The 65,129-nt window shown below is 37.2% G+C and overlaps 5 protein-coding genes across 10 annotated transcripts; 3 read left to right on the forward strand and 2 right to left on the reverse strand.

Moving 5' to 3' along the window:
- The first annotated feature begins 4,794 nt into the window (after positions 1-4,794).
- Positions 4,795-9,687, forward strand: LOC108465854 (methyl-CpG-binding domain-containing protein 2). 6 transcript variants are annotated; one of them, XM_053028407.1, is made up of 6 exons: positions 4,795-5,125; positions 5,682-5,814; positions 6,853-7,471; positions 8,027-8,080; positions 8,245-8,381; positions 9,135-9,687. In XM_053028407.1, exons 3-6 carry the CDS (start codon positions 6,870-6,872, stop codon positions 9,362-9,364), a joined length of 1,023 nt encoding a protein of 340 aa, XP_052884367.1. In that variant the 5' UTR covers positions 4,795-5,125; positions 5,682-5,814; positions 6,853-6,869; the 3' UTR covers positions 9,365-9,687. The 6 variants fall into 6 exon arrangements, with proteins under 6 accessions (XP_052884367.1, XP_052884369.1, XP_052884368.1 ...); XM_053028409.1 differs by having other exon boundaries at positions 4,795-5,122; positions 5,679-5,814; XM_053028408.1 differs by having other exon boundaries at positions 4,795-5,122.
- Positions 9,688-9,995: 308 nt separating this feature from the next.
- LOC108465341 (uncharacterized) lies at positions 9,996-11,642 on the forward strand. Its single transcript, XM_053028421.1, has 5 exons — positions 9,996-10,163; positions 10,212-10,330; positions 10,462-10,573; positions 10,671-11,225; positions 11,404-11,642. Exons 1-5 carry the CDS (start codon positions 9,996-9,998, stop codon positions 11,461-11,463), a joined length of 1,014 nt encoding a protein of 337 aa, XP_052884381.1. The 3' UTR covers positions 11,464-11,642.
- Positions 11,643-13,974: 2,332 nt separating this feature from the next.
- LOC108467062 (uncharacterized) lies at positions 13,975-16,770 on the forward strand. The gene is made up of 4 exons (XM_017767527.2): positions 13,975-14,247; positions 14,340-14,390; positions 14,684-15,220; positions 15,372-16,770. Exons 1-4 carry the CDS (start codon positions 14,245-14,247, stop codon positions 16,398-16,400), a joined length of 1,620 nt encoding a protein of 539 aa, XP_017623016.1. The 5' UTR covers positions 13,975-14,244; the 3' UTR covers positions 16,401-16,770.
- A 534-nt stretch (positions 16,771-17,304) lies between these two features.
- LOC108467060 (U-box domain-containing protein 52-like) lies at positions 17,305-20,479 on the reverse strand. Its single transcript, XM_053027945.1, has 9 exons — positions 20,186-20,479; positions 19,983-20,104; positions 19,787-19,908; positions 19,470-19,696; positions 19,027-19,406; positions 18,838-18,939; positions 18,331-18,765; positions 17,477-18,244; positions 17,305-17,406 (listed from the first exon to the last, which is right to left on the reverse strand). Exons 1-9 carry the CDS (start codon positions 20,352-20,354, stop codon positions 17,338-17,340), a joined length of 2,394 nt encoding a protein of 797 aa, XP_052883905.1. The 5' UTR covers positions 20,355-20,479; the 3' UTR covers positions 17,305-17,337.
- A 679-nt stretch (positions 20,480-21,158) lies between these two features.
- LOC108467061 (pollen receptor-like kinase 1) lies at positions 21,159-24,392 on the reverse strand. The gene is made up of 3 exons (XM_017767526.2): positions 23,375-24,392; positions 22,261-22,995; positions 21,159-22,161 (listed from the first exon to the last, which is right to left on the reverse strand). Exons 1-3 carry the CDS (start codon positions 24,018-24,020, stop codon positions 21,536-21,538), a joined length of 2,007 nt encoding a protein of 668 aa, XP_017623015.1. The 5' UTR covers positions 24,021-24,392; the 3' UTR covers positions 21,159-21,535.
- Between the last annotated feature and the right edge of the window lie 40,737 nt (positions 24,393-65,129).

Genomic DNA, 65,129 nt, shown 5'->3' on the forward strand with positions numbered 1-65,129 from the left:
ATTTATTTTGATGTTTTTAGTATTTTGATGTATTATAGATATTTAAAAATTATATAAAAATATAAAAAATTAATACGGGCGGACCGGGTCGAGCCTGGGTTTTAGCATTTTTATCTGGGTCGGGCTTGGGCAAAAATTTAGGCCCATTTTTCATGTCGAGCCTCGGCCTAAAAAATAGGTCTAAATTTTTAGTTGATCCCGATCCAAACCCGGCCCATGAACTCCTCTAATTGTAATCCTTGACAACCAATTTAGCTTTGTATCGTGGAGTTGAATTATCTTCTTGCTTCAAATTGTAAACTCATTGATTTCTCAAAGCTCTCTTACCCTTTGACAATTTCACCAACTCAAAGGTATGATTGTGGTGCAAGAATTGAAGTTTATCCTTCATAGCTTCAACCCACCTATCTTTGCATTTACTCTCTATAGCCTTTTCATAACAATCTGATTCTCCCCCATTAGTAAAAAAAAACATACCCATCAGTAGAATACCTCATAAAAGATCACCAATCTTTAGCTGATCTTTGAAGTGGAACTGTTGGTGGAGCTATAGGTGCTTGGTGTTAATCAATCTCAACCTTATCTATAGAAGCATCAAAATTAATTATACATTGTTGATCATCAATGTTATGTTCTTGTATGTCATGCTGTATAGGATTCGACGAAGAAGTTAAAGGAACCAGATCCATGTCGATCAAGTCACCACTGCTTTATGGATTCATCTTCTTCGTCTTGTCAATGTCTTCAATGGTTTGATCCTCAAAGAAAACCACATCTCTACTTCTCACAAATTTCTTTTCAATCAAATCATAGTTTATACCCAAATTCACCATGATCGTAACCAATGAAGATAAATTACCGAGTCTTGGCATCCAACTTAGAGCTCTCATCTTTCGGAACATGAACAAATGTCTTGCAACCGAGCACACGTAGGTGATCATATGCCACATTTTTACCAAACCAAACCTAGTTGTAATATCCTGAATTAGGGCTTAATTGGAATAGTGGTTTCGTGACCACAAATCTGAGATAGAAATAATTATTTTACAATGATTTTGATGTTTATGATATGATTGCATGATTGTGTGAAAATTTCGTGATGAAATTCTATGCCTAAAGTGCTTAAATTGAAAGTAGGGACTAAATCGAATAAGTTGCAAAACTTGCATTCTAGAAGTTTAAGTATGAAATTGTTTTGGAATATTAATGAGGAAGTCTTAAATAGAAATTTGACCAATTTTAAGTTCATGGACAAAATTAGGACATGGAAGGAATTTTTGGAAAGTTTAGTAGTAAGGGTATTTTGGTCATTTAGTTATTAAAATGAATTAAAAACAAAATTAAAAGCCAATTTTTGTCCATCTTCTTCATTAGGCCGAAATTTCAAGGGTTCTCCATAGCTAGGGTTTGTTTCAAGCTTCCAAGCTCTATAGTAAGTGATTCCAAGCCCGCTTTTAATGTTCTTTACGTTTTGGAATCCGGAAGCTCGATTAAGCTTATGCTAGCAATAATTCAACCTAGGGTTTATATTTGGAAAAATACCCATAGGTGAAATTTGTGTATTTTGATGTTTTATGATAGAATATGGGGTTTTAAATTATGTTAGACAACTTGTGCTACTCGGTTTTAGTGAAAACGAGTAAAAGGGCTTAATCGGCAAAAATACCTAATAGTCTCAAGTATATGTTAGAGAGAGAATTTGATGTTGCCATAGAAGGAAAAGTGATCAGCATGTTATAAAACATAAGAATAAGGAATAAAGTTTAATTCCCGAGCCTAGGGGCAAAAGTGTAATTATGCAAAAGTTTAGGGGCAAAAGTGTAATTTTTTTAAAGTTCGTATTAAATGCTGTTTTGATAAATGTATGTATTAAATAAGATTAATTTGGTATTATAGATCAAGAAAAACGAGATTCAAGTCGTGATCGAGGAAAAGAAAAGATTGTGGACTAAATTGCAAAATCTTTATATTTTGGTACCAAGGTAAGTTCATGTGTAAATAATGTAGCATAAATGTTATTTTTAATTTATTAATGTTAATTATATGATATGCTGATTTTTAATCGTGAAATATTATGCTTTGTGGTTAATGTTGAGTAATATGCAAATTATGTTTACTACTTGATAAATATGAATTGCTACCGAGTATTGGTTCTGATATTCCATGGAAGACGGCAAATGTGAGATCGAGGGAAAAAGCCCGTTTGAACCTTAGGAATAGATTAGGATACAAGTGACATGTCACTAGGATGGTTGAGCATCCGAACTCGTTGAGTTGAGTCCGAGTTCACTTATGGATGCAAATGTCCGAACTCGTTGAGTTGAGTCCGAGTTCGTGAGATGTAACTAGGCATCCGAACTCGTTGAGTTGAGTCCGAGTTCATTTATGGATGCGAACGCCCGAGCTCGTTGAGTTGAGTCCGAGTTCACTTAGGGGCGGGTTACATGATTTCTTGATTACATATGTGGCACTTATGTGCAAATTATCCATGTATCCGAGTTATATTCCGATGTGTTCAATGGGTGAAACTTCTAGTTTAATGGAAGAGCACTTAAGATATAAGTGACGTTTTGGGTAAGTGTTGTGAAATGGACACTTTGGATAGGTATGTTCTTAACCCTCGGGTTGAAAATAGATATAACAACGATAAGGTGGTAAGATGATGAATGATGTTTAAAGATGTGATATATGTTTTGGTGGTACCATGCTAAAGTTGTTTGGTATATTTGTATTGTTATGTTACTTGTTATTTACATATGAACTTACTAAGCATTTATGCTTACTCCTTCCTTTTCATTCACTGTAGTTTTGAACAAGCGGCTCAGAATCGGGACAGTCGAAAGTTCGATCACACTATCCAAAGGACTTTTATCTTGGTAAATGGCTTGTACAACTACTTAAGTATGGCATGTATAGCAATATACCTATTTTGTGTAAATAATTTTATGATATGGCCATGTTTGGTTGAGAAAATGTTTGATATTGATAAGTCATGGTGATGGCTAATTTAGATCATGTTTGATATCATGGAAGTTTAACAGGTTATCTAGTTCATAAAAATTCATGGAAAGATGAAACTTGCCTTAAAACAGAATATTGCTGCAGCAATGACATGAATTTGAAAAATCACTAAAAATAGTATAAATAGAACTAAATGATGAGTAAGTTATGAAAATTGAAACTTAATGAGTCTATTTTCATATGGATTGAACAAAACAGGAATATAAATTATATTTTATGAGATATTTAAACTTTTGAGAAACAAAGCCAGAGTGATTTCTGGATCCCCTGTTCTGACTTTAAAAATTCATAATAAATTTTACTAAAATAATTAGAAGTTTTTATTTATATGTACAGATTCCTTATTGAGTCTATTTTTAATAGAAACAAACCTCATAGTCATTGAAATTTTGTATAGAGATATATCTTATTCGTAATACATAGAGGTCAGAGCAGTCGAACCCTGAAACAGGGGATACTTTAATTAATAAACTGTACTAATTGGCCCAATAAAAAATTCTAGAAAAAAATTAGTAAATAGATATATGAGTTTAGATTCAGGGAAAATTTACGGATCTTGATTTTGAGTTTCGTAACTCGAGATATGATTTTTCTTGTAACTGTGACACGAGTAGCTAGAAAGCTGTGAATGTAGAAACAAATGATTTGAAGTTCTTAAATTGATAAATTATGTTCGGTAACCCCTCAAGCTCGACTCCGGTGATGGTCTCGGGCGTGGGGGCGTTACATATCTGGTACATCACCTTGCAAAGGAATACTATCCAAACTTAAAAAACATAAAGAAACTAATACAAAACCACGTTTCTGTATCATCTTAACTACTTAGCTACACAACTGTGATTGATTTCTACATTGCTAAACCTAATAATTTTTTCAATTTCATTTAGTAAACATTGAACATCAATTCTTTATTGCCAAACTCAATATATATTAGTTATCAATAAAAACTCAACAATATTCATCCCTTAGGAAAGTATATGAAAGTATTTTATATATGAGTAGGGGGTATAAAAATTTCAAAGCAAACAATACAAGCACAAAAACTTGGGAGGTAAAAAGAGAGGTTTCCTTTTTGTGAGTTTAGCAGGCATGAGTCATCCTTTGGAATACCAAATGATATAGGTAATGATTTTTAAATTTTAGAGTTTTATTTTTAAAAATTTTTCATCTATTTTTCAAGAATAAATGTAAAATTGATAAAAACTGTAAATATTGAGGGTTATAAAAGATATTTTGCCTTTCTTCATAATTACCACAAGTTAGCTCAGGGACCATGATTTCTAAATCAAGAAAAATAGAAGGGCTCAATCTGGGACCCCAATCTTAAAATTCTAATTGGTTATTGTTATTTTTGGGGTAGGAGATGGGTGACAATTAGGCTATAAAACAACTGGTTGGGTGAGACCTAGCATGATATTGGTCACTTTATTGATCAAATTTGGTCTCAGCTTTTATAATAACATCAAACAGTTAAAATGACTAGAAATTTCCATCTTTCTTGTTTTCATTTCACATTTCACATTAAATTTACAATTACAATATTGATTGAATCCTCTCATTTAAAAAATATTGAATTTTCATTGAAATACATAACTACCATTATTGCAATTTATTTTTAAATATTAATATAAAAATATATTTTAAAGGCTTAACTTTTAATTTCAATTTTACAGATTTTGAATCAATGGATAATTTAATTATTGCCTAAACCAAAACGTAACCGTTTCGAGATTTCAAATGCATTGAAGAAAGAAAGAGATCTAAAACAAATCACCGTCGATTTATTGCTTAAATTCAAAAGAATATCTATGATATTACTTTATTGTTTTTTCCTTCTAATAATTTCAGCTCGCTTCTTTTTAAAATTACAATATAGAGTTTTACTGTTAATAAATTGTAATTTCTAATTTTCACTATTCTTTCCTGCCATTTGTTTTATTTGGGCTTTGTGCTTTCTGTTTCCGAGGAGAAAGAAGAGAGGTCACTGTGAAACAGAAAAAGGAAAACTTATTGTGGCCGTACGATTGCTCCTCATCAACGGCTTCGATTTGCTTATTCTCTTAGATCCCTCCTTCCTTCATCGTTCATCTCACCTCCTTTGGTCGTAAGATCTTCTTTGTCTAATCCAAACCACTTAATTTATCCCTTAAACTGTTGACGTCTTTCTGGATAGATCGTCTTTTTATTCATCCGATCGGATTCTGCTATTTGTTGTATCATCATGCATCAAGTAAACTATTCTTTGCTGTTTTCATGAAAACGAGACAAGTATGATGCATTTTTCCCTTTGTTCTTGGAGGAATGCCGTCTGAACTCATCCTTTTTTTTTTTTTAGTAATTTCAAGGTTCGGTATTTATAGTTTAGGTTTTGATTTCTGTTGTTGAAATTTTGTTGTTTCCAACGCTGTTTTAGACTTGATACTAATAATAAAATATGTGTTGAAAATTTCAAGAAGTGGTTCCTCGCTAATCTGATCTTTTTTTTTTAAATGATAACCTCATGAATTATTGGATTTATTTTATTTTTTGATTTTTTTTGTTCCTGATTTGCCAGCTTGATTCGTTTCATAGAGTATCGTTAATCTGTTTTTAATACCTTGTGCATATATTTGTCATGGGTTTTAATTTCTAATTGCTTGTTTCTTCAAATAATGTAGTAGGTCTCTTTAATTGAGCAATATTACAACGGGAAAACTACGCCAATGGTAGAATAGCTCGGTTGCGTCTACTTGGCTATCAAAACCTCATATAACTTGCCTCAACTGATAGATCATCTGCTTTTGCTTTCACAAGGTCAGTCAACGTTTAAGATGTCAATAAGACTGAAATGTGAATATATATTCCATAATTAACCTATTTTCTTTCGAGATATCATTATTGTTATGTTAAGGAGGTTTTTGAATTGCATACTAGCATTCATTCTTACCAATGGTGCATGAATTATTTTTTCATTTCTGGAATTTAAAGCCAGTAATAGTAATATTTGAAAGAAATTCATATGTTTCTAGATAGGCATGATTTAATGGAAAACACCCATTTTAAGAGAGGAAGTGAAAGACCAAAGAGGACATGGAAGCTATAAAAATAGAACCTTTCTGATCATATGATAATCTTGATAAAGCGTGGCACAACAATATTAGCCATTTCTTTAATAATATATAGTTAAGTAAAAAGCTTTGTTTCTTGTTGCTATTAATTTAGTCACTCCTATTTAGTCTGCAAACATAATTTAAGAAGAGCAAGGGAACTCAAAGGTCTTGGCATAGTTGATTTATGTTGAAATTCCCATATTGTTTTTGAAAAGAAAATGAAATCTTAATTTACCCTCTCTCTAAAGTATTCTTTCAAGTGTTAAAAAAGAAGGTAAGACTTTTGTTTAGAAAGTCATTTATTTGTGCTAGTGTGGTCATTCTCAGCATTAACCAAAAGTATTTTGTTACCATGCAATTCAATATACTCTTTACAAGTTTTTGGTTTAATCATAAGCTAGATGCAGCAATAAGTTAGCATGCGCATTGCTCTAGATCAAAAGAGTTAAAGCAATAACAAAGAACATTGTGATATCAGGTTTTGGTATCCTATAAATTCTGTTTACTTTTGCTTATGGAGTTTCTCTGGTTGTGTTGCGAATCAATGCAATGTATGTGCTGTCCACACACCAAGATCCATGCCATTTCCTATACATTTTCTTTTTGTAAATGCACAAGCTTGTAATAGAAGCAGGTTCGGCGAAACACCTACTTTGTGCTTCATATAAATCGAATGCAAGTAAAGGTTAATGATAATTTTGACATTTGGTTAGCTTAGTAATGTATTCTGTTCCTGTAATAGGCCGTCGAGATATTGAAATGCAGTCACCTCCTGAAAAAGCTTTTGTTATGTTGAAAAGGGAAGCAACTGACTTGGCTGGGTCAAGTTTTACAAGTCACGTGGATGGTACTTTCCAAGATGCTGTAAATGCTGCTGCTTCTTCTGCTTCATCATCCTCTTCAGATGATGACTCTCAGGTCACACAAAATGAAGACGACGTTTATAATGGGAATACTTCTAAACAGTTGGTGCTTTATGATCCTGCTGTTAGTAGTACTGTTGGTTGCACGCCTCCTGGACCCGTTCAGTGCCGACCTCCTGTAGGTCCAAGATTTTCTTCATCAAAACTATTGCCATCTGTTGGGGCTTTCACTGTCCAGTGTGCCAATTGTTTTAAATGGAGGCTTATACCAACAAAGGAAAAGTATGAAGAAATACGAGAACATATTCTAGAAAATCCTTTTGTTTGTGAAACAGCTCGTGAATGGAGGCCTGATATCTCATGTGATGATCCAACGGATATCTCTCAAGATGGCAGCCGGCTTTGGGCAATTGACAAACCAAACATTGCTCAGCCTCCTCCAGGCTGGCAAAGGCTTCTACGAATAAGAGGTGAAGGAAGTACCAAATTTGCAGACATGTAGGTTTACTTCTCTACTGAGGCAATCTTTAACCATTTATCTTTTAATATTATTTCTTTAATATCTATTCTTTTTCTCCTGTTGTGTTATTCTATTTTTTGATGTTTTAGTTTCTTTGCTATCTATGTGCAAGTGTGTGGAATATTCCCCTTGCATTCTTTAACAGTCTTTTCCCACTTCGTGTGTAATCATACATTTAGATATCGCTTGTCCTTGGCCTCCTCGGAGCATTCGTAGACTATTATGGGCTTTATTTCAACTGATTAATATTTGCTGACTTAGGTTTTTTACATTATCATAAGTAGCCTTAAATCTGCTTCAACTCTTATTTGATCTTAAGCCACAGCATTGCTTCTTTTTGTTTAACTGTTTGTTTCTTCAATTGGGAGCTAAGAGTTATGCTAATGTTCAAGACTTGATATCCGTACCTAATTTTTAATCTCGTCATGACTTGTGAGATTATCAATACATTTTGTTTTTCCAATAGTAAGCAGTGAAGCCAAACTTTGTGTTAAATGGTGCCAGTTTTAATTTGCATTTTCTGTATATTTCAGCTACTATCAAGCACCAACAGGAAAGAGACTGCGGTCAATGGTGGAGGTGCAAAAGTACATAATGTTTACTTAAGCTTTTATTTTATTTTTATTTACCTTTTCTTTTCTTGGTTATAATTGACTACTGGATATGTAGTTGGTAGTCACATACCATTCATACCTCTCCCACTCCTGAAATTTCTGTTGATATTCTATTCACAGTGTTTCTGACTTTGCAGGTACTTGATTGAGCATCCTGAGTATGCAACAGAAGGGGTAAACTTGTCTCGATTTTCATTTCAGATTCCCAAGCCTTTACAGGAAGACTATGTGAGAAAGCGCCCTGCCCGTCCGACAGCCTCACATGATAATGAAGGTATGATGAAGGCACTAATATTGCATTTTTTATGCACCAAAAAAAGTATCATTTTGTCAAATGACTGTTTTAGTCATGTAATCGATGGGGGATGTGGAGTCCGCTACTTGAGAGATTTGAGTTATCAGAGACTTTGTTTGATTGTAATTTCCATATATTTATGCTATTTTTAGGTTATTTTATGTTTTTTATTATTATTATTTTGATTCCAAAGAATTTGAGTTCTAGGTTTTGATTAGGTTACGGATGATGATATTTGAGATGCCATCTTTTTCTGGTTTTCTCCGCAGATATTGTCTGCTTCTCCCTGATTGCATCCGTCTATCTCTATTTTTTCTCTAAATTTCTCCTATCTCTATTGCCCTTGCTTGTGTTTGTCTGAGAACAAAATGCTGCCAATGTTAAGATGTTTGCAACCCATTTAGAGGAGAAAGCATAGCTTGAAAACTTCAATCCCTTGAGCATATTTGCCCACACAGACTGGATCATCACTTTTGTTTTGGGATCTTTGTTTCCTTATATGTCTTGGACTCTATTATTCGTTTAACCCTTTTTTCCATAAAAAAATTGATATTATTGTGGTAACTTTGAAATGGAAATATTGACAAGGAGATAGTCCTCGTTCCTTTTATTTGTTTGTAAGACATTCATTGGTTTAAGTTGTTGAGATTGAGCAGGTGGAATCTTTTTCTGCATGCTGCAGCAAATATGGGTGGCTAATAGAAATCTTACTTGTGTTTGTTATATATACAGTGAATCCGCTAGCTTGGGCTGGTCCAGAAGACACAGAGGTGCAGCAGGGGCGGCTAGCACTTCCACCTCCTAGTGTTGAGGCCTCAGTTTCTGATTCACCAAATCGGCCAGCAAAGCATGCAAGGAGAACCCCATCAGAACATATGTACCCAAGTAATCAAGTGCCTAATAAGCATGGTAGCAAGGTAGAAATGGGCAGTGAGTTACGAAATACCAATTATGGCGACTGAGACTTGGTGGATGAAATTGTTTCTTTTTCTCTATGTTTTCTTCCCTTTTTTGTGTAATTTTTTTGGCTCTAGAACGCTAAACAGAAGTCAGAAAGGTTGGATGGTAGCTTTCGTTTTGCAAGGAGGAACGGAATCTAGAGCATGTTTGACGGGAAATATGTATTTAAAAATTATTATCATTATTATTATGACATTGTATTTTGTATAAGATGTAAGAGGAACTAAACGTAAAACTACACATGTATGAAGTCGCCTTCAAACATTTTGATCATTCATTGGTTCATTTTTTATATACAGAAGAAGAAAGTAAACAAGGCAAACAAGTCAGTTTGGGTGGCCGGCCTTCGTATATTTAGCTTTATCAATTTTCCCAAATTCGGACATATGTATGTGCGCGCGTGTCAAACTGTTATTGAAACGCCAATTGTAAGGTCTCTACGAATCTCGATACTATATATGTTTGTTTGATGCGCAGATGACATGTTTGGCACATATATTAAAAGTGCCTCTTCAACGCAGCCGGCCGGCCTAGCATATGGCAAGCAGTTCATAATATATATGTGTTTTGGTGTGGGGGGGGGGGATTCCTTCTTAACTAGTAGGTGTTTGATCAGATTACACAGGGGTAGGGATGAAAGGGGGTAGGAAGGCAGTGAGTGAGAATGGGCGTATGTTAGAGAGAGATGAAGATCTTGTTCTATTCCGGGAATTGCATAAACGTGAAAAGGATAGAATTGCCACTCTCCTTCAGCCTGTTTCCGATGAGTTTGAACCAAATGGGTCAGCAGGTACCTACCTAGTACTGTACATAATAATATTATCGTGTTTTGTCGACTAATATATATAGCAATACCACATACTAATCTGTTCCGCTGCAGGAAATTTTGCACTCTACAGAATAGCATCCGGGAAGAAAGGATGTGGATACCAGTTTTTCCCTGATACCATAAAAAATGATTATGATTGGTTTGCTTTTTAACTATTCTCATCTTTAACTTCCTTCCTGTCAAAGAAATTATGTACCTTAAACTCCATTCAAATCACGTGTATTACGCTGGTGTAGTTTTAATTAATTATCGGTTCTCCGTTTTGGATAGGTTGAAAACACCACCCGCAACCCCTCTCTTTCCGTCGCTTGAAATGGAAGCAAATGCCGCGCAACCTGTCGTCCAACGGGAGTTACCTATCATTCACCCACCTCCTTCAAGGGTACGTTTGCTTGTTTGTTTGTTTCAGCTCTACCTCTTGTCAATGTCACTTTAAATCTCAAATTACTGTATAATCGAATATATTTTATTAAAATCAGTTTGCAGGCCATAAAGAGTCCAAAAGAAGCATAAATGGAAGGGCGAAATCTCCAAATCCCAAGCCAAAAATCCCTTCAAGATCCATAACTCCTAGTCATAGGCCACTGGTAAACAACAGCACCAAAGTAGCCAACTATGATCCTCTGAAAAGTAAACGAACAAATGTGGGTACTGCCGACATGCACATGGACTTTCTCACTTCAAATCTGTCCCAAAAGCTAGCAACAACTCAGACCACAAAGCCTAGGAGTAGAGGTGTGTCGCCATTGGCAAGACCAACCATACCAATCCAATATCCCACGCCTCCTAATCGTTCTTCTTCCGCTAGCCGAGGGCGGGCAGTGCTTCACCAAAACGCTTCGACACCAAGGCAGTCGTGTTCACCTATGGCTAGGGGCCGGAGACAACAAGAAGCCATCAAACCCACACAGCCATTCTTGGGGAGCAAGATGGTAGAGAAAGTGATGAATGCTAGGAAGTCCATCTCAAGCATTAATGATCAAGGCCAAAGGGATACAAAACAAAAGTTACGAGGCTCCACTACCAAGCATTTGGTAAATTTCTTACACAATACCATATTGCTTCTATTTAATATAATTCCAACCAAACCGAATTTCATCTTCAATCCATGGGTACTCTTTAACACAAATAAGGCCACCTGCCTTTGGAACACAACTATAATTTGTGACCTTGTATTAATTTTGTTTGTTTGTTATTGGCATGCACTTACAGGAGATTAAACGCGACTCCACTCAGCTTGGCGTTTTTCACAGACGCAGAGAACAAGGCTGAAGGAATTTCCTTGTTTGGGTCTGGGATTCTTCCGAAGATTTACATTTTCTTTTTAAATGTTTGGTGTAACATCATCTTCATGCAATCTTTTGACTCTAAATGTATTGTATATATACACATGTTGGAACCCAAATCTTGAGACTCAAAACCAGGCATTATCTTGCTAGATTTTTCATAAATTTCTCACTCCCACCGTATCAAAATGCTTGGCTTTGCAGTTTAAAATCCTTACTTCAAAATTAATATTAATATACAGGACTTAAATTGTTGGGTTCTAGTTTAGTCGTATAAACATAGTTTCAAGGTGGCGTATTTTTTGCATACCCACAAAAACAGAGTTGATGTCCTGTCCATTCTACCGTAGACAGTATTACTGCATGAAAACGCATATATTTTGGGCGCTCCCCTCTTCCATTTCCCTTTGAGTTTCAATTTAGTAATTTTATTTTATTTTCCATCTTCGGAATCTCAAATAAAACACCAACACTTGTTCGTTAGTCTGTCTTTTAATTGGGCTTAATCATGCTTAGCTCTTTCATCATTGTGCTGGATATCAAATTACTCATTTTCTCCTACATTTTTCAATTCATCCAAAGTATTTATGAAGAGTAATCAAAATAAAATTGCCGTAAATTAAATTCTTTATAAAAAAACTATTTCTCTTTCAAAAATACCATTTAAATTTCAAAATTCAACAATAAAATATAATATAATATTTATTTTAACATTTGTGTTGTTTAACCTACCTTCAAATTTAAGATAACTAGAAAATTATTTATGTAAGTTAAATTTTAAAACCAATAATTAATCCATCTAAATATTATCTAACTTCAATGATACATTTAAAAATTATGTGGTTAAGTTTTCACTTAAATATTGTGGTGATTAAAATTTTTGTACGACATTCTTTTAGTACCAATTTAAATCATGTTATCCTTATCATCACCTCTAATATTGTATAAAAATTTATTTAAAAAATTTATTTGATTAAAATTTAGGGTAAACTACACTGCGGGTAGCCAATTATTGCCCCTTTTGCTTTTTGGTCATCCAATTATTAATTTGTCTTTAATCTGGTCACCCAACTAATCAAGATTGTTTTTTTTTATCCACTTTCAGTAAGTGTTGTAAAATCTCTCATTAGAGAGTGACATGACAGTTAAAAAATTAGTACAATAAAAAATTTATCCCTCAACTTTTTCATATTATATTGATTTAATCATAATTTTAAAAAATTAACCCTGGCATATTATTTTAGTTACTATCACCTTTTCACTTTAATCTTTGATTTTTTTTATCCCAATCAATACTTAAAAAATATTATTTTTGAGTGGCCAAAATAAAAATGACGTAAAAGTTGGGTGGCTAAAATAAACGCATACTAAAAGTTGAGTGATGAAATTGTAAGGATTTCATTTTGGTCACTCAAAATGAAAACGTTGTAAAAGTTGGGTGACAAGTTTACCCTTGATTTTATGAGAAAGAAGAAAAATGAGGTCAATTAGGTAAGAAGAAAATACAATAGTAATAGAATTGGGGAAATTGGGCATATACGTCATTTTCAAAAAATAATTAGAGAAATAAGTTGGTTTTTTTTTCGAAATTTAAGGAAATAAGACAATTTTGGTACAAGTGACAAAAACGCTCCTTACAATTATCGAGATATGAGAAATTATCTTCTAACCATTTCTTATCTATCTAGTTACCACTAAACTTGTCTGCCACTTTACCTAATAGCTAATGACAAATTGACCTCCACTCCCCAACATGCACTACCTCCGTAACAACTACCCCATTAATCGGTAAACTAAGTTGTAATGCCACATCCCAAGTGTAATCGTACACTCACCGTATAGAAAATGAAATGTTTGTGTTTCGGTTCTTCATCTTTCTAGTAAAGCACTAATAAGCGTGGCCTCCAATTTAATCTAGCTGAGAGCTCCAATTTAATCTAGTTGAGCATATAAGACGTGAAAGAATCTAGTCTTTTTCAATAACACGTGGTGCTGTTGCACTTAAATTGCGTATATATGTTTCAATAAATCAATTTTTGTCTTGATTATATAAATATAAAAAATTAATAATGATATTAATTAAAATAAAAATATAATAATTTGTAATTTAATATTGAAGATATGCTTGTGATTCAAACGAATTAGAAGGGTTGACATTTATAAAATCGATAATACTTATTAAATCAAATAAGATTAATTAATTTAGACAATAAAATAAATTATTTTTTAAATATTATTAAATTACCACTAAATTAACAATTTATTTAATATAAAATTATGGTTAAACCTATTAAAAATAGACAAATAAAAAATTGCCTTATTTTACCCGAAATCTTTGTGATGATGAAAGTAGAAAAAATCAGGAAATTACAAACAGTTAATATAGAAAATTAAGAGAAAATTAAAGATTTTTTAATTTTTAATCATTTGTGGAATGATTAAGAAATCAACAATTCTAATTTTCTAATCGTTTATCGTCCAACTACTTATTTTTATTTTTAAATTTAAAAAAAAAAAAAGTTGTAAGCAGGATGCTTGCTGCCCTAGATGCTTGTGACACTCACCTCTCGCAAAATCAACTTTATTTCTTTAAATTAAAAAATCCACTAATTTTTCTTTGAAATTGATATATTCCCCTAATTTTCACTTTAGAATTTGTACATAAAATTAGTTAAAAAGTAAGCGCAGGCGGGAGTGGATAATCTAACCTCAGACGGACGGATAGGCGGTGACTGCTGCTCCCTCGCCTCGCCCAATTTCCCTCTCAATGGTTTCGTTCGACTTTTTCAAGATTTCTACTTTTTTCTAAATAATCGATAGCAAATCCAAATTTCAACTCATCCACTTCCATTTTTTTGCCAGAGTTGTCTGTTGCTGCCCAATTCGTGGTCAACAACAATTCACGCTTCTAAGGTCGGTTTCTTTTTCTTTAATCCTTTCTGCAATGAATGCACCTGTTTCCGTCATCGCATTTGTGATAATCCAAGTTCGGGTGTTTGGGGAATTAATTATGCTTCACTACTTGAATGGGGATGGGATTCATATTTTTATTTTTATGAATTCACTTTCAGTATATTGCCATCAATTTTAGATATAAAGGTAAGAAGAAGATTAGGAGGTCCAGGTTTTAATTTCATGCTCACTCGAAACAAACTAGTGAAAGATTTCAGTTTGTCTGCGACGAAAACACTTGACATATGTTGCAGGAAAGAAGAGTGATAGAGCCACGAAAGAAGCAGCAAGATGCAGGAAGCACCAGAGACAGAATCCTAATTACCAACTCCAAGATTGCTCAACCAGATAGCATCCCTCCATTGGTTAGTGCCTTGAAAACTTGCGCTCACCAAAACGCTGCTACTTTTCATTTTCCAGGACATAACAGGGGTCGGGCTGCACCCTCGTCCTTAGTTCATCTCATTGGTTTGAAGCCATTCATTCACGATTTACCTGAGCTTCCTGAACTTGACGACCTATTTTCTCCAGAGGGCCCCATTTTAGAGGCACAAAAGCTAGCTGCCAAGCTGTTTGGATCCTCAGAGACATGGTTTCTTGTTGGAGGTACCACCTGTGGAATCCAAGCAGCAATCCTGGCAACTTGCTCCCCTGGAGATTATTTAATTCTACCTCGGAATTCTCACATATCTGCCATTTCTGCTATCGTATTATCTGGTGTCATTCCCAAATATATTATCCCTGACTATGATTGCCTTTGGGATATTACTGCTGGTGTCACTTTATCCCAGGTTAGTCTCCAAACTATTCTCAATTCTAGTAGCTAGCGTTCTACTTAATGCTGTTGAAATATTTGAAAATGTTTAGTTATTACGATCTTTTCTTTTTCTTAAAAAATATTTTTCTATGTTGAAATATAACTTGGTGTAAATATTTTTACAGATAGAGAAAGCAATCGAGGAGTTGCATATGGAAGGTCAAAAAGTAGGTGCAGTTTTCATCACTTCGCCCACTTACCATGGTATATGTAGCAACTTGACTGACATTTCAAAGCTATGCCATTCTTATGAAATCCCTGTGATCGTTGATGAGGCTCATGGAGCACACTTTGGATTTCATCCCCAGCTACCCTCCTCGGCCCTCCAGCAAGGAGCTGATCTGGCTGTGCAATCTACTCACAAAGTCCTCTGTTCTCTCACACAGTCATCAATGTTACATATGTCTGGGAATATTGTAGACAGGGAAAGAATCTGTAGATGCCTTCAAACCCTTCAAAGCACTAGTCCTAGTTATCTGCTTTTGGCATCTCTAGATGCAGCTAGAGCTCAGCTAAGTGAAAAACCAGACAGCATTTTCAATAATGCATTAGATTTGGCAATTGAAACTAAAAACCTTATAGGAAATATTCCAGGAATTTCAATGCTTGGCACACCCGGATTTTCTAACTTCCCTGTCATTGATCCGTTGAGGCTTACATTTGGGTTCTGGCGGCTAGGTTTATCTGGTTTTGAAGCAGATGAAACCTTATATAGCAATCAAGGGGTCATCTCTGAACTGGTTGGTACTCGATCTATTACTTTTGCCATAAACCTTGGAACTTGTAGGGACCATATCCAGAGGCTTGCATGTGGAATAAAGAATCTATCTGAAGCGTCCTTGTTGTCATTTGAAAAAATAAAAGGCCAAATAGAGGACCATTGTGGTTCAGCACCATTTACTGATATTACTATGTGTCTTAATCCTAGAGAAGCCTTCTTTGCAAGAAAAAGGAAAGTGTCAATTGGAGAGAGCCTTGGGAAAATTTGTGGGGAACTCATATGTCCATATCCGCCAGGTATACCTGTGATGATCCCAGGTGAGACCATTACAAAGAAAGCTCTGGAGTATTTGGTGCTCGTTAAAAACAAAGGTGCAACTATTAGTGGAGCCTCTGATCCTTTGCTCAATTCCATAGTCATATGTGATGTATGAATTACCATATTGAAGCGGCAAGTGATAAGGAATTGAATTGTTAAAAGTCTAAGCAGAGGTTGTTTAGACTAGATAGCTTAGAAATTTTAAAATTAGTGTTCAATGCCATAACCGTTCATAGTTGGTTTTATCAGATAAGTTTGAAGGAGAAACATGATGAGAAGTGAAAATTATTTCTGCCGTTTCTCAATTCAGCTGAATCATGGATGAAGAAATGGAATGTTAATGTAGAAAGTATGAGTAGATGTAGTACCTTCGGATTTATGTGAGTTTATTGCATGAATGTTAATGCAGTAAGTGAAAGTTGTACGAATATTTACTTACAGCGAGATTGGTGATTGCTTACATGAAGGCGCAAGGATTAATCAAATATGTACTTTTAAGAGTTTAGAATACTAATCTGAAAACCACTTCGGGTGGTGAGTGAGAATGAAATGGGAGAGGTAGGATTGTAACAAGTTGTTGTAATTTAATGAATAAATTTTTAGTATGAAAGCAAAGGAATATTATAAAAAAATATTGAAATTTATTCCGAACTTATTCAAGGAAAAAGGCGAGAGAAAAAACATTCACACTAATGTAAAAATAACAAAATAGTTTTATACACCTTTTTATAACTTAGTATAAGATTGAGTGGCATCGTGTATATTGAAGCGTACGGTTTCCTGTAGAGTTTCGTAAACATTCTAAAATTACAATGTAACAGAATTCTAGAATGTTGTTTGATGGCGAAATTGAGCTCCCCTAGCTAGTTGTGCTAGTTCCATAAGCCTGCACTGCACTCTTTCTATTCTAACTGCACACACACACACCCACAAAAAAGAAGCCAAACAATTAGTGTGAAGAAGCCAGATATAAACTGATAACTAAAACAGGATTCTGACGTTGATGCTCACTTAGATGATATGGTGGTGTCTTTTTAAGGAAACAACAATAATTAGTCTGAGCCGCTGCTTGTGCTATCGCATTCAGAATGCAAAAACTGTGGAGGTTGATTAAGAAAATCCTAAGAAGCGAGCACCAAATTAATCAAAATATAAATATAAAGCTTTTTTGGGTGACATTAATGAGAGTACCTGCAGCATCGAGGAGGTGGAAACTTGGGTGTTATTTGGGGAAGGCCCTGCACTACCTCCAAACGTCATAAAAGGCATGTTTGACTCTGCAAGATCTCTCAACTTGTTAAGATGTGGCAACACAACCTGTCCCAGATCGGGTCTGTCTCTTCGTCTCAGTTCCGCACACTTAAGGGCTAACTTGGCAAAGCTCAAGGCCTCTTCCAATGGCCAGTCAGTGACAGCAGGGTCTAGTATCTCAGCAAAACTTCCCTCCTCGATGGCATTCTCAACACGATGAGCCAAACCCATTGGTGGCTTGGCTGTTATTATTTGTAAAAGCATGATCCCCAGGGAGTAGACATCAGACTTTATCCCTAGCATTCCAGTTTGCTGATATTCAGGATCTATGTAACAGAATGTTCCTGCTGCTGACGTCATACGATACTGAGTTACAGAGTTGGCAACTGATGGAGGAACAAGTCTAGCTAACCCAACATCGCTAATCTTGCTCACATAATTGTGATCTAGCAATATATTGGCGGGTTTAAGGTCACGGTGCACAAGTGGCTTTGGTTTGGTATGGTGGAGGAAAAGGAGACCAGTCGCAATCTCTGCGGCTATTCGAAATCTTATTTGCCATGGAAGTACGGGACTGTTGTTGTGCATAAACAGGCGATCTTCTAAGCTTCCATTCGCCATGTATTCATAGACTAGGCACCCATACTCTGGGCAGGCTCCAAGGAGAAGGACCATGTTTGGATGTCGTATGCAGCTTAACACTTCAACCTACATAGTTCCATCACATTCATACTAAATACCTTTACTCCATCTATATATAGCACTAATTAACATTCAATTACATATATACATACCTCTTGCTGAAACTGTGATTGTCCTTGGGTTGCATCTGGACGTAGAACTTTTATTGCCACCGGGGTGTGGTCCAGGTTACTGTGGTACACAGGCCCATAACCTCCTTCTCCTATTTTGCGTGATGGAGAGAAATTGTCTGTTGCTATTTCAATCTCTTCAATGGTGTATTTTCGGTACATGAGATGGTGTCCGAAACCATTTAATGCCATATTCATGTCATCATCATCAGCATCATCTATGTTGGCTTTCCTTTCTATATTCGTGCTCTTTTTAGCTTCTAGTTCAGCAATTCGTTGGGCTTCTTGGGCTTCCTCAATGGCTGCATTACACTTGGCTTTCTCCGTTTCTGCAAGTGAGAGTGCAGCTTCCTCAGCTACTCGTGCCTCTTCTTTCTTTTGTTCTTCTTGCATTTTCCAGCTCTGAAGTTCCATTGCCTGTAATCAGAGTGTTGAATCAGAATTTTAGGATTTAGATTAGATGTATTTTGTTGGTAGATAGGTAGGTACCTTCTTCTTTGCTGAGAGTGCTTCCTTGCAGGCTGCACTGTACATATCCATGGTCTGCTTGAGCTCCTGTTTCAGTCTTCTCATCTCAGCTTCCACATCATCCTGTGGCATGCATCCATCTCAATAGTTAATTAAGTTTGAGCAGTTAATGATGATGAAATGAAAGGAATATATATATTTAATGCTTACCATATTATGAGATGACCAGGATGTCCTACCACTTTCCTCGGAGCAAAACGAGAAATTGTACTGGGAACTGAAATCCACGGACATGTTTCCAGAGTAGGAGGAGGAGGCCATGCTTCTGTTGTCAAAATCGGAGCAGCTGGAAAGCCGGGGGGGATTTCCAAATTCCATATTGTCAGATGTAGAAGAGAACATGGTATCGCTGCTCGGCTTTCCGCTGCTTACGAATGAGATATCAGATTCAGGAGTTGGGGGCTCATATTTCATCACATTTCGTGCTCTTGTGAAGGGTGACTTGATTTCTGCTTCTTCATGCAGGTTGCGATGTGGATTATGGGGCCTCTGGGGTGCTGTTACGGAATAAAAATCATCAAGGAGATAGGCTTAGTATTATATATAGAGAAAGAAAGAAAAGGCAGGAATGGTGATGGATGATGCTAAAAAACCTCTGTGTCTCGGGTTAACAACAGCGCGAGCGGAAGAAGGAGATTCCGTTGGGTCGGGAATGTTATTATCGGTTTGGGGTTGCAACAGAGGCTGAGACTGAGGACGCGGGGGAGGGGGAGCAGAAGCGGATCGCACTGACGAGATCTTTCCTTTGCCAATCACATATATAGTGCAGTAATCGGGAGCCCCTTTTGAGACATTAGTTGTAACCTCCGCTGTCCTGAATCTTCTGCAATAATAATATTATTTGAGTTGAGTTGAGGATATGCATGCAAATCTAGCACAGCCGACTTAATTAATTGGTTTAATTTGGTACCTAACAAAGCCGCTTCTTGAGGGTGCGCCAAGTACTAGAGTCTCGACTGGAAAGGATGAGACATAATCAATTAAGGCTTTAGAGATGTCCGTATCTTCCAGTATGACTTCATTACATTTGATCTGTTGCAAAATCACATGCATCCATAAATTAACTACCTAGCTTAGGTTTATTCCGAAAGAAAAGAAGTACGTACGTCCTTCCGTGAGCAGAAGCATCGGAAAGGTAGAAACACCTCCTTGGCTTGGCTCTCCAGTTGTTGTTTATATGCCTTTGCAACTTCGTCGTTCACATCACTCATTTTTACGTGGCTCCCACCTGCATGCAAGCATTAATATCTCTATATAATTCTTTATATATATACACATATATATAAAAGCAAAAGGTAGATAGTTATACTTGGGGTGGGGATGGAAGAAGGTTTGGTTTTGACATGGAGAAGAGTGATTGATTGACCCCTAGATATGAGATGATCCACCGCCCATTTCAATGCATGTTGGCTTCCCTTGTCCTTGTCTATTGCCACTGCCACGCTCTCGTTTCTCTTTTCTCCATTTCTTTTCGCCATCTTAATTATTTTTTGCTACTTTAATCAATTACCTCTCCTCAAGCATATGTTTATACATATATCCTCTATCATCTATCTGTGCCCAAGGGAAGTTTTGCTAGTTTGTTTGTTTTCTCCAAAACTAATTACCCACTAACTTACCAACTCCTTTAACTACCCAATCTTGGTCGGGAGGGACCCTCCAAATTTAGAATCTAAACCAATACCTATATATATAATGATAAAACTAGATTTATTATTATTCTAAGCTTGTTCATAAAGTAATTAAATCGGGTTTTACTATTATCACTTATATATATCATCTTCTCTTTCTTTTGAATAAATCACTTGTATCATCTTTGATTATAGGCTATTTTTTATATAATTATTACTTCATTCTTAAAAGGCAAATATTGAAATTTAAAGAAAACTCGATTTTTTATTTAATTTAATTTAAGTCACTATGCTTGTTTTACACTTAAATGCTTAGGGATGATAGTCAATTTCATTAATCAATGTGATGAGGCGTCATCCATAGGTTTTCGGAGGAAGAAATAGTTTGTTAGTTGTATTCTTATTGTATAATATCTGAATTATAGTTACGGAAAACAATATTATGTTAGAGGAATAAAGTTACTCGAAAACAATAATATTATATGTAGTCAAATTCAATAATATGTGAAAGTTGGATTAAAATATTTTACATTTATAATAATTATTCAACAACATAGAAAAAGAAAAAGATGTTATTGGTGCGAAAATAAAGAAAAAAAATCTATCTATCAACTAGTATGGATGTATATATATATTAAAATAACTTAGTCATTGTATCTTAATTAATTTAAGGAAATTAAATTAAAAAAGTGATTTAGATATTGTAGTATGGGTACAACATATGATGATATTTATGGAGAGAGAGGAAAAAAAAAAAAGGGCAAGAAACTGCAGGTGCAGGCTATATATAATAATATCATCAATCCTAAAGAAATCTAGTGATGAGAAAAACAAAATTAAATGCTTTGAACACCAAATCTCAAATAAATTCAGTAAGGTTGTGGCCTTCAACTTGAAGTAGTCCCCCACAAAATAAAGAAACCAAAGATAAAAGAGATTAGATTGGTCGACCCCGGGAGTAAAAAAGAGTATATGTAGTGGGCGGGAATTAAAAGAAGTTATCGTCGATGTTATATTTGTTGCCATCCTCACTGGCCGGCCTTGGATGCACCATCATCATCCTGGCGCTTTAATTCTTCAATTCTCCCAACAGCATCTTTTAAATCTAATCTCTTCTCCACATCTTCTTCACAGCAACTCAATCCTATCTTTAACAGCTCTTGCATCAATTCCCCATCACTGTCATTTATTGTTCCCATCTCTTTGTCGAACACCTCCATATCCTTGGACGGCCTTTCTTGATCACCGACAACCGACTTCACCCAATTTGCCAAATCCTCTTCCTGATGATGATCACTCTCCTTGCCCTTGAAGTTTCCGGGGAACATTCCCGTTAATAACTCTAATATCAATATTCCAAGAGCCCATACGTCGCTCTTTCTTGTAATTTTGCCTTGTTGCGCATATTCTGGTGACTTATAAGCCACCATCAGCTTCTTTGCACTTTCCTGGTTGATTATAGGTATCAGGCCGTAATCCGTGAGGAGGGGTTCACAGGTTTCATTGAGGAGAACATTTGAGGATTTCAGGTGTCCATGGGGCACTATCAAGCTAGGCAATTCCTTGTGCAGGTATGCCAGCCCCTTGACTACTCCTTTCACGATCTTCAATCGAGTAGGCCAATCCAGCGTTGGTTGCCCCGTGGATTTGCGACCTGAAAGATTCATTCATTCACCCTGCTGTCTATCTAGTCTAATCTAAATTGGCAATAAAATTAATTGAACAAGAGAAATAATTAGATGATTGAACTAACCGTGGAGATGCACTGCCAAGCTTCCATTTTTAACAAAATCGGAGACAAGGAGCTTCTCTTCCTTCCTATAGTAATAGGCGACGAGAGGAAGCAAGTTTTCATGGGTCAGTCTCCCTATCCTCCTCATATGCTCAAGGAACTCTTCTTTCCCAGCGTTATTCATCTGTTTATACCTCTTCACCACCACCACAGGCCCAATTGACAGAGCAGCCTTAAACGATGACCCAAAAGATCCACTTCCTAATACCTCGGCAGAGGCTTTTAGCAAGTCTGGCAAATCAAACCTCTCTCTATCATCCCTCACGAATGTAAGTTTAACGGTCGCCTCGGGAGCCCTCTTTCCATTCCTTGAGTTGCCTGGCGACCCGTGTTCTTCTCCCTTGTACCCTTTTGCTCGCACGTTTGATGGTGGGGCCTCCACTGATGATGGCGTTGCTTCCTGCTTTCTCGGTCGTTTAATCATCATCACTGCAAATATGGCCACTACTATCAACACCCCAACTACCACCAGGATAGCTATCATCCATATTGGTGGCTTCTTGGAGCCGGAACCGGAATCGGAACCGGAACCGGAACCGGAATCGGAATCGGAACCAGGACCGGAACCAGAACCAGAACCAGAACCAGAACCAGAACCGGAACCCGAACCGGAACCGGACCCATCGTTGGAAGTAGAGTTTGATCCAGCGGGGGACTCACACGCCTTCAATGGTCCACCACAGAGCCCCTTATTGCCTGTAATAATGGAGAATTGTAAGCTGTATGTATGTATGTATAACTTGAGACACTTTTCTATAGGCACGTGACGTGAGGTAGGAATTAATCTTAGTATTTCTATCATGCATTTATATTCCATACAGCCAACGAGGTGATCGAACCATAAAATTTTCTCTGTCTCTCTAGTTATATGGTCTGAATGAAATGGTTCGTTATTTTTGGGTAAAAAGAAATACAACAAGGATTACTTTGCTTCTTCATCATCGTAATAAAGAAAAAAAGGAAAAAAACCTTCATTAATCTTATTCCATTTCTAGCTATTTCCCTTCTGTAATCTTAATTAGATAAATTGGCGAAAATAAATGAAAAGGGAAGATTGAGTGGTAGTAACAGACACCTGCAAAAACTTGGGCGTCCATCTTACTAAGGCTTGCTGGTATAGGACCCTCCAATTGATTATTTGAGAGATCCAGCGTTTGAATGGGAAGTTTAAAGTCAGGAATTTGACCCGAAAACTGGTTGCCGTCAAGTTTAAGCTCCGTAAGCTTGGGCAAGGTGGCCAAAGAGGCAGGAATTGCACCCGTAAACTGATTTTGGGATAGCTGCAATTTCTTGATCAAAATCAAACCATCAAAGGCATTGGCAGGAATTTGTCCGGAAAATTTGTTGAAGGATAAATAAGCGGATCTGAGTTCTTTAAGTTTGTTCAACTCAGGAATAGGACCATTGAAACTATTGTTCATAAAGCTCAAGGTAGTCAAGTTGGGCAGGTCTTTTAAGGTATTGACATCAATGGTGCCGGAGAGTCCCATAGCCTCGAGTTTGAGACCCCAAATGGCGCCATGATTGCAAAGAACGCCGATCCAATTGGCAGTTGGGCCATTGCATGGAGGTTGGGGATTGCTGTCCCAACTCTTCAAGGCAGAGGCATTGTTTAAGGTAGATTTGAACTTGAGAAGGATATCGGACTCGGGCAAAGCGTAAGAAGGAAAAACAAAAGGCAAGGAAAAAAGGAGGAAGAGAAGTGGGAGGTTAAAGGCCATGACGATGACGATGACGTGGCGATGGCGATTGCGATGGCGATGGCGGAGGACGATTTGGGGGGGGGGGAACACGCACCGGTGTGCGCGCCCTTCACCAAGGGAGCAGCAATCCGAGTGCGGAATATTAGAAAAATGGAGTGTATGGGGGGAAAGAGAGAGAAGGGGGAGATGGTGGTGGGATATGGATGTCCTGGAATTATGGAACACAATAATTTTAAGTTGCTAAGAATAGGTTCCGTTGTTAAGGTTTAAGCCTAAAGGGAAGGGTATGGATTGTGGTGCGTTGACTACATCTTCATCTTCCCTTTTTCCTTTGTGCCACCACATTTTTTTACCCTACGCCTGTCTTCCCGTTTTAGACTTCCTTTTCTTTTCTTTTCTTTTATTAATGAATGATCCACTATTTTTATTTACCTCTGGGTGGGTGCTCCAATCCCCACCATTATATGCCACGTGTTGAAACTCCAGTTCTTTCGTATTTTTGCTGTCTTAAGCAACTTGAAAAAAAAATGAAATTCTATTAATATTCCTTTTATCTATTTTAAAATTTGTTTTTAAAAAATTCAAATATATAATTATATTTGTTCTATTTAAGTTAAATAAATTTATTAATGGCTTAAATGATAACACTATTCTATTTAAACTTTTTCTTGCAGAAGTAATACTTAAACGAACCAATCAAGTTATCACATCTGTCAAAATTTTCAAATATCATTTTATTTTTTCTTTTTCTTCTCTCTCGTCACAGCTTTTTGTTCTTTCATCTTCTTCCTTCTCTCACACACTCTCTCTCCTTTCCTCCATAGCTTCTAGCCTTCTACATTTTCTCTCTTACAATCTTCAAATGTCCATTTGACAATAGAATTCAACACGTTCTGTTATAAAATTAAACAGCAAAACTATTATCCTTTTGATCACCAACACCAGCATTCAATTTCATGCAAAGCAATTTCAAGTGTAAAAGCCCTTCAGTCATACCAACTTCAACAGCCCCAAGCTCAGAGGGGAAATACCTATCTTTAAATGCTTTGGCACATGCACTTACAATGGTACGAATATTTGTTGTAGGGATTTCGACTGAACCAATAATTAAAGATCCTGGATTCTTAGACTTCTCCACTGAACTTCCTTCAGGATTTGAGTGCGTCGTCTGTAACGCCAAGAATGCGATGATATTCTAGATACAGATTCATTATCCTTCTCAACATAAGATGCTAGAGAAGGAGTGTGATTTTGATTACCAATTAATACAAGCTAGAGAAGGTGTGTTATGTTGCAGGATCTCTGCAATCTTAAGGGAAGGAACCAAGACATGGATCTTTCCATACTAAAAGCTACAAGACCAAACAACATAGTAAGTTTCTATAACCAACCATTACATTTAGATTTAAAATGGTATGTGACTAGACTTTTTAACAGTAGAGAGAGAGTGAGTGAATAGAAGGAAGAAGATGACAGAAGAAAAAAATGTGGCGAGAGAGAGAGAGAAGAGATGGAAGAAAATTATAAAAATTTTGACAGATGTCATAAATTAATAGATTAATTTTTTTTTTTGGTGACAAAGAAGAAATAAAAATAAGCTACAAAAGCTAGACTAAATCCCCAAAGGGGGATACTTGAAAATTTTTCAATCCATGGTTCCCACATGTGCCAGCTTGGTAAGATTATTAGCTTCTTGATTATTTTTTCTAAAATGATTTTAACCGTCTCAGGACTCTCAGTCCTGATCAACACAGATCAACACATTGGTTGAAGTGAGAAAAGTGCAGTAATTTAGGAATCATTTATCATTTAAACCAACATTAGATAAATATGTTTATCAAGTTGATACATATACAATTAAACATGATTACCAAAAACTTTGATGAAAAATAAATAAAATAATTATTATAAATAAATCGGTGAATTAACATAATCAACTAAATAACTTTTATTTGTAGTTGATTAGTTTGATAAATGTAGATGGCTTAAATTGTATGAAATGTTTTTATAGTATACATGTTATCATTTATTTATATTTGGCACCTTGAAATTTTAAATCTTCTACATATGTAGCCAGAGGTTGAATTTGGGTTTTATTTACTTTTTGAATGCTAAGCAGGGTTTAGGTAAAAGAATAGCACCCCTGGATATTGAAACAAAAATCAAATTATTAATAAACTCATCATCCAAGGCTATGGTATGTGAACATCTGTAATAATCAATAAATATATATATATATATATATATATATATATATTAGCACAGGGTGATATAATTTAATCAATGTATTACTTTTCAAATATTTTTAGATGTCGAGGGTGATACTGTGGAACTCTCATACTTTTTCTTTTCTAGCTTTTTCCATTTTGCATTTCTTGTTAATTTAAAGAAAAGAAAGGACAAATTTCTTTTTGATTATTTTTATTAGAAAATTTTAATTTATATTTAACATGATAAGATAGTAGACACGAAAAAGCTTTTCTTTTTTTTTTCAATTTATACAGCTAGATATTTAGCAAAATAGAGGGGTTGGGGACATAAAAATCAGCAGGAATTGGCACTTCTGGGATCCGCTTGCTACGTGAGTAGATTGGTTGTTTCATGGATTCACTTTCTCTTTTGTCAGTTGCTATTCAAGACTGCAATCCATTGAAATAGCTGCAACTAAGGGCAGTTTCGCTTGGTCAACAAGGCTTGCATTAGAAATTTTGGGATCAAAGATGATGATCTAACAGGCACATGTTCGTGAACCAATCACCAATAAAAAGACATGTAAAACACCGCAGTGTTCCCTGCAAATGCTTGTCACCAAGATCAACAGAAGGCCCGTCAAAGGGAGATGATGAAGCTGACCATGGTTGTGTAGGCTTCGGTTTGAGGGAGATAATGAAGGTTCAAAGTGTTGAATGGTAGTTTATGTATATGAGAAAGAGATGGAAGGATTGATGAGAATGAACCTGTAGAAAATTAGAAATCCACTATTTCACTAAATAATTTCATTATCAACTAATTTTCATATTTCTTTTTCCTGTTTGATATGCATATATTGAAAACCCATCAAGAAAAAGTTTGATGGGGACTTAAACATAATATTTTTTTATTTGTAAAACATTAAAAATGCAAATTAGACAGTAAATAAGGCGATGAGTAAAAATAATAAAATTACCAAATTGGCGGAGTAAAATGGATTAATAAAACAAAATTGAAATAAACTATAGAAAATATACTTATAATAAAAGGAATATATACAATTTTTTTTGATATTTTTTTGAACAATTTTTTTGATAAAAATTGAATGAATGTAAATGGGAACAAATTTTGATAGAAATTGAGTTTTATATTATTAAACATAGGCTCAATACATCTAATTTGAATAATTTATCAACAATTTAGAAAACAGATTTTTCAATAGATTTTAAAACAATAATATTATAATGTAATTAATTTATTATTGATAAATATTTTTAAAAAGTTGCTTGAGATATTGTGGGTAAAAAATTATTATATTAGGAATCTATTTTTCAATTATAGAGATACTAGAAATAAAAAAAAGATTTTTACGTCTATATTAGGGACGAAGCTAGAAAATTTTTGAGTTCAAAATTAAATTGTATATTTTTATGATAGTAAAAGTCTAATTTCATTATTTTAATAGCCTATATCTTTATAATTTTTAAATGATTAAATTAAATTTTATCATTCTTGAGAAACCAAAGTAAAATTTTACCATTATTAATTTAAAATTTAATAATTAAAAATAATCTGAATGGAAAATTTTTCATTTTAGGAGATCCAGGACCTACCAGCCCCCCTAACTTCGCCACTTATCTATATAGATTTGAACCAAGAAAAGAGATTTGATATTTAAAACTTAGGGAAAAATATCAACATAAACTTTAATAAAATTTGCAATCTTATACATCAAATTTAATTTGGTACATTTATATAATCGTACTTTAAATTTGGTTCAATTTTTATATTTCACTAATCCGTTATTCATGTTGCTCAATTTTCTATTAAGCCAAGTTTAAATTGCTAACATGATATTTTAATAGGCTAAAAAGCAAATAAATTTAAATTATTTCCACTTAAATTGAAAAAATAAACACACTTAGAAAAGAATTTCTTATTTCCCCAAGAAACATGCTCTTTTTAATTTAGGTGGAAATAATTTAATCTTGTTTGTTTGTGTTTTAACCCGATAAAATGCTATGTTAGTAATTTACACATGACTTAATAGAAAATATTAAAGTTTGATGTATATAAATGCATCAAATTAAAATTGATGTAAAGCCTTGAAAATTATATTGAAATTTATGTATAATTTTAATATTTATTGTTAAAAAAGTATTTCAGTGTTTGTATTTGAGCGGGGACCATTGATTAATTGAAATTCAAAGTAAACTAGTATATATGATTATTATAGTTTTTTTTAAAGGGTTAGATCATAATTTGGGGTTGAACTTGGCAAAATTTTCTACATTGGATTAGACTTTTTTTTATCCAATTTTGGCCCTAAATTTGGTAATTGTTCTCACTATGGGACCTAGACTTGGCAACTTTTTCCATATTGGGGCCTGAACTTTTTACTAGTTCAAGTTAAGCCTTGAATTTGACAATTATTTACACATTGGGCCTGAACTTGGCAATTATCCCTCATTAAGGCTTGAACTTTAAAGTTTTGAAAGACTAACTTGGATAAAAAAAAAGTTAAAACCCTAATGTAGGAACAATTGTCAAGTTCAATGTAACACCCCTAACTTGTATCCGTAACCGGAATAGGGTTACGAGGCATTACTGAACTTATACATTAGCATTTGTACAAAATCAAGTCATAAATTTACATTCCAAATCAAAACTTTTCAAATTTCACCATAAAGTCCCTAATATGGGCCTACGGTGCCCAAATATACTTTAGAAGTGATTTGGAACTAAACAAGTTGTACAAGCCCAATTTGCAGGCCCAATTTTGACCCAACAATCCCAACCCAAAACCTAAAAGAAACCCCACTTAATCGCCCATACCATACCGCCTTGCCATCTCTCATCACATCCGCACCCACGCCCGACACTAGCATCACCCATTTACCTGCAAGAAAAATAGAGCAATTGATTAAGATACAAGTTGTAAAGAAAATGGCTATAAAAGGCCAAATCCAAGACCATTGTAAGGATTCAGCATTTGGTGATAAATAAAAAACAATATTAGATTTTAAAAAAATACAAAGCAAGAATAGAGACCAGCAATATCAAAGGCAGAAATAGTCCAAACAGAAAAAATTCAATAGCCCAAGGTGACTGTTATTTGATTATCACCATTATTTTCATTCTTTTCCTTTTTTTTACTGATTTACCCACATGCACACACACATATTATAAATATATTAAAGAAATAAAAAAAAGGGAGAAAAAGTATACCTTTTGGGAATTCGCGATGGCCGACGACGGTGGCCGGCGGCGATCCCACGGTGGTCTCCTTGCCGGATTCTGGCTCTGGCCAGAGAGAATAGAGAAGCCCCCCTTTTTTTTTGAAGCAAAGAGAAATGAAATTTTTAAAAAAAATCTGCCTTAAATAGCCGATTAAAACGGCGTCGTTTTGGTCGGCCTCCTTAATGCCAAAACGATGCCGTTTCACGTGACCCGCGCGCGACCCAACTCGACGCCTGAAGATCCGCGTGTTTTGCTGCTACTGGGATAATTGCACGCACGGCCATCCGCTTTCTGGGGATGTTTTAATATGGTCATTTTCGTTTTTATAGTTTTGGCCACGGTTTGTTTATCTATTTCATTTTAATCCTCAAACTTCTTAATACTCAAACCAACGAATGGCGTTGTTTAGAAAGGTTGGATTATTTACTCCTTTAGGCCCTCCTGTTCGCTCGCGTGTTCAAATCAATCCCCTTCCCCTTTATTTATTTTAAAATTCGCCTCTAAAATTCCGTTTTCAACCCAATTTCGTCCCTTTTTTTTTACTTTTCCTCATTATTCTAATTTAATTTTAATATTATTCATAATGTTATACTTTATTCTGTTATATTTTTATTTATTAATATCTCATTTCTATTTAAACTTACATATATATATTATAACGTATTATTAATAGTTTAATATTATTATTTTTTGTTATTATTAATGTATTTATATGTTATATATGTATTCTTTTAAATGTATATACATTGCACTCCATATTACGCGTATATATATTAGTATTATATTACATATATTTGTTCTTTTTAAACATTATATATATATTTTAAGTATATTATGTATATATTTTGTTTTGTATATTATGTATATATTATGTATATGCTTTTAATATTATTATATATTTATTTTTAATATATATTTATATGATATTATTAATTGTTTTTTATTTTTTCTACATCATTATCTTTGTATTGTTATTATTATTATTACACCTTTCATTAGTATCACTATTGTATTATGACTTTTATTATTATTATAACATTTTTATATATAATTACCTATACGCTATTACTTTTATACTAACTAATTTAATATATATATATATATACATATTTTAGCGTACTTATTTTCTTATATATATCATTACTCTCATCATTATCGTTTCATCACCTATATATTTATATCTTTGTAAATCCTTTCAAACCTTAAATCATTCATTACTTGTATCATCATTATTATTATTACTAACATATATATATATATATATATATACTATGTAATTTTATTATATTACGTATACATTTTATATATATACTATGCATAGGTATCTTTTAATATTGTACTATTATAATTATGTACATATATATTTCGTATTTCTTATTACTTCTATTATTACGTCGTACTTTAATACATATATATACTTTTATATCATTATTATCGTTTTTGTTATCATTGTCATTTTATTTTGTCATTTTTATATTTATTTATTTATTAATTTACTTACGTATTCGATCATTTCATTTTCCTCATGCGCCTGTTTACTAGCCTTGTTATTATTTCACCTTTTATAATTGCTCGTATTATTATGTTTGACACTGTCACGCTTATTATTACGTATTAGCATCATAATTTGCTTTTATATCTTACTATAAGTCACATCATGTTTTTACTCGATGCTTTAAAATAAACTTTTCATAAAAGTGATATTCCGTATTTGGTAATTTGAGACAATCGTGCCCTAACTTACTGGGTTTCGATTTTTCTCATTTAACCTAAATAACGGAATACTCTTTTAAATCGCTAGACTAGTTTTGAAAAATGCTTATTCCCGTAGATATGAGGTGTTATGCCCTAACTTACCGGGTATGACATTTCGTCACATCGAAATAAGAATTTGTTTTAAAATAAATGCAACATTCGATGTTTGAGAATTCGAGAAAACATGCCCTAACTTACTGGGTTTTGATTTCTCTCGTTTACTCTAAATAATCGAATCCCCTTTTAACAAATTAAAATACGCAAATTTTATATAAAAGGCAGGCTTGCCCTCGAAAATTCAAGATGTCGTATCCTAACTTACTGGATGTGGTATTTTATATTTTGAGACGAGAAGGTCTTTAAAGGTCTTTAACACTTGAGCATTTTTATAAAAAGGATCGTATTTCAAAAGTCTTTCAAGTTTTCAATCTTCGATCTTAAGAAACTAATTAATCAGCTAGGTACCAATTTTGGGCGTTACGAGGGTGCTAATTCTTCCTCGTACGTAACCGACTCCCGAACTCGTTTTTCTAAATTTCACAGACCAAAATCGTTGTTTAAATAAATCAAATCATTTATTAAAAACAACCACTTTTACGAGGTGACCCGATCACACCTCATCAAAAAGGATTGGTGGCGACTCCTCTGATCGTTTTCATTTTCAAAATCTAAGTCAATCACCGTTTTTTCAAATAAATGGTTACGATAGCTAGGCGACTCCACTGGGGGCCGAAATAAGAGAGTCAAACCATAAGTTGATTAACTTTTGTCTTTTTATCGAAAATTGAAAATTTGGTTTTGAAATACGATCCTTTCATTGCATTTCATCAACTATTTTTGTGGTTTATGATATAATACCTGCTGTGTTGGTTCGAGCCTTTAAACAAGTTTTGCATATTACATTGCATGACCGCCGTGGTCACACCCCTTTAAGTGGAAGTGAGAAACTACTCCTTCGTGAGGTTTTCACCTCCTTGTAGGATAGTGGATAGCTTTCGGGATACATTCGTACCTATGTCTTCGTGAGATTTTCATCTTCGTGCAGCCATAGGGAAATGTATTCTTCTGAACTGAACTCGGTCTGTATGAGCCTATAATGGGTGAAGATCGAGGAATCTGCTGGTTCAGGTACCTTTACTCTAGAACCGAACCCCATGTAACGAGCCTTAAAAACCCACCCTAGGTAGAGCCACTCTGAAACCCTAGTGGTTACCTGAGCAAGTGCTATATTTATTATTCTTTGTTTGTTTTGAACTGCGTATGAAATATTGACTTTCTTTGTTTTACTTTGATTGTATTTGCGTGGCATTTTCATGACAAAAGGTGTTGATTCACATTCGGTTCCTAAATAGATAGCTTATCATGGAAAATGAGTTTTTTTATAAAGTAGAGGACAACGCAGCTGTCCGGATATGGGCTGAGACAACCCAACAAGAGAAAGGTGACAGTCTTACAGAGGGGTACGTGTCAGAGTTGTGGGATTTTACTCGGATTAGCGTAACTCAGAATAATCTCCAAGAGATGAAAGAAATTTGGGGTCAGTGGGATGACGAGGTCAAACAGCTATTCTATTGTCATTACGGTGATTTACCTTATCTGCTCAATGTCAAGGTAGATGAACACCTGTTTCGAGCCCTTGCCCAATATTGAAATTCTGCTTACAGTTGCTTCACTTTCGGGAAAGTAGATTTGGTACCTACTATAGAAGAATACACGACCTTGCTCCATTGCCCGAAAATTCAAGTTGACAGAATTTATTCCAGACCTGCTAACATCCCAGTATTTTCAAAAAAGCTGATGAGCATCACAGGGATGAGCGAACAGTGGGTTACAACCCGGATCAAACAAAAAGGAGATTGTAAATGCATTCCTTGGAAGAACCTGAGGGATCTAATCTTAGTACACCCCGATGTGAAGAAAAGGGTAGATGTCTTTGCCATGAGCATTTATGGACTGGTCATGTAATATCCTGATTTTGGGCCTAGTCGGAATAGTGGTTTCGTGACCACAAAATTCGAGATAGAAATAATTATTTTATGATTATTTTAAGGTCTATGATATGATTGCATGATTGTGTGAAAATTTCGTGAAGAAATTTTATGCATAAAGTGCTTAATTTGAAATTTGGGACTAAATTGAATAAATTGCAAAACTTGTGTTCTAGAAGTATTTTGCATAAAATTGAATTAGATTATTAATTAGAGGTCCTTAAAGAGTAATTTTACCAATTTCTAAGTCTATGGACAAAAATTAGGACATGGAAGGAATTTTGGAAAGTTTAGTAGTAAGGGCATTTTGGTCATTTAGGGTAAAATGAATTAAAATACAAAATTAAAGCCAATTTTGCTCATCTTCAACCCCATGGCCGAATATAGCAAGGAGAAACCATGGCTAGGGTTTTCAAGCTTCCAAGCTCGATTGTAAGTCCGTTCTAGCCTCGTTTTAATGATTTTTACGTTTTTAGAGTCCCTTAGCTCGATTTAGCTTATGCTAGCAATAATTTAACCTAGGGTTTATATTTGGAAAAATACCCATAGGTGAAATTTGTGTATTTTGGTGTTTTATGATAGAATGTGAGGTTTTAAATTATGTTAGACAACTTGTGCTACACGGTTTTAAGTGAAAACGAGCAAAAGGGCTTAATCGGTAAAAATACCTAATAGTCATAAGTACATGTTAGAGTGAGAATTTGATGTTGCTATAGAAGGGAAAAATGATCAGCATGTCAGAAAACATAAGAAAATAGGATGAATTTTAATTTACGAACTTTGGGGCAAAAGGGTAAATATGCAAAAGTTTAGGGGCAAAATTGTAATTTTTTCAAAATATGATTTTGGGTCAATTTGAATAATGTGAGTCTTAATTAGACTATATTTTAAATGATAGAGCAAGGAAAACTGAAATTCGGGCTAAAATGGGGAAAATACCAAGTTGTGGACGAAATGGTAAAAATAGCCATTTTAGCATACGAGGTAAGTTCATATGTAAATGTTGGTAACATAGTTATTATTTTAAATGTTTTAATGTTTTTAAATGATATGATAATTATTATGAAATATTATACTTGTGATAATTGTTTGATAATATGTAATTATGTGAATTACTTGATGAGTATGAACTATCACCAAGTATCGATTTCGATATTCCGTGGAAGACGGCAAAGATTTGAGATCGAGGAAAAAAGTCCGTTTGAACCTTAGGAATAGATTAGGATACAAGTGACATGTCACTAGGATGGCTGAGCATCCGAACTCGTTGAGTTGAGTCCGAGTTCACTTATGGATGCGAATGTCCGAACTCGTTGAGTTGAGTCCGAGTTCGTGAGATGTAACTAGGCATCCGAACTCGTTGAGTTGAGTCCGAGTTCACTTATGGATCGAACGCCCGAGCTCGTTGAGTTGAGTCCGAGTTCACTTATGGGCGGGTTACATGGTAGCTTGGCTACATATGTGGCACTTATGTGCAAACTTTCCATGTATCCAATTATATTCGATGTGTTCAACGGGTAAAGTTCTACTCAAATGGAGGAATACTCAAGATGAAAGGGACGTATTGGTAAGTGTTGTGAAATGGATACTTTGAACAGGTATGTACTTAACCCTCGGGTTGAAAACTCGATATAACAACAATATGGTAAGATGATAAATGAAAAGGTGATATGAATGTCTTGGTGATGATTATGCAAATGATGTTTTATGTTTGTTTATATGGTTATGTTACTTGCTATTTGCATGTGAGCTTACTAAGCATTTATGCTTACTCCTCCTTTTCATTCCTTGTAGTGTTGACAAGCCAGCTCGAAATCGGAAGCGGTCGGAGGCACGCTCACACTATCCAGTATACCATCTTAGCATAATGGCTTGTATATTTTGAGTATGGCATGTATAGCATTATAATCATTTTATATGTATGGTCTTATGATATGGTTATTGAGTGGTATGGAAATAGAAATGCTTGGTAATGATTAGCCATTGGAATGGCTAATCATGATCATATTTGGTATTATGTATGTCAAATTGCTAGCTAATCCATGGAAACCATGAAATAGGTAAAATTTACCATAAAATAGATTCAGACAGCAGCAGTGACGTGAGTTTGAAAAATCACTAAAAATAGTAGAAATGGAATTAAATAATGAATAAGTTATGGAATCGAAGCTTGATGAGTCTATTTTCATATGGAATAAGCGAAACAGGTATATGAGCTATATTTTATGAGATGTTTAAATTTTTGTGAAATAGGGCCAGAGCGATTTCTGGATCCCCTGTTCTGATTTTGGAAATTCACCATAAATTTTAAAAAGATAATTAGAAGTCACACTTTATATGTACAGATTCCTTATTGAGTCTAGTTTTATTAGAGACAAACGGCATAGTCATTGAAGGTCTGTATAGGGAGATATCTGATTCGTAATACACAGAGGTCAGAGTAGTTGAACCCTGAAACAGGGGAGACTTTAACTAATAAACTGTACTAATTGGCCCAACCAAAAATTCTAGAAAAAAATTAGTAGATATATATATGAGTATAGTTTCAGGAAAAATTTACGGAATTGGATTTCGAGTTTCGTAACTCGAGATATGATTTTTAAAGCGACTGTGATGCAGTTAGCCAGCTTGTCTGGAAATTTTAAAATGAATTGTATGAGCTGTTTAATTAATGAATTAAGTCCGTTAACACCTTGTGTTCGACTCCGAAAACGGTCTCGGGTACGGGGTGTTACATTTAGTGGTATCATAGCAGGTTTAGTCGGTTCTCGGACTAACCTAGCATGTGTAAAAGTTTAGCTATACATGCCAACGATGCGTGATAGTGTGATGTCTTCCGACGCGTATAAGTACCGTCTTATTTAGACAGGTACTCTCCAACCGAAGCTGCGCCAACCATGTTCAATGTTAAGTAAAGGTATTTGAGTAAAATTATGATTATGATAAGTCTCGGTTCAGAAAAGTATGAATAAAGGTTTATGATACATATGTGATAATATGTGAGATGAAAGTTCATGTTGTGATAAATATTCATATTTGCTTAATGCTCATATGATGTAGTGTATGTGGCTTACTTGATAAGATGAACGGAATAAATAGAAAGTAGTAGAGGTATGAATAAAGGTCATAATATTATGATCTGAATGAAAATGTCCTTGTCTTGATTGGATGTCGAATGTTGATGAATGTTAATGGTATATAATTTTATGAGGTAAAGGATTATAATGAAATGAACTTATCTATGTTAAATTGTTGGACTGAATTATATGATTGTAATGATATGCACATGATGATGCACGAAATGAAAGTTGTGATTGTGATGCAAATATCTATGTTTGTTTGGCCTTATATAATGTCATGAGCATGAATTAATTTAATTAATTGAATGGATAAGTAAAGCTGTCTAGAAAACATAGAATGTATGCATAAGTATATTGTCTAAATGGGACAATAGGAAAATTGGTGTAAGCCAACATGAATGAATGACATGATTATGATGATGTTACTATGATGATGGAAGTTGTGTCATATGTGTATGTATAAGAAAGTCCAGTCAGAGGTCCTACAACCCTCCCCTTACCAAAGTGGTACTTATAATGGAATTTCATGAGATTTGTATTGAATAAGTTTTGGTTGAGAACCCAAAGAGTTCAATGATAGAATAATTATAAGTATGATCCGAGATTGAAAATGAGCTGATAAGTAAAGTCGAGCGAAAGTATCGGATTGACGTAAAATTATTGGAGTTATACCTTCGTCCTAGTTAGAAAAGGAATTCTCCTTGGTAAATCGAATTACTCAAGTGTAAGGTCGAGAAAAGTGTAAATCGAAATTTATTCAGAATTGGCCTTTTTAGTGAATGGTTTAATATAAAATTTGTGACGGCGAGAACTAGTTGGGGAAATGATATTTCAAATGTGAATTATCTGAGTGTGACAGTTATGACCGGACAGATTTAGATCTCTTTGAGATGTTCTATGTGTTCACCCGTTCTCGAAATATTTCTATGGCTATTGATCTTCGAAGAAATTCTTGTTATATGGGAATGTCTTCTAATTCGGTGTTGGATGAAAGCATTGGTAGTCTGATTGGTTTATAATTTATATTGCTTTATTTTATCGGGTATTCTATTTCATTTAAATTCGATAAGAATTGATGAGAGAATTCATATGATATTATGATTCATTTCTTCTACTTGATGCTTCATCGATATATATGTATGGGAAGATATATTGATCTTGTTATATTTGATTTCAGTGGGATTAAATGATGTTTTCTTTTGGACTTTCTTTCTTTGAAGAATTATCGAGGTATTCTCGTATTTTCTCTATGAATTTGGTTTTCGATTTTCCGGCATAGTATCGTATCTTGGGTTTCTTTATCCGGATCTCTTTATTCGGATTTCTTTATTCCGGTTTCTCTATCTTGGATTTCTTTATTCGGTTTTCTTGTTATCTTTGTTCCATAATTTGTCAATTCGACTCATGTTCAAATCGTTCTTCATTTCGTGATAATCATGTCAAATATGACTATACTTCTAATTTGATCTTGGTAATGTGGTGATTTTAGTATTGGGATTTTTCTAATTTCTATGTAAGGATTTGACATCGTAAAGGCATAGGTGATAAAAGCGAGTTTTAGTCGGTATGGTAAATTATTTATTTGAAAGATTTCATGTGACAATTATGTCGGATTATTTTCCCAAGTCGATAATAGAATTTCATTTTGTACGTATAAAAGAGTAAATAGTTTGAACGAGAAGTGTATATTTATTAGAAAGAGTTGAATATTAGTTTAAGTCACTACGAATGATAAGGTTTCCATCTTGTGAAAGCTAAAAAGTTTATTACATGTTGGAAGAGTTCGGATAGATGAGAATATTGGTAACTGAAGCGTCTGAACTAGACTAGTCTACATTGAGCAAAGACTTCCTGACTTTCAGTAATGTATTGTTGTATGAATTGTGATGTGTTTCAAGACAGTGAGGTAATGTGATAGTTTAGAGCATCCGATGTTACATAAAATCGGAGTTGTTAAAGGGGTTAAAGCCAAGCATTAGGATCTATCAAAATTATCCTTGTCAATGTTGATATTGGGATGGAAATGAGAAGGATTATTCTTGAGGCCATATCAGAATTATTTCAATGGCGGAAAGAGGAAAATGTGATGTATCCTATTGTTAAATGTTTGGCGAGATCTATAAATCACATCTGTATTGAATGAATTCCTACTCATCAGATTCATGGAATTTCAGGTCTCTTTGATTGTTGGATTTCTTGGAATTCCGGTCTCCATTAAATCAAGTTGAGATCCGGGTTTTATGTCATGATATCATGGGAAATTAAGAAGGGTTGAAAATTTAAGAACAGTTGAGAGTTGAGGCCGTAAGCTTTTAGATCATATGAGAAATTGAAGAGATGTATTGGAGGTACAGTCTAAGTGCACGTTCTTGACACCAAATATGAGATTAAAAGTGAAGACCACTTTTCGGTAAGATTTTGGGACGAAAATCCACGAAGGGGAGAGTTGTAATATCCCGATTTTGGGCCTAGTCGGAATAGTGGTTTCGTGAACACAAAATCCGAGATAGAAATAATTATTTTATGATTATTTTAAGGTCTATGATATGATTGCATGATTGTGTGAAAATTTCGTGAAGAAATTTTATGCATAAAGTGCTTAATTTGAAATTTGGGACTAAATTGAATAAATTGCAAAACTTGTGTTCTAGAAGTATTTTGCATAAAATTGAATTAGATTATTAATTAGAGGTCCTTAAAGAGTAATTTTACCAATTTCTAAGTCTATGGACAAAATTAGGACATGGAAGGAATTTTTGGAAAGTTTAGTAGTAAGGGCATTTTGGTCATTTAGGGTAAAATGAATTAAAATACAAAATTAAAAGCCAATTTTGCTCATCTTCAACCCCATGGCCGAATATAGCAAGGAGAAACCATGGCTAGGGTTTTCAAGCTTCCAAGCTCGATTGTAAGTCCGTTCTAGCCTCGTTTTAATGATTTTTACGTTTTTGGAGTCCCGATAGCTCGATTTAGCTTATGCTAGCAATAATTTAACCTAGGGTTTATATTTGGAAAAATACCTATAGGTGAAATTTGTGTATTTTGGTGTTTTATGATAGAATGTGAGGTTTTAAATTATGTTAGACAACTTGTGCTACTCGGTTTTAAGTGAAAACGAGCAAAAGGGCTTAATCGGTAAAAATACCTAATAGTCATAAGTACATGTTAGAGTGAGAATTTGATGTTGCTATAGAAGGGAAAAATGATCAGCATGTCAGAAAACATAAGAAAATAGGATGAATTTTAATTTACGAGCTTTGGGGTAAAAGTGTAAATATGCAAAAGTTTAGGGGCAAAATTGTAATTTTTCCAAAATATGATTTTGGGTCAATTTGAATAATGTGAGTCTTAATTAGACTATATTTTAAATGATAGAGCAAGGAAAACTGAAATTCGGGCTAAAATGGGGAAAATACCAAGTTGTGGATGAAATGGTAAAAATAGCCATTTTCGCATACGAGGTAAGTTCATATGTAAATGTTGGTAACATAGTTATTATTTTAAATGTTTTAATGTTTTTAAATGATATGATAATTATTATGAAATATTATACTTGTGATAATTGTTTGATAATATGTAATTATGTGAATTACTTGATGAGTATGAACTATCACCAAGTATCGATTTCGATATTCCGTGGAAGACGGCAAAGATGTGAGATCGAGGAAAAAAGCCCGTTTGAACCTTAGGAATAGATTAGGATACAAGTGACATGTCACTAGGATGGTGAGCATCCGAACTCGTTGAGTTGAGTCCGAGTTCACTTATGGATGCGAATGTCCGAACTCGTTGAGTTGAGTCAGGAGTTCGTGAGATGTAACTAGGCATCCGAACTCGTTGAGTTGAGTCCGAGTTCACTTATGGATCGAACGTCCGAGCTCGTTGAGTTGAGTCCGAGTTCACTTATGGGCGGGTTACATGGTAGCTTGGCTACATATGTGGCACTTATGTGCAAACTTTCCATGTATCCGAATTATATTCGATGTGTTCAACGGGTAAAGTTCTACTCAAATGGAGGAATACTCAAGATGAAAGGGACGTATTGGTAAGTGTTGTGAAATGGATACTTTGAACAGGTATGTACTTAACCCTCGGGTTGAAAACTCGATATAACAACAATATGGTAAGATGATAAATGAAAAGGTGATATGAATGTCTTGGTGATGATTATGCAAATGATGTTTTATGTTTGCTTATATGGTTATGTTACTTGCTATTTGCATGTGAGCTTACTAAGCATTTATGCTTACTCCTCCTTTTCATTCCTTGTAGTGTTGACAAGCCAGCTCGGAAATCGGAAGCGGTGGAGGCACGCTCACACTATCAAGTATACCATCTTGGCATAATGGCTTGTATATTTTGAGTATGGCATGTATAGCATTATAATCATTTTATATGTATGGTCTTATGATATGGTTATTGAGTGGTATGGAAATAGAAATGCTTGGTAATGATTAGCCATTGGAATGGCTAATCATGATCATATTGGTATTATGTATGTCAAATTGCTAGCTAATCCATGGAAACCATGAAATAGGTAAAATTTACCATAAAATAGATTCAGACAGCAGCAGTGACGTGAGTTTGAAAAATCACTAAAAATAGTAGAAATGGTATTAAATAATGAATAAGTTATGGAATCGAAGCTTGATGAGTCTATTTTCATATGGAATAAGCGAAACAGGTATATGAGCTATATTTTATGAGATGTTTAAATTTTTGTGAAACAGGGCCAGAGCGATTTCTGGATCCCTGTTCTGATTTTGAAATTCACCATAAATTTTAAAAAGATAATTAGAAGTCACACTTTATATGTACAGATTCCTTATTGAGTCTAGTTTTATTAGAGACAAACGGCATAGTCATTGAAGGTCTGTATAGGAGATATCTGATTCGTAATACACAGAGGTCAGAGTAGTTGAACCCTGAAACAGGGAGACTTTAACTAATAAACTGTACTAATTGGCCCAACCAAAAATTCTAGAAAAAATTAGTAGATATATATATGAGTATAGTTTCAGGAAAAATTTACGAATTGGATTTCGAGTTTCGTAACTCGAGATATGATTTTAAAGCGACTGTGATGCAGTTAGCCAGCTTGTCTGGAAATTTTAAAATGAATTGTATGAAATTTGTTTAATTAATGAATTAAGTCCGTTAACACCTCGTGTTCGACTCCGGAAACGGTCTCGGGTATGGGGTGTTACAGGTCATCTTTCCTAAAGCCTTGGGGCATGTAGACGAGGCGGTCTCCAATCTTTTTGATAGGCTTGGTAAAGGGACCACACCTGTACCCGCAATCTTGGCTGAAACTTTCAGATCATTGAATGCTTGTAGAAGAACGGGTGTATGGAGATTTATTGGATGTGCACAGCCATTGCTATCTTGGTTCCACAGCCATTTTTGGAAAGTGGAAAAGGTCTCGTATCGTATCTTCTCTGAAAATTACTCTCCACTGAAAGAGTTAGTATCTACACCGAGGCGAGTTGATATTACAGAAGAAAATTGGATGATGGTTCTCCAAAATTTACAAGAGGAAGACGTTGAATGGAGAGCCCTGTGGATAGTTCCTGATGAAATATTATACCGATGCGGAGATTTCAATTGGGTTCCTTTGTTAGGAGTATGGGGAGCCGTCGGGTATGCTTCTCTGCTTGTATTAAGACAATACAGATCCAGACAGTTTACACCACCAACATACGGGTTAGCCCAATACGAGTTCGTATTCACAGGGAATAATTATAAAAAGAAAGTTCGCGAGATATCAAATGCCTGGAACCAGACTCGTAGAATGAAAAAGTTTACTGCCAATCCCATGACTACCCCTGAGTACGACCGATGGTGGGATCAGAGGATTAACGATAACATCCCTACGTCAGATCAAGGGAATCCTCGGTCGATAGAAGAACACTTGAAAGTAATCCCATCTGAGCTAGAAATCATTAGGCAAGATTTCGAGAGAAAGAGTTTGGAGCGAGAAAAAAGAATCGAGCAATTGGAGGAAGAAAAAATACAGCTGGGGTTAGATGTCGATGTCCAGAAACTAGAAGATGAAAGACTCATAAAAGGAAAAAACAAGGCTGAAGAAGACTTGGACAGTTTGAAAATGGACTATAAGAAGCTGCGTAGGTCAATGAGAACCGCCGGGTTAGGAAAAACATCTTAACAGTGGCGACAAGAAGTAAAAGAAGAGAGAAGCAAAGCCAACCAATGGGAAGAAAAATTTCGCGATGCTCAAGCTCGAGAAGGGGCTCTGAAAATAAGTTTGGTAGAAAGCCAAAACGAGAAGGAGAGATTAAAGATTCGGATGTCAGAGTTAGAGAGGTCCTTATATCAGTATCGCTCGCGTAACTCTGTGATTGAGTTGAAAGCTAGTCAGAGCAGAATCGAAGAATTAAAAGAGAATATAGAAGAACTTAAAACGGCATTGCAAAATCGTGAACTTCAGATTGAACTCCTCGAGGTAAATAACGAGTGATGGAAGAGCAACTTCATCAATCTCAAGACCAAGTCAGGAGCAGGGACTACGTCATGGGCGAAGCTTTGACTCAAGTGCGAGAATTGGCTGATCACTTGCAAACATTAGCAGTACAAGCCGATGTGCTGAGTTTAAAATACGAGTCGGAATCGGACTGAGGCCGAGAGCTAGCTTGGCTTCTTAGGCAGGTCAATGCCTTAAGTATTAGGGCCAAGCCTTATATGTAATCTATTTTATGTAAAGAAACTTGTTTTCTAGAAAAGTTACTCTAATGAAATCGAATTGGAATCGACGCTTTTTTGCATTCATCGCATTCATTGCATTCATGCATCATACGCACTAAAACTCACAAAAAACCCTAAAAATCATGGCAGTTACCCTGGAACATTGTTACGGTATAAGAGGAAGAACAAGAGCAATGGACCAAAGGTTAGAGAGATTGGAACAAATGTAAAAAGAGATGCAGGATCAATTACAAACATGTATGCAAGAACAGCTTGCCAAAATCCAGCAAGATATGAGGGACCAGATGATAGAGTCCCAGAAAAGCATGATGGACCAACTAACGTGTTTATTGGCTGGCGTATTAGAAAAAGAGAAAAGCCCCTTGATCAATGTGGGGGATGATAATGAAGATCCTACCTACCCTCCGGGGTTTTGCCCCAGCAGACGTTCAGACACAACCTGATATGTATCCAAGAAGGCCATCGGTCACAATTAGACCCCAACCATTTCAGGTCGATGTTTCGGCACCGATGAATTATCAGGCCGGCTTGGGCTCCAATCCGAGGGATAACCCAACTAACCCTGTGGTCCTCAATCTCGATGAAGTAACAAAAACAGAAAAGACAAGGGTAGAACTCCCGAGAGAGCTTGAAGAAAGGTGTAGATGGTTAGAAGAAAAATTTAAAGAAATGAAAAGCACCGACTATCGTGGTGGAATCGATGCTAAGGAATTAAGTTTGGTTCCGGACCTGGTTCTCCCTTCCAAGTTCAAAACTCCGGAATTTGAAAAGTACAACGGGACTAGTTGTCCCGAAGCTCACATCACTATGTTCTGCAGACGAATGGCAGGTCATGTCAATAATGACCAACTATTAATTCACTGCTTCCAAGAAAGTCTAGTTGGGGCCGCTTCTAGATGGTACAACCAACTGAGTCGCACCCAGATCAATTCATGGAAAGATCTAGCACAAGCTTTCATGAAGCAGTACGGTCATGTGGCAGACATAGCCCCTGATAGAATCATTTTACAGAATATGGAGAAAAAAACATAATGAGAGCTTTAGGCAGTATGGCCAGCGATGGAGAGAGGTGGCCACACAAGTCCAACCCCCTCTGTTGGAAAAGGAAACCACTATGCTCTTCATCAACACCCTGAAGGCACCTTTTATTAACTACATGCTGGGTAGCGCAACCAAGAGTTTTTCAGACATAGTAATGTCTGGAGAAATGATAGAAAATGCGATAAGATGTGGGAAAATAGAGGCTGGAGAAAACGCCAAGATGTCAGCGCCGAAAAAGAAAGAGCACGAAGTGAATAATGTTAGTTCATATTCAAAATCGATCACCGTAAGCCAACCAAGGTCGACCACCACTGGTCAGCAGGGCCCACCTAGACAAGAGCCTAATACAAAGCAAAATAGGGAAAAACTTCAATTTACGCCCATTTCAATGGCATATAAAGAGTTATACCAAAGTTTATTCGACGCACGTGTTGTGTCTTCCTTCTATCTAAAACCAATGTAACCTTCATACACCAAATGGTATGACGCCAATGCCCAATGCGAATACCATGCGGAAGCCACAGGACACTTAATAGAAAACAGCACCACTTTCAAGAAATTGGTTGAAAGACTCATCAATATGGGCATCGTAAAATTTGATGATACATCTAGTGCAGAGAATCCATTACCCAACCATATGGATAAGGGGATAAATACGATAATCAAGAGTTCGGGGAAAGAAATTAAGATGAATATTGTAGAAGTGAATACCCCGTTGAAAGAAGTATGGAAGAAAATGGTGGAAAAATGTTTGATAATGCAGAATTCAATGGCCAGATCCCAAGAAGCAAAGAATTATTGCGAGTTCCATAATTAAGAGGATTAGGATATTCAGAAATGCAGCGAATTCAGGACTGTGTTACAAGGATTGATGGATAATAAAGAGTTGGAATTTTTCGAAAATGTCGGAAGCCCAGAAGAATCGGATGTGTGTGCCTCCGAAGAGGGGTCGATGAAGGATGTTTACAAAGTCAACCACCCAGTGGTTATCATATCGCGTCCGAGAATGAATGAAACTGGGACACAAGTTGCGCCAAAGGTCATAATCTAGAAGACCGTTGCTTTCCCTTATAAAGATAGCAAAATGGTACCGTAGATCTATAACTGCAATGTGACAATCCCGAGAGAGGAGATCTCAATTAATGTATCAGAGGAAGGTCAAGACGAGGGTTTTTACATGCGCAGCGGAAGACGTTATACCCCAAATACAAAAGTCGAGTAGGTTAAAGGGAAATCATTGGCAATTGAGCAAAAAAAAGAGAAGCCGGCGGGACCTGAACCAACTGTTAATGAATCAGTGACGGAGAAAGAAGCAAATGAATTCTTAAAATTTTTAAAGCACAGCGAATATAGTGTCGTAGAATAGTTGCACAATAGCCAGCTCGTATATCCATACTGGCCTTACTCTTAAGCTCCGAAACCTATTGCAGCGCATTGATGAAGGTGCTGAATGAAACTTATGTTGCTAACGATATCTCTGTAAATAAACTGGACCGCTTAGTCAACAATATAAGTGCCGACAACTTCATATTTTTCAATGACGATGAAGTACCGCCGGGAGGCCGAGAATCTACTAAAGCTTTGCACATTACGACTAGCTGTAAAGGGTACACATTACCGGGGGTATTGATTGACAATGCGTCTGCACTAAATGTCCTACCCCTATCTACGCTGAGTAGGTTGCCAGTGGATAGTTCCCATATGAAGACATGCCAAAATGTAGTGACAGCATTTGATGGCACGGAAAGGAAGGTAATGGGGAGAATTGAAATACCCCTCTTAATCGGGCCGAGCACATACGAGGTAGATTTCCTGGTCATGGACATTAAGCCTTCATATAATTGCCTATTGGGAAGGCCATGGATACACTCAGCAGGGGCAGTTCCTTCATCGCTGCACCAAAAATTGAAATTGGTAACTGAAGGTCGGTTAATAACGATTAATGCTGAAGAATACATCGTCGCAGTAATAACCAGTGATGCCCCATATCTAGAGGCAAATGATGAAGCAATCGAATGCACTTTTCGATCTTTAGAGTTTGTGAATGCGACATTCATTACCGAAGGAAATAGGATTCCAATGCCCAGGTTATCTAAGACCACAAGAATGGGACTACGGCTAACTGTTGGAAAAGGGGCCCTACCCGGAAGAGGACTCGGGAGATACCTCCAAGGAAGGATTACTGTACCAATGATAAAGGACAAACAAGACCATTTTGGGTTAGGATTTAAGCCAGACATGAAACAAAGAAAAAAAGAACTTGAGAAGAAGCAAGAGAGAAGGAAAGCGCGATTGAGCGGAGGAGAAATTGAGTGGGAATCAATGATCTTTCCCCATATATCGAAGACTTTTGTGTTTGGAGGAGCCATTCATTCCGAGCGGAGGACGTTGGGAAATGAAATTATAGAAGGAATATTAGAAAATTTAGACATCAACGCCACATACGAAGAAGGAACTAGAGTAGAGAATTTATCGGGCATTCGCTCTTATGAGCCGGGAAGTGTTCTGAATAATTAGACTACGAAAGAGATTCCTGTAGTCTTTAGAACTAACTCAGAGTAATGTCCAAAACACACTTATTGCTCTAGGCCTAGGAGAAATAAGTGTCCTTTTGTGAAATAGGCTTATGTTCAAAATTGTTATTTCAATAAAATGCATCATTTTGTCTTATTCCGTACAAATATTATTTTAATTCATTCATGATCATACCATACATATCATTGTTCTTAGATTCTCTTGTTCTTTGTATCTTCCTTCGCGCCTACAACAGGTTTCCCAATATCAACGATGTGAGTGACGTTGCTACTAACTCAGAGTCTCCTTTTGAACGGGATATGTGTCTAGAGGGATCTCAGGACTTTGAAGATGACGAAGACTGTAACTTATCGTTTGATTTGTTAAGGATGGTAGAACACGAGGAGAAACAGATTCTACCCCACAAAGAGACAGTAGAAGTCGTGAACTTAAGAGATGAACTAGAAAAGAAAGAAGTAAAGATCGGAGTTTGCATTACCACAGAGATAAAGCGGGACCTTATTGAGTTACTCCAAGAGTTCAATGATGCCTTTGCGTGGTCGTATCAAGATATACCTGCACTAAATACTGACATTGTGGTACATAGGCTCCCCATTAAAGAGGAATGCAAACCAGTTCAACAGAAGCTCCGAAGGATGAGGCCGGATGTTTTGTTAAAAATAAAAGAAGAGGCCAAGAAGCAATTTGATGCTGGTTTCTTACAAGTAGTTAAGTACTCGGAATGGGTAGCCAACATCGTCCCCGTCCCTAAAAAATATGGAAAAGTACGAATGTGTGTAGACTACAGAGACTTAAACAAAGCCAGCCCGAAAGATAATTTCCCGTTGCCTCATATTGACACTCTGGTGGACAACACGACAGCTTACTCACTCTTCTCCTTCATGGATGGTTTCTCAGGGTACAATCAGATCAAGATACATTCTGAAGACATGAATAAAACCACATTTGTGACCATGTTAGGAACCTTTTGCTATAAGGTGATACCGTTCAGATTGAAAAATGCGGGAGCAACATATCAGAGAGCCATGGTAACCCTATTCCATGATATGATGCATAAAGAAATTGAGGTCTATGTCGACGACATGATCGCCAAATCTCAAACTGAAGAAGAGCATGTGCAAGTCTTGAGAAAATTATTTTTGAGGTTGAGAAAATTCTAGCTGAAACTCAATCTAGCAAAGTGTACCTTTGGGGCCAAGTCTGGAAAACTGCTAGGATTCGTAGTCAGTGAAAAAGGGATTGAGATTGACCCTAATAAAGTCAAAGCCAAACAAGAGTTACCTCCACCGTGTACTCAAAAGGAAGTTTGGGGATTCCTAGGAAAACTAAATTACATCGCTCGATTCATTTCACAACTAACCAAGAAATGTGACCCCATATTCCGTCTCCTGAAGAAACACAACCCTGGTGTTTGGGACGAAGAGTGCCAGAAAACTTTTGAAAAGGTTAAGCAATATTTGTCAAATGCCCTAGTGTTGACACCACCTAGTCCAGACAAGCTATTGATACTGTATTTAGCGGTGTTTAAAAATTCTATGGGATGTGTTCTTGGAAAACATGATGAGTCAGGAAGGAAAGAAAGGGCGATATATTACCTTAGTAAAAAGTTCACTGAATGCGAAACAAGATACTCGCCAATTGAAAAGTTGTGTTGTGCCCTAATCTAGACAACCCAAAGACTAAGACAATACATGTTGTACCACACAACTTGGCTAATTTCTAAAATGGATCCTCTGAAATACTTGATGGAGTCGACTGCTTTGAACGGGAGAATGGCCCGATGGCAAATTCTACTTTCAGAATTCGATATAGTTTATGTGAACCAGAAGGCTGTAAAAAGGAGTGCGATAGCAGATTTTCTAGCCAGTAGAGCCCTAGAAGATTACAAGCCTCTTAACTTTGACTTCCCAAATAAAGATCTAATGTACATAGCAACCACTGAATAAGACCCTCAAGAAGGTCATCATTGGAAGCTAAACTTTGACGGAGCATCAAATGCCGTGGGTAACGGAATCGGGACAGTCTTGGTATCCCCAAACGGAGATCATTATCCATTCATGTTGACTACACGAACAATATGGCAGAGTACGAAGCATGCATCATGGGAATACACGCGGCCATAAAAAGTAAAATCAAGGTGTTAGAGGTATATGGAGATTCTGCCCTAGTAATTTATCAACTCAAAGGTGAATGGGAGACGAGAGACCCCAAGTTGATCAATTATCGAAGGCTGATCCTTGAATTAATTAAAGAGTTTAATGATATTGTTTTCTGTTACCTCTCGCGAGAAAAAAATCAGATGGCTGACGCCCTAGCAACTTTAGCTTCTATGATCAATGTGAATAAGCAAGAGGATGTGAAACCAATCCAAATGAGCATTTACGAGGCTCCGGCTCATTGTTACAACCTCGAAGAAGAAGAAGAAAACGATAATCACCTTTGGTACCACGATATCCTGCGATATGTGAAGAATCGTGAGTACCCCGACCAAGCTACAGAGAATGACAAAAGAACGTTGAGAAGACTGGCCAATGACTACGTCTTGGATAGGGAGATCCTATACAAAAGAAGGAAGGATCAAGTACTGTTGAGATGTGTAGATGCTATAGAGGCTAAGAAAATTTTAGAAGAAGTCCATGAGGGCGTCTGTGGGACACACGCTAATGGCTTTACAATGACTAGACAAATTATGAGGTTTGGTTATTATTGGTCCACCATAGAAGGAGACTGTATTAACTACATCAAAAGATGTCATAAGTGCCAAATCTATGGAGACAAGATTAATGTGCCTCCTTAACCTCTACAAGTTATGAGTTCTCCATGGTCTTTTTCGATTTGGGGCATAGATGTGATCGGGCCAATTTCGCCAAAAACTTCGAATGGGCATCGATTCTTCTTTGTGGTAATTGACTATTTCACCAAGTGGGTAGAAGCTGCTTCATATGCCAATGTTACAAAATCGGCAGTTAGCAAGTTCCTAAAAAAAGAAATTATCTGTCGATATGGAGTGCCAGAAAGGATCATATCTGACAATGCATTGAATTTGAACAACAGCACGATAGCGAAGGTCTGCAGTCAGTTCAAGATCAGACACAACAACTCGTCACCATACCGTCTGAAGATGAACGGTGAAGTTGAAGCAGCTAATAAAAACATTAAGAAGATTGTGGGAAAAATGACTGAGACTTATAAAGACTGGCATGAGAAGTTGCCATTTGCCCTATATGCTTATTGAACGTCAGCAGGACCTCTACTGGCGTAACGCCTTTCTCGTTGGTCTACGGAATGGAGACGGTTTTACCGATCGAGGTTAAGATTCCTTCCCTCAGAGTTTTGTCAGAAGTAAAGCTGGATGAAGCAGAATGGATCCAGTCCCAATATGATTAGTTGAATTTGATTGAAGAAAAGAGGCTAAGGCCTATCCGCCATGGTCAAATGTACCAAAATCGAATGATGCGAGCTTACAACAAAAAGGTTCGTCCCAGAGAATTCCACGAGGGAGACCTAGTATTGAAAAAGATTCTGCCCATACAAAAGGATTTCAGAGAAAAATGGATACCTAATTGGGAAGGACCTTATGTGGTAAAGAAGGCCTTTTCTAGAGGAGCATTGATATTGGCCGAAATGGATGGCAAGACTTTACCCAATCCTGTGAATTCTGATTAGGTAAAGAAATACTTCACCTAAAAAAAAAAGGAGAGGCCAATGTGAAAACTCGCAAAGGGCACCTTGAGACCAAAGGGATTTTGAATTGAAAACCCTAAAGGGCGATTCAAATTTTGATTAAAGGTGGGGCATCCGGCAGTCCTACGATACCTAAATTAACAAGGAGGAGAGATGCTACATCTTGGGGGCATCTACAAGAGTACTCTAAACCCTCTAAACACATATTGAGCTTAAAAAGGGAATCCTCAAGAAGCTCGTACGGAAAAGCTCACGTTGCGATATTTGGGGCACTTATTTTCTTTCTATTCATTTTGTATTCCAACAATATTTGTTTTCCATGATTAATCTATTCCCTTCAAATTTTGCTTCTGATAAATTTCAGTTCTGTCATTGTTATGATCTTTTTCAAGCATTTTGCATTGAAATGATGATTAATGGACTAATGTCATTTTCGCAAATAGAGTTCTGCATATTACTCTGAAAGTTTCTAAATAGTACAGGAACTTGAAACAGGGCTATTATTTAGACTTAACCAAACTTAAACATTGGAAACATTTGAGAAGAAAGAGTTTAAATTAAGACTACCTCTTCGGGTTTTCTGTTCAAAGATCTAAGCTGAACAAGAAGACGGGGCACCGTTTTAATGATCGAACCTTGATAGCAATGACAACCCGTACATTAAAAAAGGGATTCATTCTCACAACATGCTGCACTTGTGCATTCATAGATTATTCGTGACACATTTAGTTAGGAGCATTTGATTCATTTCGATCATAGCATCCTAATTATTTGACATAAGCATCACATTTAGTTAGGAGCATTTGATTCATTTCAATCATAGCGTCCTAATTATTTGGCATAAACATTTACAGATCTTAACCCCCTAAGCAGTAGAGAAACAGATCGAAGACGAAGGGTCTTAAACCCCTAAGCAGTAGGGTAACAGACCAAATTGTAGATCTTATCTCCCTAAGCAGTAGTGGAGCAGATCGAAGACGAAGGGCCTTAAACCCCTAAGCAGTAGGGTAACAGGCTGAATTTCCAAATCTTAACCCACTAAGTAGTAGGGAAACAGATCGAAGGTGACAGACCTTTAACCCCCTAAGCAGTAGGGTAGCAAGCCAAATCTACAGACCTTAAACCCCTAAGTAGTAGGGTAACAGGTTGAATTCACAAATCTTAACCCCCTAAGCAGTAGGGAAACAGATCAAAGGTGACAAGCCTTAACCCCCTAAACAGTAGGGTAACAGGCTAGAAATTACAAATCTCTTCTCATTGAAATAATACTGGAGAGGTTAGAAGCCACAACAGATCTCCTCGAAATTTCAACGGAGTAAATTGAAGTCACATGTCTTATCTCCTTGAAACTGCAGTGGAGCAGACTGAAGTTAGCGAATCTTATCTCCCTAAAGTTGCAGAGGAACAGATTGAGGCTACAAATCACAAATCTTGTTTCTCCGAAGTTGCAGTGGAGTGGAGTAAAGTGACGAGCCACAGTAGACTGGAATGAAGCTACCTGAAGAATAAGAGCACCAAAGAAGTCAAGACTCGGCGACCGGGCAAATTTGTTTTTCTTGAGAGTCTTTGCTCTATTCTCGTTACACGACAATGAGCAAAGAGGGGTAGCTGTACAAGCCCAATTTGCAGGCCCAATTTTGACCCAACAATCCCAACCCAAAACCTAAAAGAAACCCTAGCCTAACCGCCCATACTGTCTGCCACTGTCTGTCACATCTGCCGCCACTGTCTGACACTAGCACCGCCCATTTACCTGCAAGAAAAACAGAGCAATTGATTAAGATACAAGTTGTAAAGAAAATGGCTATAAAAGGCCAAATCCAAGACCATTGTAAGGATTCGGCATTTGGTGATAAATAAAATACAATATTAGATTTCAAAAAAATACAAAGCAAGAATAGAGACCAGCAATATCAAAGGCAGAAATAGTCCAAACAGAAAAAATTCAATAGCCCAAGGTGACTGTTATTTGATTATCACCATTATTTTCATTCTTTTCCTCTTTTTTTTACCGATTTACCCACATGCACACACACATATTATAAATATATTAAAGAAATAAAAAAGGGAAGAAAAAGTATACCTTTTGGGAATTCGCGGTGGCCGGCGACGGTGGCCGACGGCGATCCCACGATGGTTTCCTTGCCGGATACTGGCTCTGGCCAGAGAGAATAGAGAAGCCCCCTTTTTTTTTGAAGCAAAGAGAAATGAAATTTTTTGAAAAAAACTGCCTTAAATAACCGATCAAAACGGCGTCGTTTTAGGGGTGAAAGGCGGTGCTGAAATGCAACTTGGTACCCAAAGCTTCTTGCAACTTTTTCCAAAATCGCGAGGTAAATCTCGGATCTCTATCCGACACGATAGAAATAGGCACCCGTGTAATCTCACAACTGAGAAACGTATAATTCCGCTTAATTTGTCCATTGAAAAATCCGACGACGGGGACAAAGTGGGCCGACTTAGTCAATCGATCTACCACGACCCAAACCGCATCCTTCTTACTTGTCGACAATGGCAATCGGATACAAAGTCCATTGTGACTCGATCCCATTTCCACTCTGTATCGTGATTGGTCAAGTAATCTCAAGGCACCGATGTTCCGCTTTCACTTGTTGACATATTAGACATCTCAAACAAAGTCGAGATGTCTCGCTTCATACCATGCCACCAAAATCGACGTTTCAATTCATTGTACATCTTCGTACTCCTCGGGTGGATTGCCATTCGGCTACAATGGGCTTCATTCAGAATTATCAAATGAGTTCAATTCTTTGGGACACACAGACGACTTTTGAACCTCAAACAATCGTCATCGTCGATTTGAAACTCCGAGTCCTTGTTCGAACACATACGCCCCGCTTTTGCAACCAACTCGTCGTCGATTTTCGAGCTTCTCGAATTTGGTGTGTCAATAATGGTTTGGCTTTCAATTCAGCCACTAACACACCATCGGATCGGACAAACAAGTGCACATTCATCGTCAGAAGTGAATAACGATTTACGACTCAAGGCATCCGCAACCACATTCGCCTTTCCCGGTGATAGTCAATGATCACTCATAATCCTTTAATTTCGAGCCAACGTCTTTGTCGCAGATTTAAGTCTCTTTGGGTCATCAAATATTTGAGACTTTTGTGATCCGAGTATACATGGCACCTTTCACCAAATAAGTAATGTCGCCAAATCTTTAAAGCGAATACGATGGCGCCAATTCGAGATCATGAGTCGGATAATTTTTCTCATGTGGCTTTAATTGCCTCGACGATAGGCCACAACTCGACCTTCTTGCATTAATACGCAACCTAACCCAAGTAGAGAGGCGTCGCTATAGATGACAAACTCTTTGTCAACTCGGGTTGCACTAGAATTGGGGCTTCACCAAATAAGTTTTCATTGATCAAAACTTTTTGGCATTTCTCCGTCCATTCGAACTTAACGTCCTTTTAGAGTAGCTTCATCATCGCTGTGGCTATCGTTGAGAAGCCTTTTACAAATCGTCGGTAATAACCTAAGAAGCCCCAAAAGCTCAACCTCAAGAATATTTCTGAGGCTTCCAATTAAGTATGGCTGAAATTTTATTCGGTCGACTCAATACCGTCAGATACCACATGACCCAAGAAGCTAACCTCTTAACCGTAACTCACACTTTTTGAACTTAGCATATAATTGCTTGTCCCGTAAAATTTGCAAAGACTAACCGCAGTGTTCAAAGATGTTCGGTCTCATTTCTTGAATAGACCAAGATGTCATCAATGAACACGACTACTTAATCGATCCAAATATGGTCTAAAGATCCGATTCATTAAATCCATAAATACTGTAGGGCATTAGTGAGCCCAAACGGCATCACTAGGAACTCATAGTGACCATATCTCATTCGAAGGCGTCTTGGGCACGTCCAATCTCTGATTCACAATTGATAGTAGCCCGATCTCAAATCTATTTTCGAGAACACCGAGGCTCCTTCAGCTTGATCGAACAAGTCGTCAATACGTGGCAACGGATATTTGTTCTTTATCGTTGCTTTATTGTCGACGATAGTCGATGCACAATCGCATGGTTCCATCCTTCTTCTTCACGAACAACACCGGCGCACTCCAAGGTGAAAACTCTCAAGCGAGCAAAACCTCTATCCACCAATTCTTGCAACCGAGCTTTCAACTCCTTTAATTCGTTGGTGCCATACGACACGGAGCTATCGAAATTGAGTGGTACCAGTACCAATTCGATGCCAAATTCTATTTCCGAACAGTGGTAAACCGGCAATTCTTCTGAAAAACATCCGGTATTCACAAACCACGGGCACAGATTCGGTTTCTTCTCGATTCCTTGTCATCGAAAGCACGACGCAAGGTACGCTTCGCACCCTTTTCTTACATATTTCGGGCCAACATCGGCGATATTACAATTGGCAACCCTTTAAGTCCGTGGACTCAACCCGAATTATTTCATTATTCGCGCACCTCAAATCGATAGTCTTGCTCTTGCAATTTACAACCGCATCGTGCATGGTCAACCAATCCAAACCAAGAATAACATCGAACTCATCGAACGGCAAAAGCATTAAGTCCGCGGAAAACAAGAACCTCTAACACTAGGGACTTTTCTTGCACACTTTGTTAACAAGCACGTAATGACCCAAGGGTTTGACACCGAATTACAAACTCAAGAGACTCAATAGGCAAAGTCTTATTGGATGCTAAGGTTTCACATATATATGAATGAGTAGAACCGTGGTCAATCAAAGCAATCACATTTGTATTGAAAAGAGTGAAAGTACCTGTAATGACATCCGGAGAGGCAAGATCCTCACGCGTGCCAGATGGCATAAGTCCTTGCAGAGCACGAGCCTCGGATCCGATGGTAGCATCTCTAGATCCTCTCGACCGCCATCGACATTGCCCATATTTCTAGGTGGCCTACCTCGCAAATGGTAGCACCGGGTTTCCACTCGACTCACATTCTGCTCAAGCATCCTCGGGCAATCCTTCATAAAGTGGTCACCGATCCACACTTATAGCGAGGAGCGATCACGAAACCAACAACTCCCGAATGCCATTTGCCACAATGTGGACACTCCGCCTCTCTCTACGATCATTTCCACCATGGCGATCAAGTGACTCGTGTGGTCATAGGGGTCGATCGCGTCCTCGTCTAGAAAAGCCCAAACGCCTCTAGACCGGCTCAGATCATCTCGAAATCTCTTCGATGCTTGTTGAAGAGACTTTCCGAGGACCTCTTCGAATTCTCCGGTTCCCACATCACTTTTTGTTTCTCCTTTCTAAGCTCTTGACTTTACAAGCTCGCTCAACAAGTACCACGAACTCGTATCTCGAGAATGCCAACAAACATCCTTATATCATCATTCAGCCCATCCTCAAGCGTTTACACATAATAGCTTCGGACGAAATGCATTCTTGCGCTGCATCGGCTAAGCCTCACAAACTTTCGCTCGTAGTCAGATAACGGACATAGAACCTTGCTTAAGATCAAGAAATTCCCTCCGCTTTTGGTCGATGAATCGATCGATATACTTTTTTGAACTCGGTTTGAAAGAATTCCCAAGTCACTTGCTCTCTAGGCACCACGAAGTCGAGTACTCCACCAATAGTAGGCGGACTCGCGTAGCAAGGAGATGGTACACTTTAAGCACTCATCGGTGTACAGGATAGCTCATCAAGCACCCGGATAGTGTTATCTAACCAAAATTCAGCTCGCTTCAGCATCATCATCATCCGTAGCCTTAAATTCAAGTGGCCCCATGTTTTCAATCCTATCGATTGGGGCTTACTTGACCTTATTTGGTCAGTCACGGAGGTATTGTAGGTGCGGGGTTGCATTTGTCGGGAATGGAGGTTGTGGAACAGCCGTGTTGGTTCGAATGTATTGATTAAACCATTCGCTCATCACACTATAAAAGGCTTGCCTAGCCTCGTCATTAGGATTGCTGGCCATAGGTTGAGAGTCCGCTTGGCGCTGTCCCTTGCGCGGAGCAGCGCCACACTCTCCACATCATCAGCTATCGCTCGGTTGGGATCGGATCCATTGCTACAAACAAACACAAAGTCGAATTGTCGAAATCATCACACTATCGATTCATCATTTAATGGCATGTATAGCTAGACCCCAAACACATCACAAGAGTCCTAGAATCGACTAAACCGTGGCTCGATACCAATAAAATTGTAACACCCCAAACCCGAGACCATCGCCGTGTCGGACCCGAGGGGTTAACAAGCCAAGTTCACATGTTTTGCCCATTAATTTGACATTTCCAGTCAGGCTGGAAAACTGCGTCACTGTCGCCTTTAAAATCATATCTCGAGTTTCAAAACTCGAAACTGGTTTCGTAAATTTTCCTGAATTTAGACTCATATATCCATCCATGGATTTATTTCTAGGATTTTTGGTCGGGCCAATTGGTACAGTTTATTAGTTAAAGTTACCCATGTTACAGGGATCGACTGCTCTGACCTTCGCGCGGTATAACTTGAATATATCTCTGTACAGGGCTTTAATTCTGGTGTCGTTTGTTTCTAATGAAACTAGACTCAAAATGGAATCTTTACATATAAGGTATGTCTCCTAATTCTTTTGGATAATTTATAGTGAATTTTAAAGTTGCGACAGGGAACCCAGAAACCATTCTGGCCCTGTCTCACAATAGCTTTAATATCTCTTAACCTGTAACTCCTATGACCATTTCGTTTCTTCCATATGAAAATAGACTCATCAAGGTTCATTTACATAGCTTATTCACTATTTAATTCCATTCCTATGAATTTTGGTGATTTTTCACATTCACGCCACTGCAGCTGGCAGCATCTGTTTTAAGGTAGGGCTTACCTATTTGGTAGTCTCCATGAATCAACTAGTCTTGCCATACATAGGTTCATATATGATCATTTTAACCATGCCAATGGCTGATCATATGACCAACATTCCCATTTCCAAGCCATAGCCACATCATGACACCAAATATATACATACAAACCACAATTAGTCTAAGTTCATGCTTCCTTTTCGAGCCATTTTCGCATGGCCGTACATACTTACATTACAACATATTTAACAAACAAGAGGTAGTCCTATACATGCCATCTCAAGTTCAACCAAAATTTATACCAAAATGGAGGCTTGATAGTGTGGATGACTTCGACTTCAACGATCCCAAATCCGATTGCTTGAGCGAAATCTAGAAACCGAGAGCCAAAGCAACCGGGTAAGCATTTTTATGCTTAGTAAGTCTCAAGGAATATAATCAACTCTAATTACAGCAATACATTCACATAACCAAATGCATCATTTCATTAATACACATTCTTACTTCACACTTCATCATTATATAATTTCACAAAGTATCAATCAATTCAATAACTGAAATTGTTAGTCGATTGAGCGAATGTTGCTCAAACATGTCGACTTTCCAATGCACATATAAACGTACCTCATTCTTTGGGCTTTTGAGTGTACTCATTGAATTTATTACAGCAGCCAACACTCACCTCCAGCCCAAGATTCTTGAACATAACCGGATATAACCATGTGCACAAATGCCTTCGGGTCTTAGCCCGGATAGAATGTCTCGCACGAATGCCTTCGGGTCTTAGCCCGGATGTAGCCACTAGCACAATTGCCTTTGGGTCTTAACCCGGATAAAATTTTCAGCATAATTGTCTTCGGGATTTAGCCCGGATATCATTCAATTTCCCATGAACACATACATCAATTATCATTGGACATACATAATTCATTTTTCGTTATTAAGGCTCAAACGCAATTACGGTCACAAGCATATTCGCCTTGGGACTTAGCCGGGTAGAATTCAAATACTCATGCATACATAATCAATAATCAATACACATCCATACTTTATTTCACATAATTCAAGTAGGGTCACTTCTTGAGGACTTACCTCGGATGTTGTCGAACGGCTTTTTTGGCTATTCGATCACTTTCTCCTTCCCCTTGTCCAATTGTGGCCCTCTAAGCTCTTGAGCTAATTCAAACAAATTCAATTTATTAAAACCTCATTGTGCTAGCTTTTGGCCGAATATGACAAGGAGTTTAAATGGTCATATGGCCACCCTTTAGCTTGAATACACAATGGTCATGCACATTTTATACTACATCAAGCAATTCAATACAATTTATTCGAGCATCAAGGAAATGCCGAGGCCTTCAATAGGCTACCCAAGGCCGAATATTCATGTACATGTTGAGGTCAATTTTGCACTTAATACCTCACAAAAACAGCATGCAATTTACTAATTAATGCTTTGCACATTGTGGCCCAAAACTTATAATATAGCATCAAGCACTTATATGTGTGCTAGGTTTAATTGTGCTTGCAATTTCACAAGCATTCTTCCACATCTTCTTCTTTAAACCAATATATTCATCACTTAGTTCATAACCAAACATAATGTGCAATCATATATATGCATATATGAGCATGGTCAATTTCAAGGTGTCCATAGCCATCCAAAACACAAATTTTAACTAACATGCAAGAAGCATGAATCATGCTCAAGAATGCATCATGGCGAATATGACAATCATGCTCCTTTTCAACTTCAATCATGATAAAACAAAGAGAAAACTCAAAATCTTACTCAAGAGTAGACAATCCATCATTGCATGCATCATCATCAAGCTTCACACTTAGCATGCAATGGCTTTATCACCATAACAACTTTGGCCAAATACCATTTCCATGGCATAACAAAGATTTAAGCCATGGCTAACATGCACATCAAGTTAGCAACCAAAACATGCATGAAACTCCCAACACAACCTCATACATACCTTAATCTTGATGCAAATTTAGCCAAATCTCCTTCTAGATCTCTTCTAAACCAAGCATGAAGCAAAAATCCTCCCCTTTTCCTTAGTATTTTCGGCCAAGAAGTGAAAATGGATGAACAAAAATTTCCCTCTCTTTCCCTACTCACGGCAACAAGGGCATCCAAGCTCATCTTTTTCTTTTTTTTTCATTTTTTATGCTTATTTTATTATAATACTTCCTACATAACTCACTAGCCAAACATGTTGGAAACATGTTTTCCTTGCCCATCATGCCCACCTTGGTCGGCCACTATAGTCAAATTTGGGGAATTTGACATGCAAGGACAACATTTCCTAGTGTGCATCAATAGGCCACTTCCACATTTGCCTATCTCAATTCTAAATTTTCTCACACAAGTCTTTTCTAGTGAAATTCACCTTTATAACACTAAATCAATCATCATAAAATGTCATACATGAGCACACATATTATAGGCATCAAAATAAATTTTAATTATTTTTATGCCTCGGTTTTGTGGTCCCAAAACCACATTCCGACTAGGGTCAATTTTGGGTGTCACAACTCTCCCCACTTAAGAAATTTTCGTCCCCGAAAATCTTACCGTAAATAGGTTTGGATATCATTCTTTCATAGAGTTCTCGGTCTCCCAAGTAGCTTCTTCTATCCCGTGCTTGAGCCATAACACTTTCACTAGCGGAACCCGCTTGTTTCATAACTCTTTCACTTCTCGTGATAGGATACGAATCGGTTCTTCCTCATAACTCATATTAGCTTGAATTTCAATTTCGATGGACTAATCACGTGCGATGGATCGGATCTATAGCGTCAAGCATCGAAACATGAAAGACATCGTGAACCTTTTTGAGTTCGGGGGCAAAATCAAGCGATATGCCACCGGACCGACTCGCCTCGATATCTCATATGGTCCAATGAACCTCGGCTCAACTTGCCCTTACTAGAACACGAGTATCTTTTTCCAAGGCGATACCTTGAGAAACACTTTATCACCCACCGATACTCGACATCCTTACGCTTCAGATCGCGCATCGACGACTCGACGATCGGAGGCTATCTTCAGACTTTCACGGATTACTTTCACTTTCGCTCAAAGATCCCTAATCAAATCCACCGAAAATCTTGCTTTCACCGAGCTCGGTCAAAACAATGGCGCACGGCATTTACGACCGCATAAGGCCTCGTAGGGTGCCATCTTAATACTTGATTGAAAGTGTTGTTGTAAGCGAATTCAATCAACGGCAAATACCGCTCCCATGAACCACTAAACACGAGGATGCAACATCTTAACATATCCTCAAGTATCCGAATTATCCGCCGGATTGACCATCGGTTTAGGGTGAAAGGCGGTCTTTGAAATGCAACTTGGTACCCAAAGCTTCTTGCAACTTTTTCCAAAATCGCGAGGTAAATCTCGGATCTCTATCCGACACGATAGAAATAGGCACCCGTGTAATCTCACAACCGAGAAACGTACAATTCCGCTAATTTGTCCATTGAAAATCCGACGACGGGGACAAAGTGGGCCGACTTAGTCAATCGATCTACCACGACCCAAACCGCATCCTTCTTACTTGTCGACAATGGCAATCCGGATACAAAGTCCATTGTGACTCGATCCCATTTCCACTCGGGTATCGTGATTGGTCAAGTAATCTCAAGGCACCGATGTTCCGCTTTCACTTGTTGACATATTAGACATCTCAAACAAAGTCTGAGATGTCTCGCTTCATACCATGCCACCAAAATCGACGTTTCAATTCATTGTACATCTTCGACTCCCGTGGATTGCCATTCGGCTACAATGGGCTTCATTTAATTATCGAAATGAGTTCAATTCTTTGGGACACAGACGACTTTTGAACCTCAAACAATCGTCATCGCCGATTTGAAACTCCGAGTCCTTGTTCGAACACATATGACCCGTTTTGCAACCAACTCGTCGTCGACTTTCGAGCTTCTCGAATTTGGTGTGTCAATAATGGTTTGGCTTTCAATTCAGCCACTAACACACCTTGTCGGATCGGACAAACAAGTGCACATTCATCGTCGTAAAGTGAATAACGATTTACGACTCAAGGCATCCGCAACCACATTCGCCTTTCCCGTGATAGTCAATGATCACTCATAATCCTTTAACACTCGAGCCAACGTCTTTGTCGCAGATTTAAGTCTCTTTGGGTCATCAAATATTTGAGACTTTTGTGATCCGAGTATACATGGCACCTTTCACCAAATAAGTAATGTCGCCAAATCTTTAAGGCGAATACGATGGCGCCAATTCGAGATCATGAGTCGGATAATTTTTCTCATGTGGCTTTAATTGCCTCGACGACAGGCCACAACTCGACCTTCTTGCATTAATACGCAACCTAACCCAAGTAGAGAGGCGTCGCTATAGATGACAAACTCTTTGCCGAACTCGGGTTGCACTAGAATTGGGGCTTCATCAAATAAGTTTTCAGTTGATCGAAACTTTTTGGCATTTCTCCGCCCATTCAACTTAACGTCCTTTTAGAGTAGCCGTCATCGGCGTGGCTATCGTTGAGAAGCCTTTACAAATCGTCGGTAATAATAAGCAAGCCCCAAAAGTCTCGAACCTCAAGAATATTTCTGAGGCTTCCAATTAAGTATGGTTGAAATTTTATTCGTCGACTCGAATACCCGATGCAGATACCACATGACCCAAGAAGCTAACCTCTTAACCGTAACTCACACTTGCTTAACTTAGCATATAATTGCTTGTCCCGTAAAATTTGCAAAGACTAACCGCAGGTGTTCAAAGATGTTCGGTCTCATTTCTTGAATAGACCAAGATGTCATCAATGAACACGACTACTTAATCGATCCAAATATGGTCTAAAGATCCGATTCATTAAATCCATAAATACCGCAGGGCATTAGTGAGCCCAAACGGCATCACTAGGAACTCATAGTGACCATATCTCATTCTCAAGGCGTCTTGGGCACGTCCAGAATCTCGGATTCGCAATTGATAGTAGCCCGATCTCAAATCTATTTTCGAGAACACCGAGGCTCCTTCATTGATCGAACAAGTCGTCAATACGTGGCAACGGATATTTGTTCTTTATCGCCGCTTATTGTCGACGATAGTCGATGCACAATCGCATGGTTCCATCCTTCTTCTTCACGAACAACACCGCAAGACTCCAAGGCGAAAAACTCGGCGAGCAAAACCTCTATCCACCAATTCTTGCAATCGAGCTTCAACTCCTTTAATTCGTTGGTGCCATACGACACGGAGCTATCGAATTGGAGTGGTACCAAGTACCAATTCGATGCCAAATTCTATTTCCGAACAGTGGTAAACCCGCAATTCTTGGAAAACATCCGGTATTCACAAACCACGCGCAGATTCGGTTTTTCTCCGATTCCTTGTCATCGAAAGCACGACGCAAGGTACGCCGCACCCTTTTCTTACATATTTCGGGCCAACATCGGCGATATTACGGTGGCAACCCTTTAAGTCCGTGGACTCAACCCGAATTATTTCATTATTCGCGCACCTCAAATCGATAGTCTTGCTCTTGCAATTTACAACCGCATCGTGCATGGTCAACCAATCCAAACCAAGAATAACATCGAACTCATCGAACGGCAAAAGCATTAAGTCCACGGAAAACAAGAACCTCGTAACACTAGGGACTTTTCTTGCACACTTTATTAACAAGCACGTAATGACCCAAGGGTTTGACACGAATTACAAACTCGAGAGACTCAATAGGCAAAGTCTTATGGATGCTAAGGTTTCACATATATATGAATGAGTAGAACCAGGTCAATCAAAGCAATCACATTTGTATTGAAAAGAGTGAAAGTACCAGAATGACATCCGGAGAGGCAAGATCCTCACGTGCCAGATGGCATAAGTCCTGCAGGAGCACGAGCCTCAGATCCGATGGTAGCATCTCTAGATCCTCTCGACCGCCACCGACATTGCCCATATTTCTAGGTGGCCTACCTCGAGCAAATGGTAGCACCGGGTTTCCACTCGACTCACATTCTGCTCAAGCATCCTCGGGCAATCCTTCATAAAGTGGTCACCGATCCACACTTATAGCAGAGCGATCACGAAACCAACAGCTCCCCGAATGCCATTTGCCACAATGTGGACACTCCGCCTCTCTCTACGATCATTTCCACCATCGGCGATCGAAGTGACTCGTGTGGTCATAGGGGTCGATCGCGTCCTCGTCTAGAAAAGCCAAACGCCTCTAGACCGGCTCAGATCATCTCGAAATCTCTTCGATGCTTGTTGAAGAGACTTTCCGAGGACCTCTTTCGAATTCTCCAGTTCCCACATCACTTTTTGTTTCTCCTTTCTAAGCTCTTGGCTTTACAAGCTCGCTCAACAAGTACCACGAACTCGATCTCGAGAATGCCAACAAACATCCTTATATCATCATTCAGCCCATCCTCAAGCTGTTATACATAATAGCTTCGGACGAAATGCATTCTCGCACAGTCTGACTAAGCCTCACAAACTTTCGCTCGTAGTCAGAAGCGGACATAGAACCTTGCTTAAGATCAAGAAATTCCTCCGCTTTTGGTCGATGAATCTCGATCGATATACTTTTTTGAACTCGGTTTGAAAGAATTCCCAAGTCACTTGCTCTCTAGGCACCACAAGTCGAGTACTCCACCAATAGTAGGCGGACTCGTAGTAAGGAGATGGTACACTTTAAGCACTCATCGGTGTACAGGATAGCTCATCAAGCACCCGGATAGTGTTATCTAACCAAAATTCAGCTCGCTTCGGCATCATCATCATCCGTAGCCTTAAATTCAGTGGCCCCATGTTTTCGAATCCTATCGATCGGGGCTTACTTGACCTTATTTGGTCATCACGGAGGTATTGTAGGTCTTGGGGTTGCATTTGTCGGGAATGGAGGTTGTGGAACACCGTGTTGGTTCGAATGTATTGATTAAACCATTCGCTCATCACACTATAAAAGGCTTGCCTAGCCTCGTCATTAGGATTGCTGGCCATAGGTTGAGAGTCCATGGCGCTGTCCCTTGCGCGGAGCAGCGCCACACTCTCCACATCATCAGCTATCGCTTCGGTTGGGATCGGATCCATTGCTACAAACAAACACAAAGTCGAATTGTCGTAAATCATCACACTATCGATTCATCATTTAATGGCATGTATAGCTAGACCCCAAACACATCACGGTAGTCCTAGAATCGACTAAACCGTGGCTCGATACCAATAAAATTGTAACACCCCAAACCCGAGACCATCGCCGTGTCGGACCGAGGGGTTAACAATCCAAGTTCACATGTTTTGCCCACCAATTTGACATTTCCAGTTAGGCTGGAAAACTGCGTCACTGTCGCCTTAAAAATCGTATCTCGAGTTTCAAAACTCGGAAACTGGTTTCGTAAATTTTCCCTGAATTTAGACTCATATATCCATCCATGGATTTATTTCTAGGATTTTTGGTCGGGCCAATTGGTACAGTTTATTAGTTAAAGTTACCCATGTTACAGGGATCGACTGCTCTGACCTTCGCGCGGTATAACTTGAATATCTCTCTGTACAGGGCTTTAATGCTGGTGTCGTTTGTTTCTAATGAAACTAAACTCAAAATGGAATCTGTAAATATAAGGTATGTCTCCTAATTCTTTTTGGATAATTTATAGTGAATTTTTAAAGTTGCGACAGGGAACCCAGAAACCATTCTGGCCCTGTCTCACAATAGCTTTAATATCTCTTAACCTGTAACTCCTATGACAATTTCGTTTCTTCCATATGAAAATAGACTCATCAAGGTTCATTTACATAGCTTATTCACTATTTAATTCCATTCCTATGAATTTTGGTGATTTTTCACATTCACGCCACTGCAGCTGGCAGCATCTGTTTTAAGGTAGGGCTTACCTATTTGGTAGTCTCCATGAATCAACTAGTCTTGCCATACATAGGTTCATATATGATCATTTTAACCATGCCAATGGCTGATCATATGACCAACATTCCCATTTCCAAGCCATAGCCACATCATGACACCAAATATATACATACAAACCACAATTAGTCTAA

This window comes from Gossypium arboreum, chromosome 5 (genome assembly GCF_025698485.1).
Source record: "Gossypium arboreum isolate Shixiya-1 chromosome 5, ASM2569848v2, whole genome shotgun sequence".
Classification (NCBI taxonomy): Eukaryota; Viridiplantae; Streptophyta; class Magnoliopsida; order Malvales; family Malvaceae; genus Gossypium; species Gossypium arboreum.

What these genes read in the sequence shown, in the direction of transcription:
- LOC108467061 (XM_017767526.2), bottom strand. Translation starts at nt 24,020, where the DNA reads ATGGCCTTTAACCTCCCACTTCTCTTCCTCCTTTTTTCCTTGCCTTTT. An exon ending in GGACGCCCAAGTTTTTGCAG is followed by an intron (nt 22,996 to 23,374) that starts GTGTCTGTTACT and finishes CCATTATTACAG; the next exon opens with GCAATAAGGGGCTCTGTGGT. An exon ending in CTTGGCAGTGCATCTCCACG is followed by an intron (nt 22,162 to 22,260) that starts GTTAGTTCAATC and finishes TGAATCTTTCAG; the next exon opens with GTCGCAAATCCACGGGGCAA.
- LOC108467060 (XM_053027945.1), bottom strand. Translation starts at nt 20,354, where the DNA reads ATGGCGAAAAGAAATGGAGAAAAGAGAAACGAGAGCGTGGCAGTGGCA. An exon ending in TGTTAACCCGAGACACAGAG is followed by an intron (nt 19,407 to 19,469) that starts GTTTTTTAGCAT and finishes TATAATACTAAG; the next exon opens with CCTATCTCCTTGATGATTTT. An exon ending in CACTCTCAGCAAAGAAGAAG is followed by an intron (nt 18,766 to 18,837) that starts GTACCTACCTAT and finishes CTCTGATTACAG; the next exon opens with GCAATGGAACTTCAGAGCTG.
- LOC108467062 (XM_017767527.2), top strand. An exon ending in CAACAATTCACGCTTCTAAG is followed by an intron (nt 14,391 to 14,683) that starts GTCGGTTTCTTT and finishes CATATGTTGCAG; the next exon opens with GAAAGAAGAGTGATAGAGCC. An exon ending in CTGGTGTCACTTTATCCCAG is followed by an intron (nt 15,221 to 15,371) that starts GTTAGTCTCCAA and finishes ATATTTTTACAG; the next exon opens with ATAGAGAAAGCAATCGAGGA.
- LOC108465341 (XM_053028421.1), top strand. Translation starts at nt 9,996, where the DNA reads ATGAAAGGGGGTAGGAAGGCAGTGAGTGAGAATGGGCGTATGTTAGAG. An exon ending in GGTCAGCAGGTACCTACCTA is followed by an intron (nt 10,164 to 10,211) that starts GTACTGTACATA and finishes TAATATATATAG; the next exon opens with CAATACCACATACTAATCTG. An exon ending in TTCACCCACCTCCTTCAAGG is followed by an intron (nt 10,574 to 10,670) that starts GTACGTTTGCTT and finishes TATTAAAATCAG; the next exon opens with TTTGCAGGCCATAAAGAGTC.
- LOC108465854 (XM_053028407.1), top strand. Translation starts at nt 6,870, where the DNA reads ATGCAGTCACCTCCTGAAAAAGCTTTTGTTATGTTGAAAAGGGAAGCA. An exon ending in AGTACCAAATTTGCAGACAT is followed by an intron (nt 7,472 to 8,026) that starts GTAGGTTTACTT and finishes TGTATATTTCAG; the next exon opens with CTACTATCAAGCACCAACAG. An exon ending in AGCCTCACATGATAATGAAG is followed by an intron (nt 8,382 to 9,134) that starts GTATGATGAAGG and finishes TTATATATACAG; the next exon opens with TGAATCCGCTAGCTTGGGCT.